The sequence below is a fragment of the Euphorbia lathyris genome, chromosome 3 (assembly GCF_963576675.1).
Source record: "Euphorbia lathyris chromosome 3, ddEupLath1.1, whole genome shotgun sequence".
Taxonomy (NCBI): domain Eukaryota; kingdom Viridiplantae; phylum Streptophyta; class Magnoliopsida; order Malpighiales; family Euphorbiaceae; genus Euphorbia; species Euphorbia lathyris.
Window position 1 is genome coordinate 61147303 of NC_088912.1, and position 72089 is coordinate 61219391.

Genomic DNA, 72089 nt, shown 5'->3' on the forward strand with positions numbered 1-72089 from the left:
TAGTCAGCCCTTGAGGGAATGACTCAGTGGCTGTATCTTGATCAGCGGGTACTGAGTGTGGATCATCCTCGGTCAGCGGGAGATATCTTCCTGCAGGGTTAGTTTCGTCGAACTCAACATGTACTGACTCTTCTAAAACTTGAGTTCGTTTATTGAAAACTCCGTATGCTTTGCTGTTTGTTGAGTAGCCTAAAAAGATAGCCTCATCAGCTTTTGAGTCAAACTTAGCTAAGCTATCTTTGGTGTTTAAAATAAAACATTTACAGCCAAAGGCTCGAAAGTATCCAATGTTGGGCTTTCGTCCTTTCCAAAGTTCGTAGGGGGTTTTCTTTAGTATAGGTCTAACAAGATCCCTATTAAGAATATAGCACGCTGTGTTAACAGCTTCTCCCCAAAAGTACTTTGGAAGCCTATGCTCACTCAACATTGTCCTGGCTATTTCAACCAAGGTTTTGTTCTTCCTTTCAACAACCCCATTTTGTTGAGGCGTCCTAGGAGCAGAAAAATTATGGTCAATGCCGCTGGCTTCACAGAATTCAACAAACTGTTGGTTTTTGAATTCTCCACCATTATCACTTCGGATGTGAGCCAGCTTTAGGTCTTTATCATTTTCAAGTTTTCTAACCAAATTTGAAAATGTCTCAAAGGTCTCATCCTTGCTACTCAGCAAGATGATCCAAGTGTACCGAGAAAATTCATCTACAATGACCAAGGAAAATCTTCTTCCACCCAGACTCAGCGGCTGGACTGGACCAAAGAGATCCAAGTGTAGTAACTCTAATGGACGCTTAGTTGAGACAATGTTTTTACTATGAAAAGATTGTTTGGTTTGTTTTCCAGCTTGGCAATCATGACATAGTTGATCTTTTTCAAATTTAAGTTCTGGCAGTCCCTCAACCAATTGCTTTCTTGCTAATTTGGCCAGGAGGTCCATGCTTACATGACCAAGTCTCTTGTGCCATAGCCATGAATTTTCTTCCTTTGAAACTAAGCATACAGTTTTTGAAAACTTTTTCTCTAAGTTTAGCATGAAGACATTATCAATGCGAGGGGCAGTTAAAATTAACTCATTAGTCTTACCCTCGAATATTTTACATCCAGTGTCATCAAATATAACTTTTCTCCCATTGTCACATAGCTGAGCTATGCTGAGTAAGTTATATTTGAGTCCGCTGACTAGGGAGACAGACTCAATAGTAGGATTACCTCCAATGGTTCCTGACCCTACTATCTTACCCTTTTTGTTATCTCCAAAGCTTACGCTTCCTCCTCGTTTACGCTCGAATGTGATGAACTGAGTTTCATCACCAGGCATATGCCTCGAGCATGCGCTGTCAATATACCACATTTTTGACTTCTCAGCACATCTCAGGCTTACCTGCAATGTAACTAGTTACTTTTAGGTACCCAATTCTTTTTGGGTCCTTGCTTGTTAGGTTCAACAGGTAAAGCATCATATTTTATTTTATGGCGGCATACTTGGACAGTATGACCATTCTTTCCACAAAAGTCACAATTGACCTTCCGTTTAGGATTTCTCACTGACTGGTCAGCACCCCAGTGCTGAGCGTGCCAGCACACCTTTGTGGTGTGTCTTTTCTTCCCACAAAAGTCACACTGGACATTCCACTGAGGATTCCATCTCTGCTGACCAGTACTTCGGTACTGAGTATTCAGAGGAATATTTCTTTTGTTTGGAACCTTTAGTTGGTTCTGAATGGATGTGACGTCCTTTCTCAGTTTCTTAGAATCTGATTGGACCTCAGAGACAAACTTTTGCATAATTCCAATGTTACTATGCAAATCTGAGTTGTCCTGAAGAAGATATCGAAGGTCACTCAGTTTGACCTCCTCAACCTCGTCACATCGCCTGCTGAGTGCTCTAACCTTTTTATTACACTTTTTGACAAGTGTGTAAAGATCACACAGGGCATTAACCATTTCATTTCTTAGCAAGGGTAGTGATATTACCTCAGTTGACTGTTCCCCATCATCAGATGCAATGGAGGGGTCAGCATGCTCAGAAGCACATGGCTCAGCAAGTTCGTCAGCCATGAAACAAATCTTCGCTGACTCAGTGGCATCAGCTTCAGATGATGATGAATCATCACTATCACTCCAGGTTGCCACCATTGCCTTCTTGCCGTTCTTTCTTTCTTTCCTCAGCGAGGGACAACTTGACTTGATATGGCCAGTTTGATGACATTCAAAGCAAGTAATGGGCTTTGAGCTGTCCTTCTTGTACTTGCTGTCGCTGGAGTCAGCTTTGTACTTATCAAACTTTTTATAAGGCTTCTTAGAATATCTGTCATTCTTTTTGAACAGCCTTTTCATCTTTCTGATAAACATAGCCATCTCTTCATCGTCTGTTGAGCTTCCATCAGTAGAGTCAGCTTTCATGACAAGAGACTTTTGCTTCTTATCTTCAGACTTTTCCTTCATCTCGAAATTCTTCATCGAGATCTCATGGGTCAGCAGTGAGCCGATGAGTTCATCATACTTATAGGTGGTTAAGTCTTGAGCTTCCTCAACAGCGGTCTTCTTTGCTTGCCAGTTTTTAGGAAGACTCCTAAGAATCTTCTTGACTTGCTCTTCCTCAATGAAGATCTTCCCAAGTCTTTTGAGCTCGTTGATGATGTTTGTAAACCTTGCATTCATGTCAGAAATTCCTTCATCATCGTTCATTTCGAACAGCTCGTACAGTCTCATCTGCTGGTTCACCTTGGACTCCTTCACTTTGTTGGTTCCTTCGTAGGTGACCTCCAACTTCTTCCAGATCTCTTGCGCTGACTCACAACCTGAAATCTTGTTATATTCTGCAGCATCAAGCGCACAGTGAAGCATGTTTATAGCCGAAGCATGGTTTTGTAGCTTCTTGAGATCATCTTCTGTCCATTTGGCCTCAGCTTTGACAACTGTTTGGCCAGCCACAACTTCAACAGGAACAAATGGGCCTTGGACTATTGAAAGCCATGCACTCATATTTGTTGCCTGAATAAAGTTTTTCATCCTATTCTTCCAAAAGGTGTAGTTAGACCCGAAGAATAGGGGAGGCCGAGTAATGGACAGCCCCTCAGGTAAGATCTGAGTTGTCTGGTTTCCTGGGAGAAACCGAGTGCTGTTTTCAGCCCTAGTGGGGATCAGCTCAAGGTAGTTAAACCTTTCACAGTGAGCTTTTAAGCTTTGATACCACTTGTTGGTCCCTTATAACGTAACAAGTTAGTTCCAAGGGGGGGGGATAGGAACTATTTAAAATTTGAGTACGTTAAGGCTGACTTCTTTTTCTTTGAAAAAGGATTACACAGCGCGCTGAGTAAATTAAGACACTAGCTTAGTCAACTGGTGACTAAGTCAGCTTTTTTCTTTGAGTCAGAAGATAGCACTTGAGTCTATTCCTGAACTCAGATACTCAATACACACAACTCAGCGTGACCTCTTTACTTGGTCAGTTTTGTTTAAGCAAGAAATATATATATTAAGGAGTTTAAGGTTAGAAAGATGTTACTCAGTAGATTTATCCAGGTTCGGCCTCTAAGCCTACATCCTGTCCTCGGAACATGTTCCGAGCTTTCGAATTCTCTACTGAGCTCTTTAACAGTAGAGCTTCAAACCTTTTACAACTTAGAAGCTGAGTATAACAAGAGTACCTTCCTCTATACTTCTACTCACTCCTAATCTCTCGCTGAGTACTATAACCGAGTACTCAGCCTCTCCTTTCTAATCTCTAGAAATGATAAAGATTTGTCCTAAACAACAATTGCTAAGACACCTTAGATTATTGAATAATCACTCTAGACTTTTACACGAAAGATATAGAATTTGGTGTAAGTATTTGCTTTGCTTTTTCTCACAGAACTTTGAGTAGAATTTTGGTCAACGTAATGGCTTGATGAAGTTCTGTGTGTTAATGAAGCAACTGAAAGGCCCTATTTATAGAGACGTCTGAGGCATCAGTCATTTCGAATTTCGAAATAACCATTGGAGGGAAACGACTTCCTGTCGTTGTCACTCAGTCCTGCTCAGTGCTATTGGCCAATCAGATTCAAGTATCTTCTGACTTCAATCAGAGCTGAGCAGCTTTTAGTCAGTCCGGCAGAATGTCTCTCCGTTTATGGTAAGGTCAACTAGACAGCTTTCTGTGTCTTCTGAACTTTACCCAAAGTAGAAATACTTTGTCTGGAAGTTGTTCTTGCTCAGCTGCTGTCTTGTACTCTTTGTCGATACAACTCAGCAGCTTCGTTCCGAAGTTGTTCAATGAAGGTCTTCTCGATCCTTCTTTCGCTGAGCTGCGTTTTGTACACAACGGCAGCGTTTTGCACACGCGGGCCGAGTGGTCTTGATCTGTTTGACTTGGTCTTTGACTTCCGTATTGGGCTTTAAGCCTTTTAGTCTTTATGTCTTATAAACAATTTAACTCAACATTGAACAAACACATTAGTGTAATAAATCAAAGCATTTAAACTTAGTGTGTTTAGAATATATTTAATTTTACTTAAATAATTTTGTCAAATCAAAATCATGTGGAAAGGTGTTTCAACACTATGGTCTTTTGATTCCTAGGCTTAGGCACTAAATCCCATACCTCATTTCTTGTGAATTGATCAAACCCTTCTTGCATAACATTGATCCAGTATTCATCGTGCTCAGCATCGGCAAAATTCTTTGGCTCGTGTATTGAGATGAAAGCAACATTGCTGAGATACTTCCTAAGCTGATCTCTTGTCATCAACTTGTTATCAGCAGCATCAAGAATGGACTTCTCCGAATGTCCTCTTGGAATTTTTATTTCTTTGGGCAATGTTGAGTTGTTTGGAACAGATGTTTCTACAATCTCTGCAGGAATAGATTGGTCAGCAAAGGTTATTTCAACTTCTTGCTTACCTTTAGTCAGCCCTTGTATTGATGACTCAGAGGCTCCATTTTGATCAGCCGAAGCTGAGCTTGGTTCATCTTCAACAAGCTGAGTTAACTTTCCTGCAGGGTCAGCTTCATCGAACTCAATATGGACAGACTCTTCTACAACCTGAGTTCATTTATTATACACCATATATGCTTTGTTGTTAGTTGAGTACCCTAAAAAGATCGATTCGTCAGCTTTGGCATCAAATTTTGCAAGATTGTCCTTTGTGTTGAGTATAAAACATTTACATCCAAAGGCACGAAAGTAGCCAATGTTGGGCTTTCGTCCTTTCCAAAGTTCATATGGGGTTTTCTTAAGAATAGGTCTAACTAAAGCCCTATTGAGAATGTAGCATGCTGTGTGTACAACTTCACCCTAGAAATACTTTGGAAGCCTATTTTCACTCAGCATTGTCCTAGCTATTTCGACAATTGTTCTGTTTTTCCTTCCAACAACCCCATTTTGTTGGGGTGTTCTAGGAGCAGAGAAATTGTGGTCAATACCACTGGTTTCACAGAATTCATCAACCTGTTGGTTCTTGAATTCTCCACCATTGTCACTTCTAATATGAGCTACTTTTAGGTCTTTGTCATTTTCAAGCTTTTTAATCAATGTGGTGAACATCTCAAATGTGTCATCCTTGCTACTCAGCAAGATGATCCAAGTGTACCGAGAGAAATCGTCTACAATGACTAAGGAAAATTTCTTACCTCCCAAGCTGAGTGGCTGGACAGGTCCGAAAAGATCCAAGTGTAGTAATTCCAATGGTCTCTTGGTTGAGACAATATTTTTACTTTGAAATGACTTCTTAGTTTGTTTACCTTACTGACAAGCATTACACAATTGATCTTTTTCAAATTTAAGTTTGGGCAATCCCTCAACTAGTTGCTTTCTAGCTAATTTGGCAAGAAGGTCCATGCTTACATGACCAAGTCTTCTATGCCATAGCCAGGAGTTATCCTCTGTAGACACTAAGCATATATTTTTAGAAAACTGTTTTTCTAGACTCAGCATGTATACATTGTCTACACGAGGGGCAGTTAAAATCAATTCGTTTGTTTTTCCCTCGAGTATTTGACACTGAGTATCATCAAATACAACCTTTCTGCCGCTCTTGCAAAGCTGAGCTACACTCAGCAGATTGTATTTGAGACCTTTAACTAAGGAGACTGACTCAATAGTTAGGTTACCTCCGATAGTACCTGAGCCGACTATCTTACCCTTCTTATTGTCTCCAAAGCTTACACTCCCACCTCGTTTAAGCTCTAGTGTGATGAACTGAGTTTCATCACCAGTCATGTGCCTCGAGCATGCGCTGTCTATATACCACAGTTTTGATTTCTCCACGCATCTCAGGCTCACCTGCATTTTAGACTATTCATCTTTAGGTACCCAATTCTTTTTGGGTCCTCGTTTGTTAGCATAAACAGGTGCAAAGTCATATTTTAATTTATGACGACATACTTTTATAGTGTGGCCACTTTTGCCACAGAAGTCACAATGAATTACCCCTTGAGGGTGATGTTGAGTGTGGTCAGCATTATTGTGCTGAGCATGCCAACATACCTTAGCGGTATGTCCCTTCTTTCCGCAGAAGTCACATTGGACAATCCGCTTATTGAACCAACACACTTCTCTTGTGTGCCCCTTTTTTCCGCAACAGTCACACTGTGTGAACTGTTTATGCTGACTAGTACTTGAGTACTTAGCATGGGATTTATTTTTATTTGAGCCTCTTATTTGGCTTTGTAGGGTAGTGACATCCTTTTTCAGTTTCTTTGAATCTGATTGGACCTCCGAGACAAACTTGTGCATAAGTTCTATGTTACTGTGCAAAGTTGAGTTGTCTTGGAGAAGGTATCAGAGGTCACTCAGCTTGACCTCTTCAATCTCATCACACCGCCTGCTGAGTGCCTTTACTTTCTTATTGCACTTTTTAGTAAGCGCATATAAATCACTCAGGGCGTTTATCATCTCATTTCTAAGCAAAATTAAGGACGTTACCTCATTATTGTGTTCCTCCTGGTCAGTTTCATCAGAGAGGTCAGCTTGCTCAGAATGAGTGCGGTCAGCATTATCGGCCATGAAGCATATATTTGCTGTTTTATTTGCATCAGCTTCTGATGAGGTTGACTCATCACTGTCACTCCATATGGCTACCATAGCCTTTCTGCTGCCCTTCTTGTCCTTCTTCATCATGGGACAGCTTGACTTGATGTGCCCAGTTTGGTGGCACTCGAAGCATGTGACAGGCTTTGAGCTGTTCTTCTTATATTTGTTGTCGCTGGGCTCAGCTTTGTATTTGTCATTTCTTCTGAATGACCTTTTGCTGTTCCTATCATTCTTCCTGAACAGCTTCTTCATTTTCCTGGTGAACATTGCCATTTCCTCAACATCTGATGAGTCAGCTTCGGTCGAGTCAGCTTTCATGACAAGTGATTTTTGTTTCTTGTCTTCTAACTTCTCTTTTTCTTCAAAGTTTTTCATTGATATTTCATGAGTCAGCAAGGATCCGATCAGCTCATCGTACTTATACGTAGTCAGGTGCTGAGCTTCCTCTACTGCCGTCTTTTTGGCCTGCCAGCTTTTGGGAAGACTTCTCAAGATCTTCTTCACATGTTCTTCCTCGGTGAAGTTCTTTCCAAGTATTTTCAGCTCATTTATAATGTTGGTAAATCTAGCATTCATTCCCGAGATGTCCTCATTATCATTCATCTCGAACAGCTCGTATAATCTCATATGCTGATTTACTTTTGACTCATTGACCTTGCTTGTGCCTTCGTAGGTTACTTCAAGCTTTTTCCAAATCTCTTGTGCTGAATCACAACCTGAAATCTTATTGTATTCTGCAGCATCTAAAGCACAGTGAAGCATATTGATAGCCGAAGCATTGTTTTGAAGTTTTCTAAGGTCATCTTCTGACCACTTAGTTTCACTTTTAACAACTTTCTCATTGTTAACAGTTTTATATGGCACATATGGGCCTTGAACTATCACAAGCCATGCACTCATGTTTGTGGCTTGAATAAAGTTCTTCATCCTATTCTTCCAAAATGTATAATTCGATCCAAAGAATAGGGGAGGCCGGCTAATTGATAATCCCTCAGGGAGTATCTGTGTTGTTTGGTTCCCGGGAAGGAAACGAGTGCTATTCTCAGCCATTTATCGGGATCAGCTCAAGATAGTTATATCTTTGAGTAGTGAGCTTAGGCTCTGATACCACTTATTGGTCCCGTGTGATTAGTTCCAAAAGGGGGGGAGTTAGGAACTAATGTAACTTTTTCGCTAATTAATCTTGCTGACTTGATAATTTGGTGAGTTTATTAACTCAGCTTTTTGGTCAGCTTGACCGATCTTAGTGAAAGACAGTTTTAGTCAGATGTTGACTAAAACTGTTTTACTTGTGAGTTGGGAATTGACACGTTAGTGGTCAGCTTCCAACTCAGCACTCTAATTTACTCAGTGTCATCTTTAAACAGTTTATATGCTGAGTAAATATAACAAGCAACACATGCACATATATATCTTAAGAGAGTTAGAAATTACTCAGTATCACTTATCCTGGTTCGGCCTCTCCGCCTACGTCCAGTCCCCAGACTTCTCCGGGCTTTTAGAATCCAATACTGAGCTCTTTAAAGGTAGAGCGCAAACCGGTTACAAGGCAGTTGAATATGCAAGAGTACCTTCCTCTATTCGTCTACTCAACTCCTACTAAGTGATACAACCCAGCACTTAGATTTCTCTACCACTGAGTATTTACAACCAAACACTCAGCTTAACACTCTCAATTCACAATTGATACAACTTGCTCTTTTTGGGATAAAGAACACTTTAGATGATTACAAAACAATCAATCTAGCATTTACACAAGGAATAGAAAGTGGGTGTAAGATTTCTTTCTTGTTTTTTAGTGCTTTGAACTTGTATTTTTCTCTCTTGTATTTTCTGTGATTCGGCAATGATCCAAGAGGATTGCATGTCCTTTTATAGTTGAATTTTGAGGATCAAATGATTTGAATTTGATTTGTCCGTTGAATCCAAAACGGCTCTTTTGGGGGACAAGCTTCTGGTCAGCTTCAGATGTGCAGGCCAATCATGTTTTCTGATTTCTTCAGATGTCAGGCTTGTCTTCTTCCTACAGGCTTTGTCTTCTTGCGGCAGTTTGTCTTATAGCAAAGAACAGTTGACCCATACACCTCGGAATTTGGCTTTTGCGTAATTCCAAGGCTTCTATTATTGGTGCAGACAGTTGTCGAATTTTGTCTTTTAGCTAACGGATCATTCATGCTGTCCTGAAGATCACTCAGCTTCACTTCGATAGTCATTGTCTTTGATTGTCACCAATTCTCATACTGAGTTCTTTTTCACTCAACTTCCATGGTCAGCTTCGTTCTGCAAGATCCAGTTCTGAAGCAAACTTCTTTTATGCTGAGTTCCGTTCCGCTCAGCTTCTTTGATCAGCTTCTTTCTTGAGCTGTTGTTTTGAAGATGACTTATCTTCTCTTATGCTGAGTTGCTCTTCACTCAGCTTGTGTTGTGTTCTCATGCTGACTTTGACCTGTCTTAATTTTTATTTCCTTTTGCATTTATACTCAATATTGAACAAATGGATTAGTACAATTAAATCAAAGCACTTAAATTTAATTGTCTCTTAATCATGGATTAAACTTAAATGATTTTGTCAAATCAAAATCTTGTGGAAAGGTGTTTCAACAGCTTATGTTTTGCAACTAACACTAATCCAAATAAAACAAAATTTGATTCCAGGGCTTCTAAATGCATATATTTGGGAGGATCACTTGGTCAAAAGGGATACAAAGTCTATAATTTGGAGACTCATAGATTTTGTGTTTCCCGAGATGTTGTTTTCTATGAAAAAGACTTTCCTTTTCACAAAAACACTAATTCTTGTGATTTGCAGCATTTCTCTCTAGCAGGGCCAATAGTTTTACCTGCTCTTATTCATGACACACCTATCTTGTCAATTTCCAACAATTCTAGCCCCTCTTCTTCAATCCATATTACTAGTCCTTCCCATCGTCTACTTTCGGCTGATGTCATTCCACAAACCAATGTTTTTGTCCCTCCTCCAACTCATACTGAGTCCCTTCCTATTTCTATTAATGAGAACCTTAATTCATCTCCTCAAGAAGAATTACCTTCAAACTCAGTAGCTACTTCTAATCAACCTCGAGGTCGTATAAGCAAGCCACCTTCTTGGCTCAATGACTATATCACCAACCAAGTTCAAACTCAGTCTCATTCTTTTCCTGATTCTCATTATGCTTTTCTCACAAATATTTTGAAAGTTTATGAACCAACAAATTATCATGAAGCCAAACAAGATCCAAATTGGATTTCGGCTATGCATCAAGAACTTGCTGCTTTAGAAACCAATGATACATGGCTTATGGTTCCTTTACCTCCTGGTAAGAAGCCTATTTCCTCTAAATGGGTTTTCCGGATCAAGTATAATCCTGATGGTACCATCGATCGGTACAAGGCTCGGTTGGTTGCTCGAGGTTTTGATCAACAACATGGCGTGGATTATTTCGACAGTTTCTCACCTGTTACTAAGGTTGTTACTGTTCGATTGTTTTTTGCTGTTGCAACTTCCAAACGGTGGCCCATTCATCAGGTTGACATAAACAATGCTTATCTCCATGGATCTATTGATGAGGAGTTGTATATGCTACCTCCTGCTGGTTATACTAAAGGTAATCCTGGTGATGTTTACAAGCTTTCTAAATCTCTCTATGGGTTAAACCAGGCTGGCCGACAGTGGAATAAAATGTTTACGGCGAAGTTGTTATATATGGGTTTCAAGAAATCTATTCATGACTATTGTCTTTTTACAAAGCAAGAAGGTTTAGTATTTTTAATTCTCATCGTTTATGTCGATGACGTTTTAATTACTGGCAATTCAGAATCAATGATTCTTCAGGTCAAGAAGGAGCTTCATTCCACATTTACCATTAAAGACATGGGCCAAGCAAAATATTTTCTTGGTGTTGAACTTACACGATCTCAGGATGGTATGTTTTTATCTCAATGCAAATATGTCCATGATTTGGTAAATGATGCTGGTCTTGCAAATGCTACTGTTGTTGCTAATCCTTTCCCTACTGGGGTTAAGCTTGATGATTTTTCTCCTTTATGTTCTGACCCTGAACAATATCGTCGACTTATTGGTCGGATGCTTTATCTGGGATTTACCAGACCTGATATTTCTTACTCTCCTCAACAACTGAGCCAATTTATGAGTGCTCCCACAGAACTTCACATGGAGGTTGCTTTACATGTGTTGAAATATTTGAAGGGTACAACCACTAAAGGGATTTTTTATTCAGTTCATAATGATTTTACTCTCACTGTTTATTGTGATAGCGATTGGGCTCGGTGTAATGAGACTCGTCGTTCTGTGACTGGCTATTGTGTTTTTTTGGGCAATTCCTTGGTTTCTTGGAAGTCTAAGAAACAGAGCACCGTTAGTAAATCTTCTGCAGAGTCTGAATACAGGGCCATGAGTATAACTTCATGTGAGCTTAAATGGTTGAGTTATTTGATGCATGAATTTCAGTTGCAGGTCAAATTACCCATCTCTTTGTTTTGTGACAATCAAGCGGTGCTGCCAATCCAGTTTATCATGAGCGGACAAAGACATTGATTGTCATTATGTTCGAGAACATCTTGATTCTGGTTTTCTTCATACACCCTTTGTTGCTTCACAAAATCATTTGGCTAATCTTTTAACCAAGCCTTTAACATACAAGGGCATTGATTAAGATGAGAGTCATTCATTTAGACCTTCCATCTTGAGGGGAGTGTTAGATTTGTAAATAGAAAATAAAAGAGTCTTAGCTTATATGGCATTGAAATGTAATATAAATATGTAATATAAATAGGGACCATATGTAAAAGTTAATTAAGAAATAATAAGACATCTTTTTCAATTTCTGGATTCCTTCTTCTATGAAACTATGAATGACATTGGAGAGGTTTAGGAAATGAAAAGAGAATCATTTGGCTTGGCAGCTAAGCATATTAACAACTACGATTCATTCTCTCTCTTTCCATGGATTCCAAACCAAAACCCGCTTCTTTCATTCCTCGAATCTTTTTTCCTTCATCTATGGGTAATACCCTCCTTTCTTTTACATATATGCATATTTATGGCTGTATGTGGATGGAACCCGGCTTCATCCTAAATGGAGGAGGAGAAGAAAGAAATTATCCGATTGGAGAGGGAGACTGTAATTCCTATTCTCAAATCACACCTCATCCTCAAACTCAGCAGCCTCATTGGTATCTTCACTTTTTTTTTTTTTTTTTTGTAGGAAGTATCTTCACATTTTTCCTTTCTATTCTCTGCATTTTTTTTTTAAATACTGGTTGTTTTATTCTTAGCTCTGTATTTTGTTGAGCTCATGAATTTAATTCTAGACTCCAAACTTATCGGAGTTTCCTTTTTCTATTTTATGTAGATGATAGTTTTCAGCAGGCTGAGTTTCTGAAGCTCTGCAGGAGAGTTGAGTACACAATTAGAGCTTGGTACCTTCTGCAGTTTGAAGATTTAATGGTATTCAAGTTCTTTGCTCCAAATCACTTTTCTAATTTGTAATAATTGTTTTTTTTTTTTTTTTTTTTACCGTTGTAACTTGAATTAAGTAATTTTCTTGTTTGCAGCATCTTCATTCCCTCTTTGACCCCCATGCTGGGGCAGATAAGTTGGAGCAGGATAACTTATCTTCTGAAGAAGCTAATATACTTGAACAAGATTTTTTAACAGACTTGTTTCAGGTGCTATTCATGTTTAATTACATTTGTATGAGCACAAACTTTGTGATGTCTGGAATTGGTTTAGAACAGGACATAGAAAAAACTTTCAATGGAATGCCATGAACAACCCTACATACGCAGCTTTGCACATTACCAGTTTGTTGTTGGACTTGGTATCTAATTTCTTAGAATTATCTCATGTTGAGCAGGTTATGGACAAGAGCAACTTCAAAATATTAAATGATGATGAGATTGATGTTGCACTCTCGGGGAAGTATCTTTTAAATCTTCCTATCATGGTGGACGAATCCAAGGTTTATTATGATATGAGTGGACTTGTTTCTTTTTTCATGCACTCTTCACAATTTCTTTTCCTTTCATCTTTAAGATTTTAATGTATGTTGACTGTAGCTTGACAAGGAACTTTTAACAAAGTACTTCGCTGTGAACCATCATGTAAAGCTTCCTGCCTTTGCTAATAAGGTATTATAACAAATTTAGAATACAAGAAACATACTGCTTGCTGAGATTGTAAGTGACTTGTCAACTGTTAGCATAGTTATTCCATCTTCTCGTGCATATTAAACGACTAGAGGGAGAGGAATTTGATGGCTGCTTTTTGAGTTATTTTATCTTTTGATTGTTGTTTGTTTATTTCGTTTGATTGTTATTTTGGTTTTACTGCTGCTTTCCAATGTTGACGAGCATGCAGCAAGCTCTCCAAAAATCTCTTGCATAATCATACCTCGCTACCTGAATATGCATGTGGAATAATACATGCTGCTGCAACTTTTAGATCTTACCATTAGTTGTGATAAAGATTATCTATTTTCTAGATTTTAGTTTTAAGTTCAAGTTAGAACTAAAACAAACTTAGGAATTTGCAGTTGAATTGCATTATTTGCTTAAATTGCACTACTATTGCTCGGACAGAGCTTTGAATCACATATTCAAAGTAAATTTTGTTTTCCCGACTCATGAAGAGGAAAGAAAGGGAAATATTAGGTCATCTTCATTGTTAACATTATGATTTCTCCCTATCAAAGAATACTTTTATTAGGCTCAAAGAGTACTTTTTGCTTCTAAAGTCCAACTAAATTTTGTTTGCTTTTGTCAGATCAAAACCTTAGTTATGTGTCAGATATGCTAGAGCTCACGATGTCAAATGCTTCATAACTCTTTGCAACTGTTTCTTCCTATAACTAGAATGGTATTTCTTATGCAGGGGTATGTTTGGATGAAGGTTTGACAAGGTTCATTAAAGGGAGGTGAGGTGAGGGGAGGAGAGGTTATTTAGTGAACCTCCAAATTCCACCAATTTGGTGGGACTGAAATTGGGGTTATTTCAAGGTTTTCTAACCTTGAAATAACCCTCATTTAACCCTCACCTCAATTTAAACTCCCTCTCAAGCAAGGTTAGATAAATAAACTCCCTTTAATGAACCTCCTCTAACCCCAAAACAAGCAGATCCAAGGATATCTTCTATTGCACTCACATGTTTAGGTTATAGTGAAGTTTCAAAACCATGGGATATGCCTTTCTTAGTTTTTTTTGTTCTCATTTTCATTACACATGTATGTCAGCTTGTTTTTGTCCTTGAGTTTATATTACGTGATTTCAAAATTCCATTCTTCAAATCTTTCATGATATCTTAAGTACAAATCGTTTCCATCTAATTGACTTTGGCAGACATTATGCAACATATAATGCCGGGATGCAATTTTTTTTGCAAAGGACAGAATTTATGAAAAAAAGTCTCAAATGTTTTATAAGAGTTAAAAGACATCTCACATTGTTTAGAAATCACTTTGTAGTGATATTTATAAAGAGGGTCCTTATACACTTGGGTGTACTCCAAGAGCTACCCACTTTTATAAAAGGGTGAGGACCTAGTTGATGCTTGACACCACACGTGTGCCGCTGCAGCTGCAGCCGCAGTCTGAATCTCTTTTGATTTGGTCTTTCTGTATAAATAGCTGGTGTGATTTTCATTTTAGACGCAGTGAAACAAATATTTTCTGTAAATTTCAAACTGCGAAATTAAGAGTATAAAAAGAATCGAGTTCGTACTGTGCAATATGAACTCCTATTACAAGAGGGTTGTTTTATCATGGAGGCGACCAGAATATTATCTGCTTGCACTTCCAAAAAGTTCCTTTTCCAACAAAATTACAAGATTATCTGGTTGCACTTAGTCCGCGACTCTATCCATTACTTTGTTTTGTTTGGTGATTCTTGTGTTTTTTCAGTTCCTGTTCCAACAGGACTTTCTTACATTTTATGTTTTTATGGCCTTTTGCATGTGACTGAAATTAGTTCTCACTAGTAAATACTACAATTGAGTAAAATTAATTTTGTTGATGTTATAAGTCAATGTAATTGTTAGAGTATAAGTCAATGTAATTAATGAATAACATGCCTAAGGCTGCTGAAGGGCTGTTGGGGCATGCTTAGGCTGCTAGTAGGGTCAGTATGTCTCCTTGACTGTAGAAGTAATATCAGGAGCTACTACTTGTATATATATCTGTGTATTGTTCCCAAGTAAAATATATCAATGTAGCATCTTACTCTACATGGTATCCCATGGATTGCTCTCTATTTCCATGGTCTGTTATCTCTATTTCCATGGTCTGTTACATGGTATCAGAGCCTAAGGTCTAAGGTTTCTGAATTCTTTTTTCTGGGTAGTATTTCCAGAGTTGTGAAGTATTTCCAGAGTTGTGTTTCTGCAAGGATTCAATATTTTCTGGGTAGTATTTCCGAGGGTTCAATATTTTCTGGGTAGTATTTCCCAGGATTCCATTTCTGTCAAGAGCTTGGATCTCTTGAATACTCACTATTGGGACATCATTCTATCTCATCACCCCTCTGGTTCATCCTCTCCGCTTCCGATCGTCGTTTCCTCACATTCCGGCCACCCTGTGTCGTCGTCGCTGTAAGAAAAGTCCTCCTTATATGGGATCAGAGCCTTGTTTCGGCTTCTCTCTTGGGTTTCTGGATTAAGATTCCAGAATTTGTTTTCTGCCTTGTGAGCAGAATTTGTGGGTTTGTAATTTTGGGCTGTTTCTTTCAGCATTTCTGTCTGCCTTGTGAGCAGAGTCTAATTTCACCTCAACGGATTGTCGCTGTTCCTCTTCTGCTGCCGTCGCCTCTCTGTTTCCAACCTGTCTGTCCGGTTAGTTTGCCGGTGAATCTCCTTTTATGCAATTACATTGCTGGCAGCCTCTTACGGGTTGCTTCGACTGAGTTTTGCTTGTCTGTTTCCTACGAAGTTTGATGTTTCTCTGGCGTCTCTCCTGTTCGATCTGTTCTTCTAGATTGTATCTCCCGAATTATGTTTTTATATTCCAAAGTATCTTGAGTTTCTTGTTTTGAGTTGTATCGTCTTAAGATTATATTATAAGTATCTATAGCAAGCTGAGCATGATTAAAATCCATGCTTCAGCTTGAGGGGGAGTGTTATAAGTCAATGTAATTGTTAGAGTATAAGTCAATGTAATTAATGAATAACATGCCTAAGGCTGCTGAAGGGCTGTTGGTGCATGCTTAGGCTGCTAGTAGGGTCAGTATGTCTCCTTGACTGTAGAAGTAATATCAGGAGCTACTACTTGTATATATATCTGTGTATTGTTTCCAAGTAAAATATATCAATGTAGCATCTTACTCTACATGGTATCCCATGGATTGCTCTCTATTTCCATGGTCTGTTATCTCTATTTCCATAGTCTGTTACAGTTGAGATATGTTATTTATAGCGAGTTCACTTTTCTTATTAGATCCACTCTCCGATATCATCATTGTTTCTGAAAATAACTAATGTATCTCATGCTTGGTAACATTTCTCAGTACATCATCTTTCGTCGAGGGATTGGAATTGATCGCACAACTGAGTATTTTGTAATGGAGAAAGTGGACATACTCATTGCACGCTTATGGACATTTCTTTTAAAACTGATGAGGTGAGCAGGTTTTGGTTCATATGGTTGTTTGGAGGAATTAAGTTGAAGCACTTTAGATTTGAGTTGTAAATCTTACGTTCCTGAGAAATACAATTGGACCATGTTAACAAGCATGACGTTTGCAATCTTATTACTTATCTTCAACAACATAAATGATTCAATAACTTTGCTTTGAAATAACAATAAAAAATTATGGCTTCAAAGTGATAAGTTGAAAGAGAATAGGCTTAATGCATAAATTCACCCTAAACTTGGTAATATTTGCCATGGGCCACCCTGAACACTTCCATGGACTTTCACACACCTCAACTTATCATATTTTTACTCTCACATCTTTAGATTTTTCTTGGCTTTGGACCATTAGAGAGTGAATACACACTCTTGACTTGGAATCAAGTTGGATGTTCCATATCTCGCAAATAAGTATGTGTAGTTGTCAAGTTGAGGTCTGCGACCACTCCTAAGACTCGAACCCGTGACCTTCGGTCACACGACAACAACGTTTTACCGTTGCGCCAAGGCTCGCCCTCAAAGAAGGACCATCAGATTTAAAAAAAAAAAAAAAATCCAAGAAAAGAATAATGGCACAAAAGTTTCGAATATATCAGGATCCGGGTCCTCCATGTCACATGAGAACCCTCAATACACATGTTGACATGTGTTGTGACCCCACCTACGACAACATAATGGTGGAGTTTCCTATAAAATGTGTGGGTCATTACTACACATGTTAAAATGTGTACGGATCCTCAATTTGATGTGGAAATCAGGATACCCAATAATTTTTCCCATAAAAATCACTCTTCTGCCAAAAGTGGATACACATACTTTGCATGCCAGCTCAACGTTTTGGGGTGTATTAGTTGATAAAATGCGAAGTTGAGGTGTGTGAAGAACAGCAAATGGTGCCAGGTTTATGGGTGAATTTTTTTGTTAAACCAAAAAGAATATGATCTTTCCATGTCAGTATCTAATCACTTCTGAGAAAAGAGGGAACTTTTCTAATATTGAGTTGACTGCAGGATAGAGAAACTTTGGGCCAACCGGTCAAGTGGACAACAAAAGAAGGATGTGAAAAATACTGATGAAATTAACTCCAAAAAAGATCAGGACTTTGTATCTGTAGATCGAATCCGTCTAGAAAATATGAGCATAAGGTTTTGTTTCATCTTACTTGTTATTTATGTAGCTTAGGATTTCTCTTTTGAAAGCTCTATATATTCCAGGGCTCTATGTTTTAACAAATCCCAATCTAACTAGTTGAGGGGAAGATCTTTTCTTAAAAGAATTTTGGTGATTGAGCTTGAATTTTGCAGATCTTTTTTAACTACAAACTTGGGTTATTTATTCCTTTTAAGCTACATTTTTGCATCTTGAGATTGTTGCATGACACGACTTTTTTTAAATTATCTTTATGTGTTGCCTTTTGTTCTCTTGAGCTTAACTCTGAATTCTGAACTGTCTCTTTTGATTCATTTTGTCAAATATCCTTCTATATAAGTTCTGTTTTTTAATTTAATGTCATCCTCAACTGGTGTTGCATTATCAAATGTTAAAAAGAACTGTTCCCCTTTATCACTTTCATTTTCCTTTTTTTTTGTCTCCCAAACTCATGAAAGAACACGCAAAGAAGCTTGGGGAAAGTTTTTAACTAGATTGCCAGTAGAACGTTCATTAGTTTTTAGTTTTTGGTGTTTTGTTTAAACCTCTTTACTGGCTTGAATTCAGTCACTTTCACCACATATTAGAAAGAAATTAATCTATATCTACTTAAGTACACGTTAATAATCACTGGTGCTAGATTTCACATTTGGCTAGTCCAGAAGCTGGATTTTAACTTTCAAGCTGCAATAGTTAATACACTGCTAGATTTTACATTTGCCTATTCCAGAAGCTGTAATTTAACTTGCAAGCTGCAACAGTTAGTACACCTGAAATTTTTCATTGTAGCAGTTAAATTGATTAGAGGTTCAAAAGAGGAAACTAGTTGCTAGGTGTAACTAAACTTATTTGTGTTAAAAGAAAAAATAATATATTTGTAATTAACAGGAATTGGCATATGCGGAACACAAACAATTGTTAATTTAATCTAATTTGTGTGTACTGAATACATAATGATGTTTCTGTTCATGCTTGGCATTCTGAATTCATTTTAGCAATTTGCTGGGAAAGACTACAGTTCAAGAGCCCACATTTGAAAGGATCATAGTAGTTTACAGGTATTTTTTTGCGAGTCATATTTCGTGCATGATTATATCATATAAATTTTTATATATTGGTGGTTATGCTAATTGCAGAGGGTGAGCATACTGATATAGGACGGGTTTAGAAATCTAGATATATATAGCTTTTGTTTATCATGCTTTAATGGCTTGAGATTCTAAACCAATTGTTCAAGATTTAAAGTCGGAGGATTTTAGGTTGTATTAGTTTGGAGTAGATCTGATTAAAAGCGAGCAAAAAAAATAATGTGGTGACTGCTAACAATATTTCGGATGCTGATTTGAATCTGTGAACAATACTTCATCTACTGTTAGCAACCAAAGTAGAAGAGAGAACAGAGTTGGGAGAGAAGTAAGCTCACTGCAAATCAAATCAATATACTCGAGTGCTATTATCCAAAAAATGATGGCATGACTACTTACATGTTTTCTCATATAGGCAATAATTATTAGGGTAAATTTCAAATAAAACCCACGTGGTTTCACTAATTTTCAGATAAAGGATTATGGTTTACTTTTTGTCAAAACGAGGATTGAGGTTTCACACTTGGATTAATGCTATTAAAACAATCTTTAACGTCCTGAAAATGAAAATTTTCAAGAATTAAAGTTGTTCAATGTCATATTTTTTATGGAACTACATTTTCGATTTTCAGATAAAGGATTATGGTTTACTTTTTGTCAAAACGAGGATTGAGGTTTTCAACTTTAGCAAAATAAGGACTTTTTCGATTGATACTATTAAAATCACCCTTGACGAATTAAAAAATGACATATTTTAAGAACTACTAATATTCTAAGCAACTTTAATTCTTCAACTTTTTTATTTTAAGATTGTTTAGATGATGTTTGGTAAAGAGAGAGAAAATTAATGTTTAGAGAGAGAAAGTTCCAAAAAAGACGATTTTCGAAAATCGAAAATGTAGTTCCATAAAAAATATGACATTGAACAACTTTAATTCTTGAAAATTTTCATTTTCAGGACGTTAAAGATTGTTTTAATAGCATTAATCCAAGTGTGAAACCTCAATCCTTGTTTTGACAAAAAGTAAACCACAATCCTTTATCTGCAAATTAGTGAAACACAGGGGTTTTATTTAAAATTTACCCTAATTATTATTAATCCTTGTAAATTAGTAATCCGGAACATGGAAAGCACTTAAACAGGAAGCAAACTTTAGAAATAAAAAAAACTCAAGTTAGAATCTATAGATAGACTTAGTTGATCACCTTAGCTGTATGATAACTGAATAGAAGCATGCTATTATTATATATTTAACCTTTATTAATGGATAAAAATTTGATTTAACAAAATTCAACTATAAATTATAAATGATCAGATGTCTCCTATTTATTATGTTAAACTAAATAGCCTAGTAGTTCCAAATAAGATATAATCTATAGTTGGAAATGCATATTACATTATATGTAAAAAGGAATTTTTGCAAGAAAAATCTGAATTTTCATACTGAAGAACAAAATCAAATTAATCTTCAAATCTGTTCTCCTTGACTGTGAATTGTGTTGAGCTGTATTAATTAACAAGTGGCAGTGATCTAGTTTCTTGATGTGAGGGAGTGTGCTTTCCCTTGATGAAAGTTAAGGAATTCTTGAAGTTGGATTTGTGTCATTTTAGACAGTAGATTAATTTGGCCAACAATATTATATATATGACTTTATATATTTGAAGGGAGAGCGCTCTGAGATCACTGAACATGTTCCTTGACTTCAGTCATTTTATTCTGAAAATAATTTCATTCAGAAACACAATAAAATATTTGACTCAAGGGAGAATGCTGATTTTCCAGGCCAGCAAGTACCCAAACAAAAAAGGAACGAGGAATCTATGTGAAGCAATTTCAGAAAATCCCGATGGCTGATATGGAAATAGTGCTTGTGAGACTTCAGCTGCTCTTTATCTCCTCAACTTCTTATAGCAAAACCTTTCACCGAATTATTTTTTAAAGTTATACTTGTATGCCTTGAGCAGCCTGAAAAGAAGAATCCTGGGTTAACTCCAAAGGACTGGGTTTCGTTCCTGGGTTCTGCTATAGTTGGGCTGGTGAGCTTTTGAGATACTATTATTTTCATTTTTGTCCTTTTATATTCATCTAGAATGCATTGCCTTTTTGCAGGTTGCAGTAATTAGTTCACTTAAAGCGCCTATGGTTGATGTTAGGGTTACCTTTGCTGTCCTTTCCACAATGATTGGTTACTGTGCTAAGATATACATAACGTACAGCCCTTTCCCTCTCTCCATTTATTTCATTACTTCTGAACTGTGTGCACCTTACACTATGATATACCAAGAATTTATGGGTCTGAATAAATGAGAAAATGTTCCTACAACATGTTTACCTGGACTAGTTGAATAAAACTTTTGTCTATAAATGTGGTTAGAAAGTTAAATATGTATAAACTTCAAATTTTGTTATAAACGGAGCATGCCCCTTTGATTTTGGTGAGACAGTTGCCAGAACTCCACAGCCTAAAATGCGATGCCAAGTCAGATATCTAATGAACTTAGGCCAAAAAAAACTTGAAATAGAAGTTTGATAATGATAATGATATTCCAACATATTGAAGCCACTTGTTAAGTGCAATGAGCATTATCATCCTCATGACTACTTATGTGGCTATTATTAATTTGTTGGACTGGCATTAGGTATCAGAACAGCTTGGCTGCGTACCGGAACTTAATTACACAGTCCATGTATGACAAACAACTAGATAGTGGAAGGGGTACTCTTCTTCACCTGTGCGACAATGTTATTCAACAGGAAGTTAGTTTGAAACTTGATCTTGTATTTTCTTCTATATGTATGAAATGCAGTTTTCATGTGCATATACATTGCAGAAGACATTTGAAAGATTTCAACGAGACCGTAGGAAATGTTACTTTTAATTATATAATGTCAGGTAGTTAAATAAAGTGAAGTTATTTTTTCAGGTAAAAGAAGTTATAATTTCCTTCTTTGTGCTGATGGTACAAGGCAATGCTACGAAGCAAGTATGCATAAGCTCATACATTCATGCTGTGTCTATCTTGTGTTTTGTAATTAATTGAAGCATTACTTACAAATGTATGATAATGTGAAAAAGGTTTTGGACAAGCGGTGTGAAGAAGTAATTATGGAAGAGTTTGATAAGGTCTGTAATTTCGATGTGGATGATGCAGTGGAAAAATTAGAGAAATTGGGCATTGTTTATGAGGTTAGAACTTTATTCTCTTCCAGTAAAACTTAGAGTGAGTGTTGGCTTATTATCTATCTATCTCTAAACAAATACAGGATACTAATGGAAACTACAGTTGTGTTACACTAAAAAGAGCGAATGAAATAATTGGCACCACCACTGAAGAGCTTGTACTAAATCTCAAACACCCAAAACACTCTACTATTGATTTCTTTGTTAAATAGGAATCTGCATTTCACATTTCTCCTTGTATTTATGTATTAGTTAGTGACTTGGGACTTCTTTTTATCATTGCATCTAATTTGATTTTTGTTCTAATTAATTGGAGGTTTGTTGTTTCCTCATAAGTTTCTGGTCTTCATGGTCAGAGATTAATATAATAAAAATATTGTTGTACCTTAACTATTAGTTTGAGTTTTTAGTTCAATTAGTTCCATGACGTGATATTAGAGCTTTTTGGACCAAACAGTCGAGGCTTCGAGTCCTGGTGACCGCTGCAATGCCCCTCTTCATTTGTTCAAAAAGCTTGATTGACTTCTAAACTTTTAACAACTTGCTTAACATGTAATCAATTAATCAGTCGATTGATACTAGAATTGCTTACTCTGATCTTAATGATTTTACTTTTTCAAGATGCTTGCAACACATCTTTCACATGCAACTTATTTTTTTTATTTTTTTTTGCAACAAGTTGAGTACACATTTTATGCAAGTTTAGGAGACTATCGGGATATTTGAAAGTTCAAGGAGAGTCAAACTTTTTGAACAAATTCAGAGGACAAATGATATATTAAGCCGCAAAACAAAGTAAAGAAAGAGGCTTATCTTCTGACTTTTAACTCTAAAACTGGATGAAGAAGAAAGCTTTTTGACGGTTAGGTTCAGATCTTGTTGTGAGACTGACTAAGATGATATTTTGTATGAGAATTATACTTAATAAAAACTAAAAGAGTTAAAAGTAAATAATAATTGCTCCTGTTTAGAGCTTCCCCTTTTGACGGCGATTTAGGATTTTTGAGTTTTTCTTTTTAGATTTGCTTCCATGGAACTGAACATCATCGACGACGACTTTGATTTTTCGGTACTGATCGAGACGCAACCTCTAGAAAATTACGAGTTATGTCTGGTGGGATCTCTTGTAACAAACTGCTCTTACAATTTTACAATTCTTAAGCAGACTGGCCAGCCTATGGCAACCAGAGAAAGGGGTTAATGATTAAGGAATTAGGAGGGAAACTCATTCTTTTCCGTTTTTATCACATACATGGCTTGAGGTGGGTGATGGACGGAGGGCTATGGACCTTCGATAATCATTTGCTGGTCCCCCATGAATTAAAGCCTGAGGAAGATCCATCTTCATGTTGTTAATTTCTGGGTGCAAGTTCATGGTTTGGCAATTGGCTTTTTTTTTTTTATTATTTTTTTTTTTTTAAGGGAAAAGGTACTAAAATAGGCTTCAGGTTTTTAAGGAAGTACCAATTTAGGCTCAACGTTTAAAATAGCACCAATATAGGCTTAACGTTTACAACATAATATTAATTTAGGCTTAACGTTTACAATATAGCATCAATTTAGGCCTCACGTACAAAATAACACCAATATAGACTTAACGTTTACAAAATAATACGAATTTAAGCTTAACGTTTATAAAATATTTCCAATTTAAGTTAAACGTCACAATTAAATTAACCATGTTATATTCTTTTCCTATTAACTTTATACGTTATTTTTTTTATTTAGTTCTATTTTTTTATTTATTATAATACAATTAATTAGTATTTTTGTCCATTAAGATCTTATATTTGTTTTTCATCAATCATTCCATGCCTTCTAAATTTTATGGCTCATGTAATATATGCAAACTAAAAGTAATTGAATATCCACAATATTTCGAACACTGATATTTATCAATATTATTTTAACTAGTGTTCGAAATATTGTGGATATTCAATTACTTTTAGTTTTCATATATTAATACATGAGCAATGAAATTTAGTAATCATGGAATCATTGATGAAAAACAAATATAAGATCTTAATTGGCAAGAATACTAATTAATTGTATTATAATAAATAGGAATATAGAACTAAATAAAAAGATAACATATATAGTTAATATGGAAAGAATATAATATGATTAATTTAATTATGACATTTAGCTTAAATTGTATATATTTTTTAAACGTTAAGCTTAAATTCGTATTATTTTGTAAACGTTAAGCCTATATTGATACTATTTTGTACGTGAGGCCTAAATTGATGCTATATTGTAAACGTTAAGCCTAAATTGATATTATGTTGTAAACGTTAAGCCTATATTAGTGCTATTTTGAACGTTAAGCCTAAATTGGTACTTCCCCAAAAACCTTAGGCCTATTTTGGTACCTTATCCCTTTTTGTAATTGTGGGAAAAGCTTTGGCAAATTCCATCGGTGCCTTTGTTTCTTATGATTCAAAGAACATGTGGACACATGATCGAGCCTATATGCTTATTGAGCGATTTCCGCAAGTGCACGATTTCGTTTATAGTAATAAAAAGATATTGATCCCTCAGGGAACGTTTTTTTCACAAAAACTTATTTAAATGTAGTTTAAATGCGACTTAAGGTTTATAAAATAGATAATCGTTATTTGAAATTGATTTAATAAGAATTAGGTTAGAACATATGAAGAATGTTAGAAATCAATTCTGTTTTGAATATGAATTACAAAACAGAAACGTTTAGTCTTTAAAATAAGAGATTAATTGTATTCGTTTGCATTAAGCAAAGAAAACAACTTTAAACTTTGTATAAATTATAAAAGTGTAATAACGTAAACTCCTTCAATTAAAAGGCTTTGAACCGCATACAATTTCCTACGGTCGGGCAAGATTGCTACCTTAACCAAATTAATACTTGATTCGGAATATCATTTAGGCACAAGAGGCCCAACGGAGCCCGACCAGTGAAAGGGCCAGGACAACAGAAGGCCCACAGGCCCAAGATAATTCACTATAAATATACCAATGAAGGAAGGAAAGGGGGATCAGGTAACTATTTTCTACCTCACTCTCATTTGATTAGAATACACTCTCGAACTACTAACTGTCTTGATCGTCGGAGTATCCGCAGGGACCGTTCCCCGCGCAGAGACGACCCCCGAAGAAGCCAGACCTTCCCGACGAAGACCCAAATCACTGTTCCGCATTCCCTGATTATTTGGTGCGGTGAGCGTGGACTACAAGTGACCTCGAAGCTTCAAACAAAATGCAGACCCCAACTGAGTCTGTTCCGACGCTAGCGCCGGAAGCATGAGCAACTAGCTCCATGACTAATATCGAGCGTTCCGTTCCGACCATTCCAATTTCCCCTAGAAACCTGGGACCACTGATGGAGGAGGTGAGCCCTGAAGAAGAAGAAACTTACAATACCACACAGCTCCTCAGTGCGATACAAGGTTTTCAGACCACACAGGCTATTCATACGGTGGCTCAGATGAAAATCATAGATCAACAGAGAAGCTTGCAGGACGAGAACGCCAAAATCTGGCAATACCTTAAAGAAGCAGCGGAAATGCAAAGAGAGGGGGAGCTGCCAGGGGAGCCCTCAGGACTCGGAGTCCTCGCAGGGAGGGGCGCCGGAGCTGCCACGGCCAGAGAGAGCGGTGCGCGGCGCGATGAAACAGCGGTCACGAGTAATGAAGACATGTTGGAGCTGAAGATCCAGCGTTTTCTAGACAAGAGGGCCCTCGGGGGCGTCATGGGAGGAAGCATCACCTCCAGTAAAACACCGCTAGTACAAAGGATCATCGAGACGAGGTTCCCACGAGACTGGAAGGCTCCGCGGCTATCGCAGTATTCGGGAACCGAGAACCCGAACGACCACGTGGCATTTTTCATGAGTACCATCAACTTGTACTCAAAAGACGAGGACATCATGTGCAAAGTTTTTCCGACCACACTCTCTTCCAGTGCGCAAGAGTGGTATCGAGGACTCGCTCCGGAATCAATTGACTCGTTCGATCTCCTAAAGGACCTTTTCCTCTCCCGTTTCACCACGGCAGCGAAGGTAAGGAAGATCAGTTCAGACCTCAACGGGCTCAAACAGCAAGCAACTGAGCCATTGCGCAACTTTCTTTCCAGGTTTCACCATATGGCCTCTCAAGTCAAAGGCCTCAACCTCGAAGTGGCTCATGATGCCTTAGCAAAAGGGACCTCGTGTGAGCCCCTAAAGCAGAAGTGCTTCAGAAAGATGCCGCGATCCTTCGAAGAGCTCATGTCCATGGCTCAAATCTTTGTCCGGTATGACGACTGCGACCGGCCCGCAGGGTGCGAAGAGTCAGAAAGAGACAAGGCCAGGGGTGACACGCACAAACAGGAAAGGAGCAGGCCGAGCGCCGAGGTACGTGACGAAGGCAAGGAGGCCTCGATGCCTTTCCCAGCTCGAGTCGAGTGAACTAACAGTGAGCGCAGAGGGGACCGATCCCGCGGGAAGGAGGTGGATTATGCTACTCAGAGCCAGCCTCGCCGATTTGAACACCCGGCTCCGCCGGTCGATAAAGGCAAAGCCCATGTAGAAAAGGAGTACTGCAAGTATCACAAATCCTCTGGGCACTCCACGAAGAACTGCTACCAACTCCAGAAAGAGATTGAGCGGATAACTGAGCAAGGCGCGCCACCAAAAGCAGTTAGGCAGAGGGAGCAGAGCCTGAAGCAGCGGGACGCCGGTCGAGCAGATGAGCCAAAGCGACCTAGGTACCACGGGGAGATCCATGTCATAAGAGAGGGAGCTCCGGCACTCTGCACACCTCCGGAGGCACTTGTGGTCACTATCAACATCGCCGGCTTTAAAACACATCGAGTGCTGGTGGATACAGGTAGCTCGGTGAACTTGCTCACCTGGAAGGCACTCCGCGCAATGAGAAATGCTCACACAGCCCTCCGAGCAGGGACTTTCCCCCTGGTTGGCCTGTCGGAAATCGAAGTCCCAGTGAAGGGAGTCATCTCCATGTCAACAGTCTTTGCCGAAAGCGATAAGGAAGTAGAGGACACTGCAGAATGGGTGGTGGTCGATATCCCCTTGGCCTACAATGCCATCATCGAAAGACCTCTGCTGGCTAACCTGAAGGCCACGGTTGATATCTCCGAATTATGCTTGACTTTGCCGGTCCCGCATGGCACAATCACCATCCAAGGAGATCACATCTTGGCCAAAAGATTGCAGTGGGAGGCTACTCAACCTCGGACAGTGCTTTACCTGGAAGACGGTCTGATGGACATGAGGGGATACATACCTATTGAACCGGTCAGCGACTGTGCCATCGCGGATACCAAGACAGTGAAAATTGGGACCAGACTCACACCCCATTTGGTCGAAGAGATTAAGGCTGTTCTATCAGAGCATGCAGACGTGTTCGCTTGGTGCACCGAGGATATCACGGGAGTCTCACCCGAGCAGGCAACGCACAGACTGAGCATCGACCCCTCCGTGGTGCCCCTGAAGCAGAAGATGAGAGTGCAAGCAAGGACAAACAAGTTGCAGTCAAGGAAGAGATCGAGAAGCTTCTAGCTGTAAAATTTATTCACGAGGTTCACTATCCGGATTGGCTTTCTAACATCGTACTTGTAAAGAAAGCCAGCGGAAAGTACCGCATGTGTGTAGATTTTACGAATGTTAATAAAGCATGCCCCAAGGATTCTTACCCGCTGCCTAACATAGATCAGCTTCTTGACCAGACAGTTGGTCGAAAAATCTTATCTCAGTTTGACGCCATCGCTGGTTTTCAGCAGATCCCTATGGACCCGGCCGATGCCGAGAAAACTTCCTTCATTACGCATGAAGGCACTTATTGCTACAACGTCATGCCTTTTGGGTTGAAGAACGCAGGGTCCACCTACCAGCGGCTGATAGATAAGATGTTCACTCACCTCATTGGCAATACTGTACAAGTATACATCGATGACATGGTTGTCCTAAGCACTGTTGAAAGCGACCATCCGCATGACTTGGCGGAAGTATTTAAAATTTTCAGAAATTACAACCTCAAGCTGAACCCGGAGAAATGTTTCTTCGGAATTCGTAGCGGCAAGTTCCTTGGTTGCGTGGTGTCCGAGAAAGGTATCGAATCAAACCCCACAAAGATCGAGGCAATCTTAGCGATGGAAGCACCGCGCAACTTACATGGAGTTTAGAGGCTCAACGGAAGGATAATCGCCTTGGGACAGTTCATTTCCTGCTCGACACAGCGATGTTTACCCTTTTACAAGGCAATCAAGAAGGAGCATCCTTTCAGGTGGTCTACGGATTGCCAGGCGGCATTCAGCGCTATCAAAACTTTCCTCGCTACCCCTCCACTACTGTCAGTACCAAAGCAGGGACGGGACATTCTCTTATACTTCACCATCACCGATGAAACGGTAGCTATCATTTTAGCTCAAGAGGAGGAACCGGAGCTCTACCCAATTTACTTCTTGAGCAAGGTCCTGAAGGGTGCTGAGATCCGATACTCCGAGGTTGAGAAAGCTCTGTTCGCCATCACACAGGCGTCTGAGCGCCTTCGACCATATTTCCAAGCACATATGATCATGGTCAGGACAAATTACCCTCTCAAAAAGGCAGTCCAAAAACCAGAAGTCTCCGGTCGGATCACAAACTGGTTGGTGTTAGACAAGGTGCCGAACGGCCTCGCCCGGGCGGACCGGGGGGTGGACATCTCATGGCGACGTAAGCGGTGATTGGCGCCAAAAGCAACCAATCGTGGAATCAAGCTGCTCGGCAGGACCGGAGCTCGGAGTATGGAAGAGTCGCCACCCACGAATGGGAAAATGAACACCGATCCCTTGCGAGAGACCGGTGAGGGTTCGGGAAACTTAGGTACGAGCCGAGAAGGCTAGCTCCTTTCCGGAGAAAGGCTACTAGGCACCCCGACATCGCCCGGTTATGAACCACCGGCCTCCTACTCAGCGTGTTAGGCGATAACGGACTAATCGCATATTTCTTCAAGTTTAAAATTCATTTGAAACCTTTTCTTTCTCGTTTTGAAAACCGTTTTGAGCATATATTATTGAAAGCCACTTTAGTAAAGAATCACCTATTTACATGAATTAAAAATACATAGGAGAGAGAAGGGGAGAAGGAAGAATTGATTTATTTATAGTGTGATTTATACTTTATATTATACACTAACTCTAAGCTAATCTCATTCCCCAAAACGAGTTTATTTACATGGTTCGTACCTTAATCGCCGTTGGAATGATTTAGGTACGTTTTAAAACCCCGTTAATTTGCATGACATCAACTCGAATCGTCGTTGGAACGACTCGAGTGCTTGAAAATGTGGGATAAAAAAACTTTAACTCCAAAAACGTGATTAGGCATACAAGTCCATTTATTTTGTACAAACCATTGAAGAAAACGATTCAAAACTCTATTATTTACAATGAAAACGATTTTAATTACAAGGTTCGCCTAATCCGTCGTTGGAACGAATTAAGGTTTCAACACGTGATATTTTGGAAATGGTTAAAAAATGACAAGAAAACGTTATTTACACTTTAGGAATATCTAGAAAAGCTTTAATTTAAACAAACAAATTAAACTCTCTTTTTGTGGTTTATTTTCCCCTCTTTCACTCAATTATCCTTTATGTAGATAAAATGACAACAAGTAATGAATTAAATCTCAAAATTCACCAAATAAAACCCATTTAAAACACATACACCTAAATGTCAAAAGAATAAGAAAAACAAAAGGTTATATACATGTTGATGACAAGTAGAGAAATTTCGATCAACCTCCGTCCCTGTGGGGGCGTCGTTGGGTTCGACGGGGGGAAGCTCCGATGCCAAAGTCAGTAAGGATGAACAGAAAGGCAAACTGAAGTGACAAAGGGTAAAGGATATGTGTGTGTGTGTACCTGGATAGCCTGAGATGTAGGCTATATATAGCTAGAAAGTCGTAACCTTCAGAAACTAGAAAGCCTCCATTAATGCCCCATTAATGGCGGTTACAAGTTATCCTTAAGCTGGCGGTTAGCTAATTGATAGCTCATTAATGGTCTTTATGGCCAGGTCGGCTCAGCCGTTATAATGGCGAATGAGTGTCCAAGGAGATTCGCCTCATAGGTTCGCCGGCGGATCTCTTTTAATGGGCCCTTGGAGATCCGGTGATCCGCCAGGCGGATCTCATCAATACGCGGCGTTTCCTTTGGTGAATATCCCCTTAAGTCCTCGGGATAATATCTCAATGTTATCAGAAGCCCCCCCAAAGTTCCTTTAAAGTCCTTTAGGGCTTTTGAACTTCTGGGCGCCGTCATGATTACCTACATTAATGAGCACTCTGTTCGATGCCAATCGTAGAGTGACACGTGTAACGTGCGCTTTGTTCAAGGAAAGATAAGACGCCTTCTTCTTCTTCCTCTTTTCCCCATTCCGTCTTCATTTTCATTTGCTCGAAGCTTTTTCTGGGAATTTCAGAGTTCAATGTTTTACAATTTCATGTAAGTTCATCTTTCCTTACTCTAATTGTTCTGAATGTTTAGGAGTTCTTCATCATCTTTTAGATCAACCTCTGAACTCTTTAATTCGACCCCTTCTCCTGAAATTTTAGTTAATTTTAGTTGGACCACTTCGTCATCGAAAAATTCATCTCCCTCTGAGGACACAATTAGCTCCGATTTAGCTGGGTTATGTAACTCGGCGTGTAATCGTTATCAAACCCGTTCAACCAGAAGTCAAACTCTTTCTACTTTTGTCTCCGGTACTGCTCTGGCCGTTAAGCCTTGGTGTTTTCCGGGAATAATGGCTTCTCCTTCCGTCCAACCTAGGAAAAAGAATCCTCGAGCGGAGTCTACTCCGTCTCGTATGAGTGTCGCGGATTTAGCGGACCTGGCGGATCGCTTCCCTTGGATTGATAATTACGAGACTCAGTTAGCCGCAGCCCATCAACGACCCTCCTGTCCGCGTAGAGGTTTTCTAACCGTATATTGTAGTCATGTAGAGAGAGGGTTCCGACTTCCTCTCCCAAAGATGATGGCGGACATTCTCTCTTACTTCGATATTACTGCTAGCCAACTACACCCCAACGGTTGGTTGGACATCGCTTTAGACTGCTACCTCGCCTTAAATTTAGGAGTGGTATATACGGGTCGTGTCTTTAGAGCTTTCCATAAACCCTCAAAACGGAAGTCCGAGTCTTACCTCACTTTCGCAAAATTTGGAGTGTATTCGCCATTCAGTGACAAAATGTCCAATGTCCACTGTTGGGATGAGAAATTCTTCTATGTGAAGATAAAATAGGGCGAATCACTGGGTTTTCCCTCGTTTTGGAATCCCAAGCCTTTACACATGACGGGCGATATGCGAATATTGACCGATAGCGATGAAGTGGTGGCGGAGCTCATGAAGAAGGTCAAGGCGGATGCATGGACATATGCGGACGCTTTAGCCTTCATGATGAGTGATATACCGTTGATTCGCCGAGAGGGGGAGCAGTTCATTTACTCCAAGATTGCGCAATTTGATCAAGGTAACTTTTATTTCTTCTTGAACCTTGATTACTTTATTGTGTGCTTTGGCAGGGGTTTATCTAAGGCCAATCACGCTATTGCAGAGAAGCGTAGGAAGTTCCTAGAAGCTGAGGCGCGTAGGAAAGATCAAGCGGCGAATCCTCCAAAGGATGCCGGGAAACGTCCCGCTGGAGCAATGGTTGACCCGCCACTAAAAAGGAGGAAGCCTACGGCTACTGGAGGCCCTAAGCTTATGGCGGATGCCATGAAGTCCGCAATGCCCGCAGTGGAGATGGAACAGGTAGGTTGTCTTTTTATTTTTCCCTGTTCATCAAGTTTAGGATCTGAGTTTTGATCTTTGAATATTTGTGTAGATGGCGAAGCCTGATCTGGGCGGATATTGGTCCGCTAAGTATGGGGCCCAAGGATCTTTGGAGAATGAATCCGTTATAAACGACCTAGATGAGGCTCTGGGCCAGTTGGGTGAAGTGCAAAGGAATCAGAACCAGATCACCGGTTCCACTCATGCGCAAAAGGGGAAAACAGAGCTCCTCACGGTAAGCCCCCCGACTAAAAAGGATTTCTTTTTGTAGACAACGTTGTTCCTTTGCTCTTTTCTTTTGACGAAACTGTTTGTCTTTGATAGATGTACACTCGCATACGTGCTATGGAGGCTGAGCTCCTTCAAGGTGTGGCGGATAAGGCCACCATTGAAAAGTTGGAGAAAGAGGTAGCGGATGCCAATACGAACCTCGCCTCTGCCAACGCAAACATTGCCTCAGCCGTGTCCGCCTTGGCTCTTAAAGACGCAGAGATCAAGAAGCTAAAGGACAAGATCGCGATAGACGCTAAGAACTATGAGGTGGCTATAGGAGAGGCAGAGTATACGGCTGGTGAGCAAGCTTTCTATTATGGCGAACTGCTCATGGCGTACATCTCCCTGGCACATCCCGAGATTGATATCACAGACCCGCAGTTCGCCGTCCCAGACCCAGATGATGTAGCCAAATATAACAAAATGCCAGACGCTAAGGACTACCTCCGCGATTATGTTCGGAGATGGATGAAGGGACCCATGGAAGAAAGCAAACCCCCCACTGACGTCGAGCTAGTGGAGCTTGAGGAAGTGCCCCCCAAGGTGGGTGAAGAACCGATCATCGATAACGCCCTTCCTCTTGGTCCAACATCTTCCGTGGAGAAGGAGGTACCCTTTGTAGGCGTATCTGAGGCTGTGGAGAAGGAAGCTTCTCAAGCAAGTGCCGTAAGCGAGAAGAGTGCAAAGGAGGATGATCCCATTATTACTTAGTCTTTTATTCTTGGGTTGTAATAATAAAAAAACCTTAAGTACAATTTGTTTAATCCTTTATGGCAGCTACTTATTTTGCTATTACGTTTGCGTAAGTAAATATATAGACATTTAGGATTTATTTTGAAGTAGGTGGCCAGCCATACTCCATCGTATGAACCTTTGTGAAGGTTAGAAGCTGTTTTATTCCATTGGAGGAAGTAAAGCTTCCTAGGGGATCAATTTGCTACCTGTCTTTGAGGTAAAGTGATCCGCCCGTAGGACTTGTGAATCCTTTTTTGGGAAGGATGTAAGAGAGTGTAAAGACCTTGCGTCCAAGGATCGTTTTAACTCTATCTGAGGAGAAAAAGTAGCTATGAGATAGCAGTACTTTTTAATGCGGAGAGCGTTGGATGCCCCCCTTCTTTTTAAGACTGGAATATTAATATTGATGTAAGAAAAACTTTAAAAAGAAGATAGAGAATAGAACAATTGATGTTTATTGATAGGAGAAATGCTTTATTACAGTAAGCAGGTCGTACATGTGAGCCTCGTTAAAACCTTTAATAAGAAAAACCACATGGGAAAAAGCTTACTAAAGGAAAAAGAGTACTCAAGACCGTATGCACTCTTTATTTTCTGACAAAATATTTGCGGAGATTTTGAAGGTTCCAGGTGCGTGGCAATGTGTTTCCCTCCATGTCTTGAATTTTAAATGTGGCGAATCCAATCTTGTCTACTATTTGATATGCTCCCATCCAGGTGAGCCCTAGCTTGCCCTTCCCTTCTCGAGACTGGATTTTGTTAGCTTTGCGGAGCACGAGATCACCCACATTTAGGTCCACAAGCTTGGCATTTTTGTCATGGTAAGCGGCGATCCGCTGCTTGTATGCCGCCATACGTACGTAGGCCTGGTCTCTTCGATCTTCCACTTGATCAAGACTCTCCTTTAACCTGTCACCGTTGTCCTCCTCACAATAGAAGGCAACTCTATCACTGGGGACCTGTATCTCAATCGGGATCACGGCCTCTACACCATGAGAGAGGGCGAACGGCGTTTCTCCTGTGGCCGTCCTAGGAGTTGTGCGATAGGCCCATAAGACGCTTGTTAGCTGATCCGCCCATTTTTTTATCATGCTCACCTAATCTCTTCTTTATGCCTTTTACGATCGTCCGATTCGTAACTTCAGTCATTCCGTTGGATTGGGGATAGTAAACGGAGGCGAATCTGTTTAGAATGCCCAATTTCTCACAGAAAGTTTTGAACTCGTCACAGTTGAACTGTGTTCCATTATCGGTGATGATGGTGTGGGGGACGCCATATCTTCCCACGATATTGTCCTTGACAAATTCCACCATTCGTTCAGTAGTGATGGAGGAAACAACTTCGGCTTCTACCCACTTGGTGAAGTGATCTACTGCCACTACCACGTACTTCCTCTGTCGGCGGGTAGGAAGGAATGGCCCTACAATGTCAATGCCCCAGAGGGCGAATGGCCGTCCTTCTATGATGGGCCTCTGGAGATGCTTGGCAGTATGTGATTCATTCGCATGAATCTGACAATTATGGCAAGTTTCCACCAACTTTTGCGCATCAAGTTCGGCTGTTGGCCAATAAAATCCTGCTAACCTGGATTTCTTCAAGATTGAGGCGGATGCTTCATGGGCCCCACACGATCCTTCGTGCAGCTCCTTGAGGACTTGTCATCCTTCTTCTGGCAGGATGCATTTTAACCAAGGATGGCAAAAATATTTTCTATAGAGACCATCGTTGATTATGGAGAAATAAGCCGCTTTTCTGACGATCCACCGTGCCTCTTCCTTATCCTCAGGTAGAGTTCCACTCAACAGATATTGGCGAATGGCCGATCTCCAATCATCTTCAATTATTGTGAGCAGGGATACTTCCTCCGAGGCGAAGGCTGGAGCTATTTTAACTTCGAAGGGACATTGCGGGTCCGTCCAGTTCTCCTCACTAGAGGCCATTTTGGCTAAATGATCCGCCTCAGTGTTGGATTCCCGGGGCACATGAATTAGTTCCCACTTAGTTTCTTTAGCCTCAAGGTGATCTAGCAATTTTTTGACTTCTGCTACGTATTTGGCCAAAACATTATCTTTTACCTCGTAATTCTTGATTACTTGATTGACCATTAGCTTGGAGTCACTATAGATCACAATCCGCTCGGGGGTGATTTCTTTGAGTAGGCATAATCCCAATATCAGAGCTTCATATTCGGCGGCATTATTAATTGCATGAAGATTCAATTTTGCTGCGTATCGTAACTTTATGTATTGGGGACCCTTGATCACAACGCCTATGCCAGCTCCATCCGCCGAGGAGGCACCATCGGTATACATTGTCCACTCTTCCACTTGAGATTTGGGATGATATATCCCCTCTTCGGTGAATTCATTCACGAAGTCTGCCAAGACCTGACTCTTCAAAGCTGACCTGCTTTCATATCTCACATCGAATTCACCAAGGCGAATTGCCCATTCCATCAACCTTCCAGAAGTGTCCGGCTTCTGCAACACCTTTCTCATTGGTATATTCGTTCGAACTACAACAGTATGAGCCTGAAAGTATGGCCTAAGGCGGATTGCTGTGGTGACAACAGTCAGTGCCATTTTATCAAGCTTAGAATATCGGGTTTCGGCATCTTTTAAAACCTTGCTCACATAATAAATCGGAAACTGCTGGCCATCCTCCTCTCGTATCATGATCGTGCACACAGCTTTATCCGTAACCGATACGTACATGTAAAGGTCCTCACCTTTCACCGGCCGACTCATCATGGGCGGCTCCGTGAGAAACCGTTTGATCCCTCCAAAGGCCCTTTCACAATCCTCGTTCCATTCGAACGACTTTTGCTTCTTGATGACTTCGTAAAAGGGCTGACATCTACGCGCTGAACATGAGATAAACCTGCCCAAGGCTACGATCCTCCCATTAAGGCGCTGCACTTCCCTGATGTTCCGTGGTGCTTGCATTTCTAGGACAGCCTTAACCTTGTCAGGATTTGGGCTAACTCCATTCTCGCTGATCATGAACCCTAAGAATTTTCCATATGTTGCACCAAAAGTACACTTCTCTGGGTTCAGCTTAATATTGTGGCGTCGGAGTACGTCCAGTACTTCCTTCACATCATCTGCATGCCTTTCTACGGTTGTGCTTTTAATGATCATGTCATCCACATAAACTGAGTAGTTATCACCCTTGCTTTCCGCGAATATCTTGTTTATCATCCGTTGATAGGTGGCTCCTGCATTCTTAAGCCCAAAGGGCATGACTTTGAAGGAATAAGTTGCTTGGTGAGTCACGAACGAGGTTTTGATTCTATCTGAAGGCTCCATGGGAATTTGATGATAACTTGACTTCACGTCCGTAAAGGAGTACATAGCGTGCCCAGCAGTTCCGTCCACGAGTATGTCAATACATGGCAAAGGGTAATTGTCTTTGGGATAAGCCTTGTTAAGATCTGTAAAGTCGATACACATGCGGTAGGATCCGCCTACTTTTTTCACCAAAACGACGTTTGCCAACCATTGAGTATAAAGTACCTCCTCAATGGCGTCCGCCCGTTGGAGCTTGGTGATCTCTTCTTCTATCACCTTCTGTCTTTCAAGCCCGTGTTTCTTCACTTCTGAGCTACGGGAATTGCATCTTTGTCAATGTTAAGCTTGTGAGTGATCACATCTGGACTGATCCGGGAAGGATCTCATCCTTCCATGCAAAGACATCCTCCGCTCCATGGAGTACCTTAGTGATTGCATCTTTAATTTCGCCCTTGAGCCCTTTAGCCATTCGCACCTGTTTTTCATCCGCCATGAGGTACATTTCTGTCTCGCCCAAGGCCATTGTGACGAGCTCCTCCTCATCCTCCTCCTTAGATTGGGGGCGAATCATTAGTGATGCCGAATACGTCTCCTGAGCCACCTTTTGGCTCCCTCTGATCATTACACCTCCCTTGGCCGTGGGGATGTAAAGCGTTAAGTGGCGTACGGAGATAAGGGTTGCGGCTTCGGAGATAAAGGGCCATCCGAGGATGATATTATAAGCTAACTGACCATCCAAGACAGAAAATTCCAGATCACCTTTCCAAACCTGATCATCGTCTGCAAGCTCGCAATCCAAAGTGACTTGGCCTTTTGTTTGGACGGTGTGTCCTGTCACTCCCAGGATATCTACCATAGTTGGCTCTACTTGGATTGGATCAATCATAAGTTTGGCGAAAGCTCCTCTGGTGATGACATTGCACGAACTCCCAGTATCAATCATCACCCTTTTCATCTCCCAGCCTTCCACCATCATAGTAACGACCAATGCATCCGCATGGGGAGAGATCTCAGGACCTACATCGGCAAAGGGGCGATTCAATGATGCTCTGTCAAGAGCAGTGGTCTTTGCCTTTTTCAGCATCGGTTGATATCCAGGTCCGCCTGCTATAACATTAATGGTACCCTTTCCCTTTTTCTTTGGGTCTTCTCTAGATCTATCGCCATCTCCCTTCTTGCCATCATTTTGGATGAACCGATCCAATTTGCCTCTCTCAATGAGACGCTCAATTTCCCGAGCTAACTCCCAACACGCATCGGTGTCATGGCTATTTTTCCTGTGATATTTACAATAATTTTTAAGATTTTTACCAGTATTGGTGTACTCCCCCCTTTTGGTTCGGGGTATGAAATGCTCCGTATGTGTTGACTGTTCTCGATCCACATAAGCACTTCACTTTTAGAAGCATTGAGAGGCGTGAAAGAGGTGACAAATGCCGATTTGTTCTTAGAACCTTTTCGCCGACCTCTAGAGGAGGAATCCTGGTGCTTGTCCTTTTCTATATCTCGATGGCGATAATCGCCTTTGTCCCTTCTAGGTGGAGATAGAGATTCGCGGCGAATGTCATCCACCTCCATAAAGTCCTTGCAGCGCTCTATTAGTTCTGCCATGCTGGTAGGCTTCTTGCGAATTAGATCCTCCTGTAAACTTTTACAAGTGGTATTTTTTACCGGAGATTTCACTGCCATGGAGATATCTACATCCACAATTTGTATACACAATTTGTTGAAGGAATTTATATAATCTCGAAGGGATTCATTCGCCTTCTGCTTTAATTCAAAAAGCTTCCTAGATTTGACCACTAGAGGGATACAGCCAGCGAATTTAGCACAAAACTCTCTGCTTAGTTGGTCCCAACTATCAATCGAGCCAGGAGGCAGTGATTGGAACCTGCCATAAGCGGGACCTCCTAACGTGGTGACAAACATTTTGCATAGTATTGGCTCGGTTGCACGATTGAGGCGAAGCAATATTCGATATTTTCTGACATGTGCCTCCGGGTTGTCAGCACCTGTGTATATAGCGAGATTAGGTATTTTAAAATGCCTATCCGTCTCCTCTGCTTCAATCCAAGCCGTGAAGGGCGAATCCCGATTGGCGAATGGGTTATGCCTGGCATTCTCCTCATTCATGCGGAGCACCGCTGCTCGAACTCTGTCATCAAAATTCTCCGGATCCGCCCTTGGGCGACCCCTCCGTGGAGATCGGCTTGGAGAAGATGACGAACTGGATCCTGAAGACGGATCCGAGGGTGATCGCCCGCCACGTCTGCCTCCTCCTCCATGCCCATCTCCACCTCCACCTCCACCTCCTCCGCCTGGGGGAGCCTGACCGCTATCTCCTCCAGCGCCTCCTGAAGGAATATGCCCATCATTCCTCTGGTTTGGTGGTGATGGTGGCAGCCCACTTGGATGTGGCGTGTCTAATGGCCTTTTACTCTACCTACGTCCAGTAGATGGGGGTGACCTGCCTCTACGGGAGGATCTCGGCTCTCGAGGCGAAGGTGATTCAGACCGCCTACTTTTTTCCTTTCTACGCTTCTTATGCTTTCGCCCTTCCGATCCACCCAAGGAGAGGTTTGTCCGCGGTCGCCTTGGGATATCTGATCCGCCCAGATCAATCCTCTGGCCAGTGGATCCGCCCACTAGAGTTTGAGTGGTTCTTTGACTCCCTCCTGCGCCAACAGGAAATAACTCTCGATTGATTGGTCATTCTCCTAACGCCGTCGTGACTAGAGTTTGAGTGGTCACCATGGATTCCGTATTATGGGCTTGGAGGAATGAAGAATTGTGGGCGTTTGGTCCTAGAGTCATCTGGGGCCAAGAAGATATTGTAGATGAATGCGGCAAGCTCCAAAACGGGGGAATGGTCATGAATGACCGTAGGCGATCACCTGTTTCAGGGCCAAACTTTTCCCCTATAGCTTCTGCACACATGTTGATGAATGCGTCCGGGGGCATACTACTTTTAGCTTGCATTGGGGGAGTATTAGAATCAGTGCGACCAGCACTGGTTATTAGTGGTGTTTCGACCCCTGAGGAGGGGTTATGATCTCCATTTGTCATTTTTCTTCTAACCGTGAATGAAAACCCTTTATTTGTTTAAAGATTCCACCTTCACCACACCAATTGATGATAAGTAGAGAAATTCCGATCAACCTCCGTCCCTGTGGTGGCGTCGTTGGGTTCGACGGGGGGAAGCTCTGATGCCAAAGTCAGTAAGGATGAACAGAAAGGCAAACTGAAGTGACAAAGGGTAAAGGATATGTGTGTGTGTGTACCTGGATAGCCTGAGACGTAGGCTATATATAGCTAGAAAGTCGTAACCTTCAGAAACTAGAAAGCCTCCATTAATGCCCCATTAATGGCGGTTACAAGTTATCCTTAAGTTGACGGTTAGCTAATTGATAGCTCATTAATGGTCTTTATGGCCAGGTCGGCTCAGCCGTTATAATGGCGAATGAGTGTCCAAGGAGATTCGCCTCATAGGTTCGCCGACGGATCTCTTTTAATGGGCCCTTGGAGATCCGGTGATCCGCCAGGCGGATCTCATCAATACGCGGCGTTTCCTTTGGTGAATATCCCCTTTAAGTCCTCGGGATAATATCTCAATGTTATCACATGTATATATGCATTTTGTCTAAAAATAATGATAAAAAAAATGAGTAAGAGGATAATAAGTAATAAATATATAGGTATAAGAAATGATAGTGAAAATATTAAATAGAGTACATTTTTATCCTACTTATAACTATGTGAAAACAATGAAAACCATAAAAACTAGAAAATAAGTTTGATATAATAAGTACATAGAAAATACTCTTCCCTAAATAATAGCTAAACCATCATTTGATTACCCAACAATATATCCCAAAACCAAATCAATGAAAATCATAATCAAAAACACAAAATAAGTAAGTATATAGGTAGTTATTAAGTAAATACCTCAAAAATAATTTATACCAACATGTTACATAATTATACATATATATATAAAGGATTAAAATGCCAAAAAGTTGAGAAAATGGTTTAAAAGGGTGATTTTCAGTTTCCAGCAGATTACCGACGGAAAATCCGTCGCCAATCTGCTGTTAGTGACAGAAAAAGGAGAATTACAGAAACAGTCCACAACTTTCTAGATTTATTCAAACACTTTGGATTAGATATATTGTATCGTTTTGGACCTCCGAACTACCAAAAATGGATCATAGTCTATAATGGAGGTTCCTAAACGATGTTTTTTATTTAAAACGTTATTTAGAAAAAATTTAAAAACTTATAATTACAACGTTTTTTAATCCCGAACTACCTTTGAATCGGATCACGGTTCGTATTGGGATATTAAAACGAGGTTTTTATTTCAAAACAAAACCGAACGTTTATTTAACACGGGGCGAAAATTAAATGAATACGAAAAATTAAATAAAGCGTGATAAATAAACAAATAACTAAATAAATAAAACTATAACATAAAAATAAATAAATAAAGGAAATAAATTAAATAAAATAAAACGAGTCTAGTCCTCGGATAATACCTCAAGATCGGTATCTGACAGTCGAAGTTGGTTGATTCCGCGAATCGTGATTTTCCGGTGTTTTTTGTGTTTTCGATAAAATATTCAACTTTGGAAAATTTGGATTTTTTTGGGAAAAAAAAATTTTCTCCAAAAAATTGACTTTCTCTCTCTAAAAATGTCTAGAGTGAGAAAGCTCCAAAAATTTCCTCCTCCTTCTAAATGCATGGGGATCCGTGCCTTATATAGGCACGGATCCCGGAATCTTTGGGCGACGCCTGGCTAAAGTTGGGCGAACGCCCAACCTTAGTTGGGCGAACGCCCAACTTGAGTTGGGCGGACGCCCAACTTATGTTGGGCGAACGCCCAACGAAGGTTGGGCGTTCGCCCACCGCAGTTAGGCGTTCGTCCAAAGCCCGTTGGGCGTTCGCCCCGCGTTATCGGGCGTGCATGCCCAGCGGCCGTCAGGCGTGCACCCCAGCGGCCGTCTAGCGTGCACCCCGCGTTGTCGGGCGTGCGTCCAACTATCGTCGGGCACGCGACGACTGCCGCTAGGCGCTCGCACCACATTGCTGAGCACTCGCGAGCCGTCCACTCGGCGATCGCGACTCCTACTAACCTCTCATTTTTTATTATATTTTTTTTTGCGTTAAAACTCCCGGAACCAACCGTCTTGTTTTAGGTTTTCATCACAGGTCCTCCGACTCAGTGTCTACAGTTGCCCCTACTTTCCTATTTTGACAGTGATGTGTGTGTTTTGAAAACGTTTTTTTTTTTGCTAACGCAACACATGCAATGTAAATATATTAAAGTAAAAGACACGTAAAGAGTAGGAGGAAGAATACCGGACCTCTGCGCTGCGCGCTCCAGCATCGTCTTCGATCCTCTCCGTCCTTGCCTTCGAATCGGCTGCTGGCGGATGTTCTTCTTAAGGACCCTAGCCTAAATTGACTGCGGGTAAAAAGCTCTTTCTAGCGACCCTAGTCTCTAAATCGATTACGGGTAAAAATGGCTCAAAAGCAACCCTGGTCCACGACCGCGGGTAAAATGGCTCAAAAGCAACCCTGGTCCGCGACCGCGGGTAAAATGGCTCAAAAGCAACCCTGGTCCACGACCGCGGGTAAAATGGCTCAAAAGCAACCCTGGTCCACGACCGCGGGTAAAATGGCTCAAAAGCAACCCTGGTCCACGACCGCGGGTAAAATGGCTCAAAAGCAACCCTGGTCCACGATCGCGGGTAAAATGGCTCAAAAGCAACTCTGGTCGACGACCGCGGGTAAAATGGCTCAAAAGTAACCCTGGTCCACGACCGCGGGTAAAATGGCTCAAAAGCAACCATAGTCCACGACCGCGGGTAAAATGGCTCAATAGCAAAAGGTTCTCTCTAACAATTCTGAATTCTAAAGCGATGTCGTCGATATCTTTACTGGAGCTCTCATCTCTGGTATTTGAGTTGCTTGATAAGTGCGTCCTTATCTTTTCTTCTGGAATGATTTAGACTAACCATTATTTTTCTGTTGACTGTTGTCTGTATTTTGACTGGCACCGCTGTTCTGTAAAATTTGGCTGTCATCTGGAGTCATATCTTGATGTTATCGGTCACTGCCTGGCAGAAACGCATGCTGAAACGGACTGCAGATCGGAGGTTCGTGCACCTGGTAATTAATTATTTACTTTTTACCTTTATGTCACATCGTACCTTTTTGCTATTTACGGGAATGTCATTCCCTTTTCTTATATAAGGTGGTGGGGTTTCATTTCAACCCCACACATTCTCTCTATTCTCTCTCTCTCTAACTTCTAATTTGGATCATTCTCGTGATGGATTTGGATAAATACGATGGTACGAAGGGCATGGATGCGGGTTTTGAGAACCTGACTACAGTGGCCCCTTTTCAGGATCCTGCTTCACATCTGAGCCGGACTCACGCTAACCAGGTAAGTACTCTTTTACTCTGTTATCCTTTGACTAGACTTCTAGGCTTTAGTAGCCCTACTTTGAACATGATTTGCATGCTAACCTCTAAGTCTGTTTAGAAGACATTTAGTTAGAAAACGCGAATTTCTATGCACGCAGGCAATGTTTTATTTATCTTTTGAAAGAATGTGAATTATATGCATGTGAATAGTAAAAATACGAACAATGCATGTCAACAGTAGAAACGTGAATAGCACATGAATAGTGCACGTGAATAGTAAAAATATGAAAAGTGCACGTGAATAGTAAAAACGTGAATAGTGCACGTGAATAGTAAAAACATGAAAAGTGCACGCGAATAGTAAAAACGTGAATAGTGCACGTGAATAGTAAAAACGTGAATAGTAAAACGTGAATAGTGCACGTGAATAGTAGAAAAAAGCCTAAACGACTAAATTAAATGCTAAAATTGGATCCATCTCTTTGCCCACACGCTGGAGAGTGGAACACCAAAAATAATGAACTAGTCAAATCTTATACAAACGACCCTAAGAACAATATTTCACCAAATGACGGTCCTAATTGACAAAGAGTCTCTAGGTTAGACTTTAAGCATTACCGAAAGGACAACTAGGTTAACAAACCTTTATTAGACATGAGCCTAGGAGCGAGATTTAAACTTACCCGTTCTGTTCCTTCCAGGTCATTGGTATTTCCGGGACCACTGAGGAGATCCATGTCTGGTATACCATGTTGAGCCCGGCGGCTAAAGCCCGGGTTCGAGAGTTGGGCTTTGAGCCCTTTATCCTGGCGTTGCCTCACGCCAACAGAGTGTGTGATCGATTCGGCCTTCGCGCCTTATGTGAGAGATGGGTAGACTCGACCCACACCTTCCACTTTTCGTTTGCGGAGATGATGATCTCGCCCCGTGACTTCTCCATGCTGACCGGATTGCGGGGGAGTGGTATCCCGGTTCCCCTCTTCTTCGACATGGTGCGTCCCCGGGTCAACCGCAACGAGTTAGCTGCTCTAATTGGACCTGGAGTCTACACGGGGGTCAAGTCCACCCCGGCGAAGTTTATTACCACCTCCGGACTATTGAGTCGCAGGGACTCCTGCGGGCTAGACGACACTGATCTGGCTGTTCGCAGCTTTCTTCTATACGCCTTGGGCGAGACGATCTTCCGCACCAAGAGCGGGACGATACACGCGGGTCTTATCCAGGCCTTTCGTGATTTGGACGCAGTGTCTTCTTATGATTGGGCAGGAGCCGGCTTGGCTTTTTTGTATAAGTTTTTGGATCTGACTTGCCAGAAGCGCAAGGACTTCGGTGGTTACACCTTTGCTCTCATGGTACGTCTTTCATCCTTAACTTATTTCTTTATTCTTTTCGCGATTTCTGTTAGTAACCTTTGTTTCTGCGAGCAGGTTTGGGCCTATGAGAGGCGGATCCTTCCATGCGAGGGCGCAGACCGCGGGTGGTTAGGCCTCCACTTATGGCTCGGTGGAGTGAGTTTGATCTAGGCACCGAGGAGAGGCGGACAGTGGCGCGATTCCTAGCGTGGATCGACTCGCGGACTTTGGGGCAGGTGAACATCTTCTAACTACGCTAGATTTTCGTTTGATCAGACTTGACTTTTCTTTTTTTTTTGTTTTCAGATTCGATTCGGATGGGATGACCTCGACTTTGGTCCTGACTACATGTATGTTACCCGCATCCAGGGGCAGCGGTGCGTACTCACAGGCCCCTACGTGCGGGCCTGGTACTTGGGCGATCGGGGCATTACCGGGGTTAGCGCCTCACACTAGACACCTGGTGAGATTCCCGTGTCCATGTTTGCCGTGAGGACCATGCCTCTGTCGGACATTCGTCGCGACCTGACCCGCCAGTTTGCCCCCCGAGACGTGTGGGACCACGCAGGGGGTCGTGCTCACTATTTATCGACTTTATTGACCCCGACGGACGCTCCCGAGGTTGCGATGGAGGTGGATCCTAGGACGGACGTGTTTTCAGCCGAGGCTGTCGCAACGGTTTTTGGTCGGGAGGAGCTCCCGGTGAGTGCTTGACCATTTTTCATTCTTTATTTGCTAGGTGGTTAGGGATACTCATTGTGTCTTCATATGCAGGAGGGTTCTTTGAGGAGTGCTCGGATGTCCGACTTCTTTGATGGTGCTCAGGCTCGAACGCCTGCGGGCGAGCCCTCCTATTACGCGGGCGAGTCCTCGGGCGTCACCCGGCCGGAGTGGCCCCCTTTAGGCGTACCTATCCCCGACTTTGGGAGGGACTTCTCAACAGTTCACTATGACGAGTCCGGAGTGGCTTATGTCGGTGTTGAGATAGCTCCTCCTGCTTTCACATCGAGGATACCGTTTGATCCCCCGGACGCCCTCCAGACTTCGAGGGAGACGTGCACCGACTACGTGGGGTTGTCTAGTTATCTCCGAGAGCGACTTAGCCTTCGTTGCACCAGCCACCTGGTAAGTATCCTTATTTTATTTAAGTGTAGTGGAATGTATGCACATATGTATGTATGACTTCTGTTGTTGCCTTGTTTCAATGTTCTTTTTCTTTTTTTTTTCTTTACAGAGCGATCTCCATGCAAATGAGCAGAGGAGGAGTGAGTCGCAGCGGGAGGCCGATGCCAGGGTCGGCCAGGTCTATCGGGAGAGGAATGATCATTGGTCCGGGGTGATGCGAGCGGAGACCGAGGGGCGTCTTGCTACAGAGGAGAGGGCGCGAGTGGAGACCGCGGGGCGCCTTGCCGCCGAGGAGAGACTTCGAGTTGTCGAGGAGGCCTTATCTGCGGAGCGGGCTTCCCGTCTGAGGGATTTTGAGGATTACTGGGATCTTCCTCCTTATTAGGCTCATTATTTATAGCTTTGTAGCTTTTTATTAGAATCACCCCGATGTATAGCTTGTGTATAGGGAGAGGGGTGGATAGTACGTAGGCTTTTTATGTGAAAAGAGAGGTAAGAAATGTATAACTCATGATTTATATTACCATGCATTCAGTAGATTGTAATGATTCCAATCATCCTCTTCAAATATATTCATGCCTTTATTTATTTACAAACAATGGAAATACTTAGCCGCTCATACATTATTTTTATAATTGCTCAAGATATAACTATCGTTACAAGGACCCGCCTTTTCGGTTTTCAGATCCCAGCGATTTTTCATCTCTCCTTTTACTATCCCGGAATTTTCAAATGAGTGCCCTTTCGGGTTTTCACCCATTGGGATGTCCCTTATTATTGCATAGGCCGCCCTTTGCGGGTTTTCAACCTATCGGGAATTCTCGTTTCTTTTTTCCTTTTTTTTTTTTTACGAAAAGTATTTCTTAAGCCTATCCAGATTGGTAGGTTCGGAGAACTCCATGCCGTCCATAGTAATAAGCTTCACCGCCCCTTTGCTCAGGATCTTCTTCACGAATAACGGTCCTTCCCAGTTAGGCCTAAACTTGCCCCTAGGGTCGGTGTGCGTCACTCGGATCTATGAACTTCCTCATCTGCTTAGACCCCAACTTGCTAAATGATTCTGCCTCTACCCACTTGGTGAAGTAATCAATAGCGACTGCAATGAATTTGTGCCCGTTCGAAGCATTAGGCCTCACCTCTCCGATGATATCAATGCCCCAAGCCGCAAACGGCCAAATGGGTGCTAACACGTGCAGTTCCATAGCTGGTAAATGATTGTAATCTCCATGGATTTGACAATCATGGCATTTCTTCGCATATTCGTTACAATCTCTTTCCATGGTGAGCCAATAGAAGCCTTGCCTTATGATTTTCTTTGCCAATACCGCTCCTCCCATATGGCCCCCACAAATTCCCGAGTGTACTGACTCCATTGCCTCACGGGCTTCTCCCGCATCCAAGCACCTTAGTTGTAAACCATCGGTGTGCCTTTTGTAAAGCAAGTCGTTGTGGATGACGAACTGCTGAGCTAACCTTCTAATCACAGCCTGATCCCTAAGTTCTGATTCTGCCGAGTATGCCCCACTCTTCATGAAGTTTACGATATCGAAATACCAAGGCTTTTCATCTCCTCCTAATAGCATCACATCTTCATAGCACGGTTTGTGAGACCTCCTCAACACCAACGGCTTTGAGGCGAGGTTCCGAGGGTTATCCCATACTGACACCAAAGTGGCCAAAGCATCCGCAGCCTGGTTCTGTGCTCGAGGAATGTGATAAAAACGACATTCGCTGAACTTCTGCGCTAATCCCTCCAACTGGTCTAGGTATGGACGCAACCTTTCTTCCTTCACTTCCCAGTTTCCCTGCGCTTGTTCGATAATCAGTTTTGAGTCACCCCAAATCTCAACATATGATGCTCCCAGTGCTGCTAACGACTCCAACCCATAGATGCACGCTTCATATTCGGCCATATTATTGGTGAGAGGGAAGGATAACTTTTTTGCCATTGGAATCCTTTCTCCTTCTAGTGAGATAAACAGCACTCCTACTCCGGCTCCATTTGAGTTAACTGCTCCATCGAAGAACATTTTCCACGGTATGACTTCTATTGCGTTCAAGTGCTCATCGGGGAAATCATAGTTTATCTCTTCCTCTTCTGCGTTCAGAGGTTGGTTGGCCAGAAATTCTGCTACGGCTCTCCCCTTGATAACCTTCTTCGTTACATATTCGATATCAAATTCGGACAAGAGCAATAACCATCGGGCTAGCTTCCCTATTAGAGACGGTGTTCGATACAGATACTTCACGGGATCCATCCGAGAAATAATGATCACCTCGTTGGATTGAAAATAGTGCCGTAGTTTCTTTGTTAGCCATACTACTGCCACGCATGTCTTTTCGATCATGTTATACTTAAGCTCGTATTCCAGGAACTTCTTACTCAGATAATACACCGCGTGCTCTACACCAGTGTCCCCTTCCTGGGCCAACATTGCCCCAATAGATCGCTCCTCGATCGCTACATAGAGGAGAAGCGGTTTTCCAAGTTTAGGCGGTCTCAGAACCGGCGGATTAGACAAGTAGTTCCGGACATTCTCTAAGGCTTGCTGACACTTATCATTCCAAATCGTGGGTTGATCTTTCCGTAGCAGCTTAAAGATCGGCTCGCAGATTGCAGTGAGTCTTGCTATGAACCGACTGATATACTGAACCTGTCCCAGAAACCCTCTCACCTCTTTCTCATTCTTTGGTGCCGGCATTTCCCGTATGGCCTTTACTTTGTCGGGATCTACTTCAATTCCCTTATTTCCGATTACATAGCCTAAGATTTTCCCCGATGAAACGCCGAAGAAGCACTTCTTCAGGTTCAATCTTAGTTTGAATTCTGCAATTCGGGCCAAAAACTTTTCGAGTGCAGCGAAATGCCCCTCTCTCGTCTCCGATTTGACCATCATGTCATCCACATAAACCTCTACCTCTTTGTGTATTATATCATGGAACAGTGCCGTAGCCATTCGCTGGTAAGTTGCCCCGGCATTTTTCAAACCAAACGGCATCACCCTATAGCAGTATGTTCCCCACTCAGTTGTGAACGAGGTTTTTGCTTTGTGTTTTTCGGCCATCTGAACTTGCATGTAGCCCATGAAACCGTCCACATTCGTGTGTAAGACGCTCGATGTTGCACTGTCGATTAACACGTCGATATGAGGCAGCGCGAATTCATCTTTGGGGCACGCCTTGTTAAGATCTCTATAATCGACGCACATTCTTACTTTACCGTCCTTCTTCGCGATGGGCACTACATTTGCGACCCAAGGGGGATAGTCGATTACTTTGATGAACCCTGCTTCTAACTGCTTCTTCACTTCTTCTCCGATCTTATCTGCCCATTCCGGTCTCATGCATCGGAGCTTCTGTTTCACGGGCTTAGCATCGGGGTATGTTGGAATACGGTGAGTTATGATTGATTGATCAATTCCTGGCATGTCTTCGTATGTCCAAGCAAACACTATTTTGTATTTTTTAATTATTCTCTCAAATTCTTTCCTCTCTTCAATAGTTAATTCTTGAGCAATTTGTATAAGTTTAGGATTTTCATCCGTGCCAAGATTGAAAGTTGACATTTCTATTGAATTGATTTCAAATGTAGGCATGTTATATGAATGAGAATGCATGGAATGATCACGATCAACATCAAGCAAGTAAGCAAAATCAGAATTCATTTCATTGATAGTGTTGGCGAGTACATCATCGGATTCAAATAAAGCAGTAATACAATTTTCATCATTGCGGTTCTCTGGTTTCTCATAATCCTTGGAGGTACTGGGCTCGTCCATCGCTCCCGCAGTCGCTTCAATAGTGATGACCTGCTCCTCGGCATTAAGATCTAACATCATGATCTCCTCGACGAAACAGCTTGCCTTTCCTTTGCCCCAGTCGGTAACATCATTGAAGATCTCGAAACCTGGCAGAATCTTTCCCTTGGCGCTAACAGCCACTTCCGACTCATCATTAGACTCATCCCAGATGTTGATCGGAACCCTCTGATTGATACCTTCCTCATCGGAGGAACTTCCCCAAATGTCCACGACCATCAGATCCATTATGTGAGGGACATTCAGATTTATGTAGGAAGGGTCCGACGATCCATACCGAGCCCAACCTATCAGTTCTTCATAGTCCTTGAGGAACACTCCATTCATTCTTCTAGCCACGAGTGGAATAGCACCCTTCCGGATGCACATGAGTTGCTCCTGATCACTCAAGGTGACCTGACACGAGGCACACTTGAACCTCCATCTTCTAGCATAATCCACAAATGCTTCCTCGGGAAATTGCTTGATCCTTTCTAAATCTTCCAACGACCCTGTCCACGGAATGTACATCTCATACCTCGACACAAAAGCATCCCTAAGAGGTATCCAATGACCCATCTCTTCCTCTGATAGGCCTTGGTGCCACAACAAGGCTTCTCCCATGAGAGTTTCTGGGAAATGTTCATGTAATTCACACTGAGGGAACCCAGCGTCGTACATGTGGTTGCGGAACAACCTTGCATGCTCCACGGGATCCCGATATCCGCCATATCTGGGCATTGCCAACACCGCCTCGGGTGTTTCATAAGAGGGTGAGTCCGGGGTTTGCTCTGCAAGCATCCATACTGTGTATTCCTTAATGAACCTTTTGGTCATTGCGGCCCAATCGCGCTTAATATGCATTGGGAGAGGCATATACCACATCAGCGGCTCCCCCATCAGTGAATTGCAAAACAGACTGGTGATCTCTTCTTCCTTAAAACCCAAAGGCCCCATGGCCGATAGGTAGAAGTGAAGGTGCTCCATTGGATCCTTGTTACCATTATACTTACTGACCTTCGGTAGCGGACGTTTGATGGGTCCAATCTGCATCGCAAAGCGCTCTGCGGTCCTGTCCTTAGCTCTCTGGTACTTTTCTAGGAATAAATCTGACAACCGTTCCCAATCATGCTTACAAGAGTCGGGTAATGAGTGGAACCACCCCAAAGTCTCACCTATTAGCGAATGGTGGAACCACTGAGCGATCTCGTCCACCCCGAAGGATTCAACAAATATATCGTGCATATATTCACGTAAGTGCACATCGGGATCCTCTCCTCCACTAAATAGACTCAATTCTGGCACAATAGTCCGAGACGACCCTTCCCCGGTCTCTTCGACACTATCCTCATCATACGGTGCTCCACCATCCAACCCTTCATCCATCGGTTCGCCTTCCGGTTCCTTGCCAAGGAAGGACACATATAGACCATTTCCTACATTGATCTTTTCATCGGAGTCCAACAACTCCTCTTCATTTTCCCCGAAGGATTCCACCACCATGCTTTCTTTCAGCCCGACTCCGATCATGCTCACCCTATGATTAGGCAGCGGATTGCGCCTAGTGGAAGGGTTTGCTGACGAAGGATCAGCTATCTTCTTCTCCTCAATCAAATCTTGGATCTCATGCTTTAACCTCTCACAGTTCTCAATGGTATGTCCATAACTACTGTGGAATTCGCAGTATCCCTTAGCTTGTATCTGCTGAGTGGGCGGAGCTTTGTTATAAGGAGTAAGAGCTTTCAACAACCCCTTTTTCTGCAATCGTTCGAAAACTTTTGCATAGGTCTGATCAAATTTGGCGAACTGCCTCTTTTCGATAGCATTAAGATCAAGCACTTTCACTGCTGTAGATTCTGCACTCGCACTTGGCCCTCCGGCACTATATCCAGACTTCGTCCACTTGGTATAAGCTTTCTTCGGTTCTCCGTCCCCCTCAACTGTCAAGGTGCAGCTATACATCTGGTTGAAATCGGTAAAAGGCATGTACCGCAGCTCATTCTTAATATACGGCAATGTGTTACCGACTACCATTCGGATCTGATCCTGCTCAAGCGGCTTCTGCTTCATAACCACGGCCTTGGCCCTCCATCTTCTCACGAAATCGGAAAAAGATTCCCCGGCCTGCTGCTTAGTTCTCTCTAGCTCCTTCAGAGTAACCTCAAGCATAGTGTTGAAACTATACTGAGTGATAAATGACTTTGCCAACTCCTTCCAATCTCTTTTCGTAACCATTGGCAACGCATGGAACCATGTGAGGGCAGCCCCCTCCAGATAAGTATTAAACAGCCCTAGGACTTGATCCTCAGTCAGGATCGTGTGCTTCATTACTGCGACATACTGATTCATGTGGGCGGTAGGATCCCTAGTTCCGTCAAACTTTTTCATGTCAGGAAGTCGAAACTTCAAAGGCAAAGCAGTTGCCGACAAACAATTCTTTAAATTATAAAAGTCCTTACTTCCGGAGCTTCCCCCACGCAGATCATGCACCTCCTGAGTGATGTACTGCTTCCACTCCTCTTCCTTACCCTTCTCTTTCTCAAGCTGTTTCCGGATGTAGTCCTGATAGTCATCCTCATTCCCGAAGCGGGGACCGGTGTTCACTTCATTCTCAGCACGCTTACTACCACTCATGTTGTCCTTCAATGCCAGCTCAGCTAGCTGGGCCAAAATTGCGGCCAGCTGATCATTGATATTGTTCACAGAATTTTCCAATTCGGCCACCTTTTCATCGGTCGCAGACATACTAGCTGAAGACTGAGTATACTCGGACGAAGATGACTCAGAAGCCACAACTGCCGATTCAGAATTGTCAATTTGTAGCTGATCAAACTGCCTGACTAACCGGTTACTCTCGTGAAACCACAACCGCTTAATGATGAAGTCTGCGCGAACGGTCATCCATTAGTATGTATGCATGATTCGTGGTGTGTGCGTTTATTTATTTACGGATACATAAGATAAGAAGAACAAATGTTAGTCTAATTACATGTATCACATCATCTCTCTTCCACCCTTATTCCTCCACACACTCGATGGTCCAAGTCTCTTTCCTAGGATTTTGGTTCGGGGCTCACATGGCGATCCAGGGGACGCGTGATGCCGTCGATTATCGCAGAAAAGTAAATCATCCATCAGACAATACAGTTCGTTTTGACGTATCAACGTTCAGTGACTAAGATATCGACCCAGTTGCATTGTCCTTTCGGAATAACTCGTCTTTTGTCATTTTGCGAGACGCAGTAATTCGGGTTTTGACTCCCTTTGAGCGCGTCTCGGATTTTAGACGTGGTACGAGTTATTCTTTTGGTTCAATCGTTCGTTATTGACAATGACTCGTTCCCTTTTATTCGCGTGGGTTTGTGTCTCGATTTTTGGATTACAACGAGATCTTTTGGATCTATCGAGAGACGTAACCACGTGTTTATTTAGTGATGAAATCACTTTTTGGATTTTATTTTAGGGAACGGACTCATCGCGTAACGTGTTTGTTTTTAGCGTCAAGAATCCGCTTGCTCGTTTTAGCTACGTGAAAGGACGGCGAGTCTTATTCGAGCGCATGGTAATCTTTCGGCTAGCAACAAATTTTTATTTCTTCCAATTTACGGGATATACCATCCTAGCGTGGTTATAGAAAATCAACGTTTCATTGAATCGCATGCTTATTCAAAGTAGGGATATTACCGTTCTTTTTCATTTAGGCACGAGTTAAGAAAACGCACATGTCGGGCCATATTTCTTATAGGTTTGGTAATGGTCGAAATGATCGAGTCATTAGTCAAACCCACAGTCTCGTCCGGTTTAGCTTAATTCGGCTTTGTGATTTTAAACGGCGTATACACTCGTTCGAGGCACGTATTCAACGACATTGGTTCATTTTCTTTAACTACTCTCGGGATTGACATATATCGTAGATACGGAATGAATTTGGTCGTTCGTTTATTTTTGCTTTTAGTCACTTTCGCGGATACATCCATTTCTCTTAAGAACAACACAAGGCGTAATGTAAGAGTTTGTTTTTTCATTCGGAAGGGACGGGCCACGTTTATGAAACTCTTTACGTTACGATGAGGTCGTTCAAAACATAAATGTTCTTCGTTTTCGTTTCGTCATGATTTCGTTTTATCCTAACGTATTTAAAGAATGTGAATAACAGTTACCGTTAATATAGTCTTTTGAATCGAGATATAACTATCCTTAATACCAAACCGATTCATACTAATATGTGCTTACGTCATAACGCATTTCCTAAACATGTGCCTTCTTCGGGACAAGGAAAGGGACTAGGCGGGTCGCACAAGTTCATTCATACGAGATGACTAAGTTGTCTTTAGTTCGAATCGTTTCAATGTTTTGGGGTAGTTTGTATATCGGTTTAAGAGTATATATTAACGTACCGTTTCATTTTCTTTACATATTTTAGGATGTAGACACGTATCATGGCAATTTGAAAACACGAACTGATTCATTCATCACATCAAAAATGGTAACGGGTAATCCTATGGCAACTTCTAAGGCTACTATATGCTGACACGGCTGATCGCGGGACCTCACAGGACCGCACAAATTCGCCCCTAACGAATGGATGGGGACCCTCTGGCGCCTTACTGTAAGGGGGAACTTACGCTAGCCTCTTTCGAGCGACGAATGGACTCTCGCTAGAGGTTTCGCGGAAATTACCCAAAAGGTTTGCAATAATGCTTATGAATGCATACGAAAAGAAATAATACGATCCGTCCCCGTTAAGGGCTTAATACACGCCTTCCGGAATCAAATTTCTCGCTTCCCCAGCAGAGTCGCCACTTGTTAGACAAGGTGCCGAACGGCCTCGCCCGGGCGGACCGGGGGGTGGACACCTCATGGCGACGTAAGTGGTGATTGGCGCCGAAAGCAACCAATCGTGGAATCAAGCTGCTCGGCAGGACCGGAGCTCGGAGTATGGAAGAGTCGCCACCCACGAATGGGAAAATGAACACCAATCCCTTGCGGGAGACCGGTGAGGGTTCGGGAAACTTAGGTACGAGCCGAGAAGGCTAGCTCCTTTCCGGAGAAAAGCTACTAGGCACCCCGACATCGCCCGGTTATGAACCACCGGCCTCCTACTCAGCGTGTTAGGCGATAACAGACTAATCGCATATTTCTTCAAGTTTAAAATTCATTTGAAACCTTTTCTTTCTTGTTTTGAAAACCGTTTTGAGCATATATTATTGAAAGCCACTTTAGTAAAGAATCACCTATTTACATGAATTAAAAATACATAGGAGAGAGAAGGGGAGAAGGAAGAATTGATTTATTTATAGTGTGATTTATACTTTATATTATACACTAACTCTAAGCTAATCTCATTCCCCAAAACGAGTTTATTTACATGGTTCGTACCTTAATCGCCGTTGGAACGATTTAGGTACGTTTTAAAACCCCGTTAATTTGCATGACATCAACTCGAATCGCCGTTGGAACGACTCGAGTGCTTGAAAATGTGGGATAAAAAAACTTTAACTCCAAAAACGTGATTAGGCATACAAGTCCATTTATTTTGTACAAACCATTTAAGAAAACGATTCAAAACTCTATTATTTACAATGAAAACGATTTTAATTACAAGGTTCGCCTAATCCTTCGTTGGAACGAATTAAGGTTTCAACACGTGATATTTTGGAAATGGTTAAAAAATGACAAGAAAACGTTATTTACACTTTAGGAATATCTAGAAAAGCTTTAATTTAAACAAACAAATTAAACTCTCTTTTTTGTGGTTTATTTTCCCCTCTTTCACTCAATTATCCTTTATGTAGATAAAATGACAACAAGTAATGAATTAAATCTCAAAATTCACCAAATAAAACTCATTTAAAACACATACACCTAAATGTCAAAAGAATAAGAAAAACAAAAGGTTATATACATGTATATATCCATTTTGTCTAAAAATAATGATAAAAAAATGAGTAAGAGGATAATAAGTAATAAATATATAGGTATAAGAAATGATAGTGAAAATATTAAATAGAGTACATTTTTATCCTACTTATAACTATGTGAAAACAATGAAAACCATAAAAACTAGAAAATAAGTTTGATATAATAAGTACATAGAAAATACTCTTCCCTAAATAATAGCTAAACCATCATTTGATAACCCAAGAATATATATACATATATACCAAAACCAAATCAATGAAAATCATAATAAAAAACACAAAATAAGTAAGTATATAGGTAGTTATTAAGTAAATACCTCAAAAATAATTTCTACCAACATGTTACATAATTATACATATATATAAAAGATTAAAATGCCAAAAAGTTGAGAAAATGGTTTAAAAGGGTGATTTTCGGTTTCCAGCAGATTACCGACGGAAAATCCGTCGCCAATCTGCTGTTAGTGACAGAAAAAGGAGAATTACAGAAACAGTCCACAACTTTCCAGATTTATTCAAACACTTTGGATTAGATCTATTCTATCGTTTTGGACCTCCGAACTACCAAAAATGGATCATAGTCTATAACGGAGGTTCCTAAACGATGTTTTTTATTTAAAACGTTATTTAGAAAAATTTTGAAAACTTATAATTACAACGTTTTTTAATCCCGAACTACCTTTGAATCGGATCACGGTTCGTATTGGGATATTAAAACGAGGTTTTTATTTCAAATAAAAAACGAACGTTTATTTAACACGAGGCGAAAATTAAATGAATACGAAAAATTAAATAAAGCGTGATAAATAAATAAATAACTAAATAAATAAAACTATAACATAAAAATAAATAAATAAAGGAAATAAATTAAATAAAATAAAACGAGTCTAGTCCTCGGATAATACCTCAAGATCGGTATCTGACAGTCGAAGTTGGTTGATTCCGCGAATCGTGATTTTTCGGTGTTTTTTGTGTTTTCGATAAAATATTCAACTTTGGAAAATTTGGATTTTTTTGGGAAAAAAAAATTTTCTCCAAAAAATTGACTTTCTCTCTCTAAAAATGTCTAGAGTGAGAAAGCTCCAAAAATTTCCTCCTCCTTCTAAATGCATGGGGATCCATGCCTTATATAGGCACGGATCCCGGAATCTTTGGGCGACGCCCGGCTAAAGTTGGGCGTTGCCCAAAGTAGGTTGGGCGAACGCCCAACAAAATTTGGGCGTTCGCCCAACCACGTTGGGCGTCCGCCCAACGAAGGTTGGGCGTTCGCCCACCGCAGTCGGGCGTTCGTGCCCAGCGGCCGTCAAGCGTGCACCCCAGCGGCCGTCAAGCGTGCTGTCGGACGTGCGTGCCCAGCGGCCGTCAAGCGTGCACCCCAGCGGCCGTCGGGCGTGCGCCCCGCGCTTTCGGGCGTGCGTACCCAGCGGCCGTCAGGCGTGCACCCCGCACTGTCGGGCGCGCGTCCAAATGTCGTCGGGCACGCGACGGCTGCCGCTAGGCGCTCACACCACGTTGCTGAGCACTCGCGAGCCATCCACTCGGCGATCGCGACTCCTACTGACCTCTCATTTTTTATTATATATTTTTTTTGCGTTAAAACTCCCGGAACCAACCGCTTCAACCGCTTCAACCGTCTTGTTTTAAGTTTTCATCACAGGTCCTCCGACTCGGTGTCTACAGTCGGTCCGGCTATCCCAGTTTGACATACGTTTCGAACCTCGCACAACGATCAAAGCCCAAGTGCTATCCGATTTCATAGTGGAGTTTACCGGGTCATCAACCAGCAGCCCCACGCCGATAAGAATTTGGAACGGTGACATATGGACCATGAGTGTGGACGGATCCTGTGGCCCGGGATGGGCAGGAGCATGCATTGCGACTCAGGGACCTAATAATCTTCGAATATGGTATGCCATCCGTCTCGACTTCCCGACCACGAACAATCAAGCAGAGTACAAGGCCCTGGTCGCAGCTCTTTGGTTATCCAAAACAATGGTGAACGGACATCTGACGGTATATTCAGACTCTAAACTCGTCGTTAGCCACGTCAGCGGCACTTACAAGGCGAAGGACCCAACGATGTGTCAATACTTGGCCCTCGCAAAATCCTTGTTGAAGGATCTCGAAGACAAAGGAGTAACCTTTGACCTTATGCTTGTCCCACGTGAGGAGAACGAAGAGGCGGATGCTATTGCCGCTCTTGCAGCAGGCGAGCAGTCCAGTGATCCACATACCCTCATCGAGACTACTGTGGCCCCGGCCATTCACGCAGAATGCTCGCTACGGATCGACTTGGCGGACGCAGCAGCAAGCGGGTGGAGAAGTCCGATAATCAGGTATCTTCAAGATGGAACACTGCTGAAAGATCGGACGCAGGCATCCCTCATGGTTCGGCGTTCCTGGCGATATGCGATGCATGATGGCTTACTCTATCGGAAGTCTGCCACACACCCTTGGTTGTGCTGTATATCCGAAGAGGAAGGGGATCACTATCTAAGGAGATACATCAGGGCGTCTGTAGCTCGCATCAGGGCGCTAGGACGATTGCGAAGAAAGCCCGGCTCCAGGGGCTTTATTGGCAGACCATGGATTCCGATGCGATGCGTCTGGTTCGCAGTTGTCAGGAGTGTCAACTACACGCCAATACTCATCACGCACCAGCTGCTCCACTCAAAGGCATTATCACACCTTGGCCATTTGCAGTATGGGGCATTGACCTGCTCGGCCCATTTCCGGGAGGCAGTTCGACTGCAGTCAATTCCGCGAATTTTGCGCAGAGTGGGGCATCAAAGGACGATACACCTCGGTGGCACATTCTCAGAGGAACGGCCTCATTGAAGTAAGCAACCGAACAATCCTGCAAGGAATTAAAATGTGCCTATCCGACCAGGGCCAAGCATGGCCTGACCATATCACGAGAATATTGTGGTCATACCGTACAACCCCCCACTCCGGTACAGGGCGCACTTCTTTTTTCCTCACCTATGGGTCAGAAGCAATAGCACCATCTGAGGTCATCCTTCGCTCTCCTCGGCAGACCACCTTCGAGGAGGCCAACAACAACGCGGAGCTTGTGGAAGCAAGTGAGCGGTTAGAGGAAGAGAGCCTTAGTGCTTTATTATACATCACGACCCATAAGCAGAGTATAGCGCGTTACCACGATAGGCGGGTTCGTCCCCGCACTTTTCAAGTCAGAGATCTTGTGCTCCGAGACGCCGCTGCTGCCCAGTCCCCTCTAGCTCATGGAAAACTTGGACAATCATGGGAGGGGCCGTACAAGATCGACACTGTCCTCCACAACGGAGCCTACAAAATCGCCTCTTTAGACGGTTTGGTCTATGATAATAGTTGGAACATCCAAACATTGAAGAAGTATTATCAATAGCCTCCTGTAATGTGAATCATGAATAAAAATTTGTTTTTTTACGAACAACCCCATGTTGTTACCGATTAAACAAGGAGCGAGCTACCCGATACAGTCCTCCCACCGACATTATTCTCCTGGCTTCTCGATCATCTCGAAACGCCCATTAAATCGCACAAACAACCCCATGTTGTTACCGATTAAACAAGGAGCGAGCTACCCGATACGGTCCTTGCACTGACGTTATTCTCCTGGCTTCTCGATCATCTCGAAACGCCCATTAAATCGCATAAACAACCCTATGTTGTTACCGATTAGACAAGAAGCGAGCTACCCGATACGGTTCTCGCACTGAATAACTCAATGCGTTATTCCCCTGGCTTCTCGATCATCTCGAAACGCCCATTAAATCGCACAAAACAACCGCATGTTGTTACCGATTAGACAAGAAGCGAGCTACCCGATACGGTCCTCGCACTAAATAACTCAATGCGTTATTCCCCTGGCTTCTCGATCATCTCGAAACGTCCATTAAATCACACAAACAACCGCATGTTGTTACCGATTAGACAAGAAGCGAGCTACCCTATACGGTCCTCGCACTGAATAGCTCAAAACGTTATTCTCCAGGCTTCTCGTTCATCGTAAAACGCCTCTTAAATCGTGCCAACAACCCCATGTTGGTACCGATTAACTAACAAGCGAGCTACTTTATATGGTCCTCGCACGGATTGACCCAAAACGGTCTTCCTAAGCTTCTCAAAGAAGCACCTAACCATTAAACCAACCAAGGGCGGCGTCAAACGCGATCCTCACTCACACAGCGTCGTGCAAATTTTGAGCACTTTAACTGCGTGCCCATAAGGCAATGGGCGATCAAATATTAAACAGGATCGATTTTGTCAGGAGTACTAACAAAGGAAATCCGAAATTGCAAATTTTCATTAGGCATAATAAACCACACAAAGTTGGGAAGCTTAAGTAAAAGGTCCTTAATACAAACACTGGAGCACAGACGCTCGACACAAGATAAATCCAATCTCTTACAACATTCCGTTAGCACTATCAGGATTAGGAATGGCCTCAGCATCCATTAAAGCCTGGTGCACTGCCCGCCAGTCGACACATTCATCGGTATTATTCCCATTTTGCCTATGATACAGGCATGCTTTCCCAACATGCGTCCCTCGATGCGCCGGATAAGCTGGGATAGGCCCCAGAAACCCCTGTCTAGAAAATTCAAGAAAAACCACACTACGAGGTTTCAGCGGGTCGATAAAGGTCGCCCCATAAGGTCGACTCAGCGCAGCATGGCGTCCAGAACGACGGCCTTCCATCTCAAGAGGAAGATTCATAACTCTACCAAGCTCGTCGGTAAGAAGCCTCCTTACCCAGACAGGATGCGGATTCATCACAGGCACCACCGACTCGTTGGGATTCAGAAACCCAATCCCGTCCTGCGACCAAACTTTCTTCTTAGTCGAAGATAAGGTGCTGACAACTACATCGCACGAATCCGTCGCAGATCCAGTGTAAGGCGCGGAACTCTCACTCTCCCCGTTTCGGCTTCTCCACGAAAAACCCCGGTTCATCCACATAGGGGAAGCATATCGCACTTTCTTGTCCAGCTCGTAATCATCCCTCGGGGGGCAGTACACATAAGGATGAGGCATCACCGAAAGGGCTTTCTGCACCTCAAGCACCTTAGCGGAATCCACAACATCCCAAAGCGAGATCACACGAAAATAGGAGTAAACAAACGACTAAGAATACGAGCACTCAAAGCAAGAACGCCACATGAACGAGAAACACAAACAAAAACCGACTCCTATTTATAGCAAGAATGGACAAGACATGACAAACAAATCATGAAGGCTCAAATCAAATCAAAATGCAAAATGATGATCAAAATAAACTGCTAAAAGATCCAAAAAGATACCAACCGTACAGCCAAATTATTACATCTTTGAAATCAGAAAACAAAAACACATGATATCGTCAGTTACACTTATCTCTTCTTAAAACGACCGCAGAACTCTACGGCTTTCGCCTGGGCCGCCTTATCGTACACATTCGGAGAGAATATGACCTCCGGAGGAACATCATACCCGGCAGAATGAGCAGCAGCAATGAGCATCATCCGATCCATTTTGATCAGCTTCTCCTCGCGCTGACCCGCAAGGGCACGCAACTCGCTAGCCTCTTTTTGAGCCACCTCTAGCTCTCGCTTAAGTTTCTCGTTCTCATCGAACAGCGTGTCGCTTGCTTGGCTCTCTCGTCAAGCTTCTCCTTCACTCGACGGGTCCATAGGGTGGCAAACTTGAGCATAACTTTGTAAGAGCGAAGCTTCTCCACATCAAGTTTCAATTTCTTCGCTAGCTCCACTCTGCCTCCCGTCTCCACTTTCAGCTGCTCGGTCAGCACGACAATCTCGCCCTCGTAGTGTTCCAACAACTCTCCAGCGGTAGCTAGCTTCCTAGTCACCGTTTCCAGCTCTTTCACCGCATTCCGCAGACCTTGCTCCATATCACGAAACAGATTCTCATCATTCACACACATGTCGAAGACAATGGTAGCATTTTGAATGGCCTGCATAAAAATTGCACAACTCAGGACACATTTGTTAGAAACAAACCTAAGCGAGAAGGTCAAGAGAGCTTACCACACCAAGCGCCGATAAAGTCTCCACACCAAGATTCATCTTGGTCACACCATCCATTCGGGCAACTTCTCCGGGCACCTTAGCGACGCGAGCCATCGCCCGCGCAAGGTCAGACGTCGTCATATCAGAGTGAACCGACAAGCCCATAACGTATTCTCGAAACTTGGCGACCTTGACATCCATTCTTTTCATCATCTCCGGGTGATCGCCTACCCGATTCATCATCCCCGCTCCAAGCTCGGACCCACCTTCAGTACATGCTCGTTTAGAGCCGTCGTTTGCCCCAACGGTATCATCTCCAGCACGTATCTTTTCGCTTTCCATCCCAGCAACGGCCTTACCCTTGTCGTTCTTACGTTTTCGGGTAAGGGGCCCCTGAATCTGATTCTCGACCTTTTCCTCTTCGACAGCCATCACCTCCGCAGTTTCCTTGGCCTCTTTCTCTACCACGGGCATCCCTTGCGAAATGTCACCAGTAGCATCAAGGTCCTCATGCGTCGTAAGCACGCCCCCGATGCTCTAAACCACTTGGTTCGCATCTTCAAGCGAAGAAAACGACGCTAGGGATCTGGAGGCAACAGCAAATGCTTCCTCCGCAGTATCGAGGCCAACACCGAACTCATTCGGATCAAAATCCATGCTGACACGGGGATCTCCTGGACCTGCAAAGCAAGAAAGAGCGAAAAATTTAAACCACGCATAAAATATATAGTAACAATAGCACACAGGATGAAATAAACAAAACCTACAACCCCGACCCCTCACCTACAACAGCGACGTTCACGGAAATCGCCTCTAGTTCGGCCAACTCTCTGGCTTTGAAGTTGTACCCGCGTTTCCACTTTTCAAAGTCCACTGCCGTCCATCCGGATAGCTGAGCCATTCGCCATTGGTTCCAGATATAGTACCCGGTGGCCAGGAAGTGACGCACAAGCTCATCCACGTCTTGCTTATGATCTTTATCTATCGGAAGCCCCTTTAAATATTTCACGAGCTGCTCCTCAAAAGACAACTTTTCTCGCGGTTTCAGCCAACGACTGGAATCCATGGGCTCCTCGTTCCACACTACTCCAAAAGGGAAGTCACCGTCCAGCTTTCGTACCAAGAAGTAACGATGCCTATATTCATGAACTTTGTCCTTCAACCCGCCAATCACCTTGAACTTTTGATGCGAGAAGGTCACATGTTGCGATCGGGGCCCCTTGTTTGGCCGAAAGAACTCACGGAATACCAACCCAGTTGCCCGGTATCCAGCTAATCGGCATAACAAGTAGAATGCCACCATCATCCTCCACCCATTCGGATGGATCTGACCAGGGCACAGGTCATACTCCTTTAGAACCTCCACAAAAAAGGGAAGCAGGGGCAACCGCATCCCCGATTCCAACTGCTCCTCGTAAACCACGAGCTCGTTCGCACCACCCGCATGATGAGCACGGATATCTTCTCCAAGCGCAACTAGCTCATATGGCTTCCCCAATCGATACACTGCGGATATAGCAGCTAAATCCACGGAGACAATGATACTGTGCGCATCATCCACCGAAAAAGATTCCGGTCTTTTTGGCCGCTCCACTCCCTCAAACCGCCTACCATCAACACTAGTGACCCCCGCAGAACGTGTCCATACCCTCTGGCGCATTTCCTCATAAATCGAGGCTAGGGGATGCTCTTCGGTAATCAAACCCTCCGGTACTACAACCGCTACCTCAAGAACGCCGGCAACAACTCCTCCTACCGGCCGCTCGACACTAGGCGGCGCACTCTCTACGATTTTCTTTTTCTTTCTCTCAGCAGCAACACTCTCCTCTCCCGTGTTCGCCCACCTTTTTCGTTTTACGATCCGCGTTCGTGAAGCGTAAAATCACCCGGTGTCACTGGCGGCATTCTTCTTAGGGCTCCCCGTGAAGAACCCTCTGACATACTCCCCCTCCCCAGAAAAAACAACTAAACAAAAGAACTAAAGACAGGAGAAATAAGAGGTACGACTGACCTCGCAAAGGTTACGACAAGTGTCGTAGAGAATCTTCAGCAAAACGTTGTCAATTAATATGCCCGGTGCCCAGCAAGCGCGAGCAAACGACAGAACACCACCGGAAATCTCGACAGAAAACAGCGGCTCCAAAGGGAAAATGAGATGGTCAAATCGCACAAGGAGAAGAAAATTTGACGAAATAAGACAGAAATGGAGCCTCCCCCTGCATTTTATATCAAACCAAAAGTGGAGGCGCCGGCAATGCACGACATTCAATGTCTTTTTACGGCGCGTGTAGGAGCATTTAATGAAGGGGCAATAAATTGCGCGCTAAAACCCAAAGTCGCATGCAGCAATCTGAAGGGTCTCTATGAGGAAATCGAGCACCTTTCATACAGCTGTCAACCACTCGTTGAAGAACAGCATGATCCGCTGAAATTCTCGTATCCTCGCATGCAATACTCGGCTATTCTAGCCGGGGGGACTACCTGATTCGGAATATCACTTAGGCCCAAGAGGCCCAACGGAGCCCGACCATTGAAAGGGCCAGGGCAACAGAAGGCCCATAGGCCCAAGATAATTCACTATAAATATACCAATGAAGGAAGGAAAGGGGGATCGGGTAACTATTTTCTACCTCACTCTCATTTGATTAGAATACACTCTCGAACTACTAACTGTCTTGATCGTCGGAGTATCCGCAGGAACCGTTCCCCGCGCAGAGACGACCCCCGAAGAAGCCAGACCTTCCCGATGAAGACCCAGATCACTGTTCCGCATTCCCTGATTAATACTTATTTCCGATAAGCCGACTTAACGATCATATCGTTCTTAAGAATGACTTTGCCTAAGTGTTCAACAAAGTTTCCTTGTAAAGATATTGAATTTAACTACGTTTTAATGAAAACACCAGAACTCACTTCGGATCCTTTACCAAAGTGCTACATAAAATTATATTGAATTTAATGAACTTTATTAGATGAAGTGTGAATTTGATACAAGTTTACAGAGAATAAAAAGCATGGAAGCATTCAAGAGGACTTAGTGAGTCCGGGTTGTCAATCCTTCCTCAAACCTCGTTAGAGTTTGTCACGCTCCGGGGTCGAATCCTCTACTTAATCTTCTCGCTGAATCTTCGGAATAGAGATGGTTCTTCTACTACCAAAATGTAAACTAATCTTCGAACATATCTTAATCTAAATCTAACTGCTACTATGTTTGTAAGTAATGAATAAACAATGTGTGTACATCATATCGTTTTTACAAAATCGAATTTCTAACTCTGAATCGTTTCTGACTCAGAATTTCTGCATAAATTCTGTACTTAATCTTAATAATCTAACTCTCCCTACAACTCTGAAATCAACTCTTTATTTATAGATGTTGAAGAGTCATGTTTAGGGGTTGTGTCTACTGCGAAGAGACGTTTCTATCCACCCAAACGGACGCGTTTCTTTGATTTTTAAGCATGTGTATATTGTGCTGGAAGATCTACTGATGTTACCGAGATCATGGAATCTCAGCCGAGATTGAGGGAGCAATTTTCAGCCTTTCGAACGCAAGAGGAGAAGTGCTGGATGTTAGCGTGTCGCGACCGAGATTTCGGTCGCGACACCGGTGATTATTCCCACTGTCGACTTCGTTTTCCATCTTCGTTTCGGTGCGTTTGATTTTCTTCATCTTTGACTCTTTTCGTAGGGTTTTTCCTTCGTTTTTTACCTCTTTTCGTTCCTATTTGGATTTTACCAAATATTTAGGTACATTGCATGAAAGAAACATATTCGGACGTAAAAGTACTCTAAATAGATATAAACAGCACAAATTCGTAGCAAAACTGATGTAAATATTGATGATATTTTATGTATATTTTAGGCTTAACAATGCTTGTAAGAGTGCAAGTGGATATACAACATCCTTTTAAGGAAGGAAAACAAAATCAAAAAACCAGAAGGAGATTGGATGTTGTGTAACTTTAAGTATGAGAAGCTTCCTTCGTTCTTCTTTATTTACGGACTCATTGGACACATAGTTCAGAACTATGAACAATTTTATCAATTTCCTATGGAGGAGTTAATTCGGGTCTGGGACATATCACTTCGAACTCCACCTAAGAGGATGTTTAATTTGGGTGGAGAAACCAGAGGAGATGGGGGGGATACCAGTGGTAATAACCAGATGTCCACTAGAGGAAGGTGTCAACGGTCCGCTTCATCAAAGGACTAATGACAATATGTGCTTTATGGGACCAAAAAATCTGAGAATCAGATTGGTGAGGAAAGACAAGATAGATTTTACAAGAAATTACAAACACTAATGACCATGAGAATGGTCTTGAGATAACAGAGGAGAGGAAAAGAAGACAAAGTGCAGATTCGATAGGTCAAGGGAGGAGGAAAGTTTTGGTAGGCAAGGAGAACATGCCTAGAAATTCAACAGAGTAAGTAGTTAACATAATGGAGGTGGACAATTCGAACATGATTAACACAAAGGAGGCTGAGCAAAACCAACGATCTATCCACACACACCAGTACGACAACATGTTCGAAATCAATAGCTGTGAAGTCCGATCCAAAAAATGGAAAGGAGGCAGACCTGGACACTCGGTTCTTCCCTATATAATGAAGATATTGAGTTGGAACTGCCGAGGCCTGTGAAGTGTCTGGACAGTTCCAATTTTTTGTGAGCTTGTTAGAGATCACAAACTAGATGTAATATTCTTGTTTGAAACATTAATGTGTAGTTCCCGAGTGGAGGAAATTCGAGTTCGGCTTGGTTTTGAAGGTTTCTATGTAGTCGAATGTGTAGGGAGGAGTGGCGATATTTGTGTATTTTGGAAGATTGCTAATTGGTGTTCCCTTCTCTCATTTTCAATTAACCATATTGATCTGGAAATGAATGATAAGACGCAAGGTATCTAGAGATTGACAAGGTTCTATGGCTGTTTGGAGCGATCTCGGAGGACACATTAGGCAATAATTGGAGACCTTAATGACTTACTCTCTCCAGAAGATAAGAAAGGAATAGTAGCTCACCTTGATTGGTGTTTTAAAGGATTCCGTGATACTTTAGAAGCTTGCGGGTTATATGAGATTATGGTAGAAGGATACCCTTATACATTGATTCGGCATAGAGGGAAGGAGAATGGAGTACAGGAAAGGCTAGATCACTCATTTGTATCGGTAGACTGGATGGCTAAATTTTCCAATGGTTTTCCCTACAATACAGTTGCACCTTTAGCAGACCATTCACCCATCCTTTTAACACAGAGAAGAAGGTTGTGACATATTCATAAAAAATGTGTACTTTCGAAAGTAAGTGGTTATACGAACCTGACCTTAGAGAGGTGGTCTTCTAGGTATGGACCGATTCATCATATCTTCCGCTCCTAGAACAAATGAATAGTGTTGCATAATGCCTTGTCGGGTGGGGTAATGAGTTGAATAAAGATTTCAGAAAAGAAGTTAAGCTCAGGAATAAAAAACTAGAACATCTTCGTGAGTCATCTCTACTGAGTTCTGCTGCAAAATTTGAGGTGGAAAAGAATAAGTTGATTTCTCTTCTATGATGGTCTTCATGGCTCTATCGTCACCATTCAAGTTTCCAATAGTATCTCTACTAAACTTCACAACATCACTACTGAACTAAGTGAGATTCATCTTCAGAAGGCTGCTGACGAACACACCACTGAAACTCTAGCATCAATCCTTTAGTACCTTCGAGACAATCGTTATGCTATGGATGCTCTGGATCATAATACCTCTCAAATTTCACAAGAACACTAGGCTCTGATTCAATAAGTCAAACATATCTCCAATCAGTATAAGACTTTAGACTACAGTCTGATCAAAGTACTTCAGAAGTACTCGCACTTATTCACTGCAACTACTCTATAGAATGCAAAAGGCATGCAACTTTTTCCCACTGAAATGAGCAAGAAAGGAACCCTCTCTGCTGAAGGAACTGAAATGTTCAAAGACATTAATTCTGGAGTGCTTGAAAGTTCTGAACAACTTCAGCATTGCAACTTCCATCTTAATTCTCGACAATCCACTTCAACTCAGCTGCTACTTCTCTTCCTATTGCTGCTGATAAAAAGGGGAGAACGATCAAGAGAAGGAATACTCAGCGAAACACCAAGAAGAATCCCAAAGCCAAAGATAGAACCCAAAACCTCTGAAGCCAACTACATAGGGTTTAGGACTTTATGGAATAGGATTATAAGTTGTTTAACTTAATCTTTCAATGTACTTCTTCTATATGCAATTATTTAAACACACTTCTGAATATGTCATGACTTACTCTTATGCTTAAATTTTGTATCTTTTGAAATGTTTTATTTTATGCCATGATGCCATGCTCTGATATGTTTAAGAACCGTTTCAAAAGAACCTTTAAAGCTCTAACTTATATCAAGCTTTGAGATTTTTAACTCTTGATTTAAGCTTTATGCGCCGGTTAGGAGAACCGAAGAGTGGCAAAGGGATGTAGTGGTGAGGGGTAGGGGAAGACCTAAGCAAACTTGGAGGAGGGTGATCGAGAGTGATATGAGTTTATTGGGAATTGAGGAAAATATGGTAGTGGATAGGACGGAGTGGAGGGAGCGAATCTGTGTCGCTGACACGACTTGATTTTCACGGTTTTATATGATGGTTCATGTTAGCCGACCCCGAATTATTTCGGGACTAAGGCTTTGTTGTTGTTGTTGTTGTTGATACATTTAAGCTTTGATATTATTTTTGGCTCTGATACTATTTCATCTCTAAGCTCTGAACATTTTTGCTATTGAACTATTTAACCCTCTGAGCATTTTCATTCTTAGCAAAATTCAGTAGCTCAACCATTGTATCCAAAACCTGAGTAAGTTCATCAATTCTAAGGGAGTAGGTAAAGTATATTCCTTCCTCTGAATATTTTTGTCATCATCAAAATGGGAGAGATTGTTGAAACCCAATTTTGATGGAGTTTTGATTACGACAAAAATTACAATTAAGGAATAAGATCCCTCAATGTATTAAAATTCATAATTAATAATTTGTGTTTATCTGCAAACAATTTTGACTAGGTGTCTAAATTAATTAGAAGCAATATACATAAGTTAGCCAAAAAGGCCTTAGTGAAAATAAAGGTCTAGTCGCAATAAGCCTAGAACCCAAAAGTAGAAGCCCACGCTGAAATTCAATAGAAGACTTTCCCAATCTGGAAAAAATAGAAAAGACTCTGTTAGAAACCCATCTCTCTGCATTCACCAATATCGAAATGCCAGTTTGCAGCCTACGGATTCAAAATTCAAAAGAAGATCATTGGATGCTATTCTCAACGGTCAACAATCCTCTAAATTTAGAAATGATTATTTCTTTAAATGGCAATATGGGTGCAACAGTCAGAAGCTCTAGAGAAGAACACAAGTTGTTTCTTCCCAACAGTTGTCTTCTAATTCAAACGACTAGTTTGAATGCTCCACCTATAAAAGCCAAGTCCAAGCTCCATTTTCACAACTGATCATCACGCTTAAAAGTGATACATTGCAAAAGTGAAAAACAAGAGCAAAGAGAAAATACGTATTGTATTTGGTGGATAATTGAGTGTTGTATTAAAAGACGGTACTTTACTCATGCTTAGTATATTATGTATGAGGTTTGTGCTCTACCTTCGAAAGAGTTCTTTGGTGGATTAAAGCTCAGAAGAAGGTATTCTGGGGAATGGACGTAGGCAGAAGGCCGGACCAGTATAAATATGCTGAGTAACCTTTTTCCCTTATATTGCCTTTTACTACTTCTGAATATTGCATGCTCTAAGTATTTATCTCACATTCATCACTCTGAATATTTTGTGCATATCATATATCATCCATCTAAAAGATCTTTAAGGCTCTATTAAAAGAGTTGTCCTCTGAGTGGAATGATTAGAAGCATAATCAATCTCAGTAGACTGAACCCTCAGTAGACTGAAGTTGCCTATGATTATGAAAATTGCCTTGATATGTGTATATTATACTTATTTTTACCCCTTAATTCTCATGATTTAATTCGATAATTAAGCTATTAATGGGAATTTTAAATGATTTTTCTATAGATTGAAGAAAGAGGACCTTGGTAGATCACTTGTGCTTAATTGGAGTGAAATTGATATTTTAGAGGAGCAAAAAGACCAAAATGGAGAACCAAGGATCAAAGAGGAATTTGGAGAAAAACATATTCTGCTTGTTCAAAGGTCACTGCCTGTTCAGTGGAAGAGCTCATGTTGTGCGCAAGAAGAAACAAGTGCTTAAAGGAGAGGAACAATCAGGAATAAGTGAGAACAACTGGTCAGATGAAAGATGAACCAAAATATGTGGATTATCACTCTTCCCTGATTTATTAGAGATCCTTCCTGAAGGAGAAATTGAATTTACTGCATAACAACCATGATTGTGGAAGAAAATAATACAGCATGGGCTGTCTGACTGTTCAGCAGACTGCTCTCTGTCTGTCAGAACAGTCTGGCAGACCATATCTTCAATATTTTAATGTATCTAGAACAATGATTTCTGCTGGATTTTTAGGCTATTTAAAGAGCCTTCTTTTATGTTTTGAGGCATTTAGATTTTAGATCTGAATCTTTAGTATGTAACTTTGTTTTTAGTATTTTGAATGAATTGTTCTCTTCTTCCTTATTATTTTTGTCTTACCTCATTCAATTATGAGTGAGTAATTTAATTAACAGGTATGCAGCTGTTCAGGAATAGGTAAAGGAGCAAGTTTACTTCCCTTTAAATTCATTAAGTATACTTAGCTTGCCTGTTCAGTGAATAATTAGCATTAAATAGGAGTAGCTAACCTATTTCTTAGTGGAGCAATTACGAGGAGACTCTTTTTGCAAAACTGAACTTTCACTAAACACATTTAATCATGAAACGGAGACGTAATTGATTATATATTAAGGGTTTTAATTGTTCAAATTAAATGATTTCCTATTTTTAAGGCTTAAAGATATATTAATCTCAAGGAGACTTATTTTAATTGTTTTTAAAGAACGTTGGGAACAAGGGACACTTGACTCAACCGATTTTCATGAAAAATACCTTAAGCCAAAGTTGTTTCTACTTAATGAACAATGAGCGAAGTGTCTGTTCACTCTTATTTCTGTGCATGTTGTCTGTCTGTTCTTTCCAAATTTGATATTAAACTTCTTTTTAACTTGCTTTACCGTTTTCGTTTTATCAAATCAAACACCTACTCAAATTAATTGATCTGTTACTCTTTAAACTTGACTGTTCTCGTCCTTATAAGTATTTATATTCACTTGTTCTATCCTCGTGGAGACGATATCTTACGTATCACTTTATTACTTGTACCTAGTGCACGTGCTAGTGTTCACATTTTAGGACAACATGCCTCTATGTTGCAATTGACTTAAAAGAGAAAAGTTTCTAAATGTTTCAAATTACCCATTAATTCTATTCACTCCCATTTAGAACTAATATGCCTTATTAGGGACCAATAGACTTCCTGCAAATAATCCACATGCTAGAGACATCTCAACTCCCCACATACCATATGTTCCAACCCACAATGCTTCCACTATTATAGCTCCAACACGAAGGTCAACTAGAGTGCAAAAACAACCCAACTGGTTATTTGATTTCATAGCAAATCATGCTTGTTTAGCCAGCACATAAAAAATACATGAAACGACAAAGTATTATTAAGCTAAAGGAGATCCCAATTGGTATGCCATGAAGCATTAAATTGAGGCTTTAAAAAAGAACCAAACATAGGATTTGGTGTATTTACTAAAACAGAAAACTTTCATCACCAACAGATGGATATAAAAAGTTAAATATGCTTTAGATGGAACTGTATCAAATACAAGGCCAAGCTTGTAGCAAGAGGATATTATCAGAAGTTGGGTGTGGATTATCATGATAGTTTCTCACTTGTAACCAAGGTGACAATAGTGAGAGTGTTTTTAGCAGTTGCAATTGCAATCACAAGACAATGGCCTATACAGCAAAAAGACATCAATGCCTATCTTCATGGATCCATCAAAAGAAGAGTTGTATATGGGTCCACCAAAAAGTTATGCTAAGGCAAAACCAGGCATGGCGTGCAGATTGAAGAAGTCTTTATGTGGTTTGAAACAAGCAGGGAGGCAATTGGAACAGAGCATTATTTATAGAGAAATTATTTGCTTTGGGGATTTATAAAATCCATCCATGATTATTGCTTGTTTACCAAAATCACTAAAGATAAACATTTTCTGGCCTTGATAGTTTATGTTGATGATGTTTTTATTGCAGGAACTTCATTAACACTAATTGAGGAAGTTAAAAGAGAATTGGATGCTGTTTTCACAATAAAGGATGTGGGTGAAGCAAAATTCTTTTTGGGAATTGAACTACCAAGATCACAAGAAGAGTTGTTGATATCTCAAAGTAAATACATCAGAGATTTTATTACTGACACATGATTGATGGATGCCAAAATTTCATTAAATCCATTTCTTATGTGTGTTGATATTGATGTAGATTCACCAAATTGTTCTAATCCAGAACAATATAGAAAACCGATGGGAAGATTATTATATTTGGGTTTCACAAGGCCTGATATTGGCTTTGTAACTCAACAAATCAACTATTGTATGAGCAAACCAACACAGTTACAAATGGAAGCAACAGTTCAGGCAGTTCGATATCTCAAAGGCACAATGGATGTATGTCTCTTTTACAGTTCACACAATGACTTATCCAAGATGAAAGGATTCTGCGATTCTAACTATGGACGATGTAAAGTAACAAGGAGATCAATTACAAGTTACTGTGTCTTCATTGGGAACCGTTTAGTGTCTTAGAAATCTAAGAAGTTCATTGGTAACAGAGTTTAAGATCACCCCACCATTTCCAGTGGAGTTGAACTATGACAACCAAGCCACAATTTACATAGCAGCTAATTGGGTGCTCCATGAAAAGATTAGACACATGGAGATTGACTGCCATGTTGTTCAAGAAAGAAAAGGGTTTCATAAGAACTTCTTATGTTATTTCTGGAAATCAATTAGCAGATCTTCTCACAAAACCGCTTACAGGAGCACAAATGTCAAGTTTTTTAGGCAAGATGAAGTTATTCTCATGTACTTCATCTTGAAGGGAGGCTACTAGAATTAACATAATGAATGTACACATGTCACGTATTGAGGGTGAGTGGGAAAATTAGTTAGAAGGAAGAGAGAGAAAGTTCATTGTATAAATATCCATGTAAAGTGCCTTCATTTTATCAATTCATCAATAATACAATTTGTATTTCCTTCATATAAATTATTG

General features: G+C 41.7%; 1 protein-coding gene across 3 annotated transcripts; it reads left to right on the forward strand.

Annotated features, from left to right (window-relative positions):
- The first annotated feature begins 11847 nt into the window (after window positions 1-11847).
- On the forward strand, window positions 11848-22466 carry LOC136223196 (uncharacterized). Of its 3 annotated transcripts, none has more exons than XR_010685859.1 (15): window positions 11848-12205; window positions 12385-12479; window positions 12587-12700; window positions 12889-12993; window positions 13091-13162; window positions 16527-16639; window positions 17662-17796; window positions 18796-18858; window positions 20670-20757; window positions 20852-20923; window positions 20997-21097; window positions 21527-21603; window positions 21812-21871; window positions 21964-22074; window positions 22152-22288. XR_010685859.1 is itself a non-coding variant. In XM_066011075.1 (15 exons), exons 1-15 carry the CDS (start codon window positions 12109-12111, stop codon window positions 22278-22280), a joined length of 1473 nt encoding a protein of 490 aa, XP_065867147.1. In that variant the 5' UTR covers window positions 11848-12108; the 3' UTR covers window positions 22281-22464. The 3 variants fall into 3 exon arrangements, 2 of the variants coding, with proteins under 2 accessions (XP_065867147.1, XP_065867148.1); XM_066011075.1 differs by having other exon boundaries at window positions 21527-21644; window positions 22152-22464; XM_066011076.1 differs by lacking the exon at window positions 17662-17796 and having other exon boundaries at window positions 21527-21644; window positions 22152-22466.
- The last annotated feature ends 49623 nt before the right edge of the window (window positions 22467-72089 follow it).

Coding starts and splice junctions, on each gene's coding strand:
- LOC136223196 (XM_066011075.1), top strand. CDS start 12,109: ATGGAGGAGGAGAAGAAAGAAATTATCCGATTGGAGAGGGAGACTGTA. Junction 12,206..12,384: donor CAAACTCAGCAGCCTCATTG/GTATCTTCACTT, acceptor TATTTTATGTAG/ATGATAGTTTTCAGCAGGCT. Junction 18,859..20,669: donor AGGATCATAGTAGTTTACAG/GTATTTTTTTGC, acceptor CTGATTTTCCAG/GCCAGCAAGTACCCAAACAA.